The 68,516-nt window shown below is 33.4% G+C and overlaps 3 protein-coding genes and 3 long non-coding RNA genes across 13 annotated transcripts; 5 read left to right on the forward strand and 1 right to left on the reverse strand.

Annotated features, from left to right (window-relative positions):
* Positions 1-2,473: 2,473 nt before the first annotated feature.
* Positions 2,474-3,829, reverse strand: LOC132296310 (F-box/kelch-repeat protein At3g06240-like). The gene has a single exon (XM_059794521.1). The coding sequence runs from the start codon at positions 3,827-3,829 to the stop codon at positions 2,474-2,476; it is 1,356 nt and encodes a 451-aa protein (XP_059650504.1).
* Positions 3,830-5,416: 1,587 nt separating this feature from the next.
* LOC132287189 (uncharacterized) lies at positions 5,417-7,566 on the forward strand. The gene is made up of 3 exons (XR_009472943.1): positions 5,417-5,579; positions 5,660-5,734; positions 7,157-7,566. It is a non-coding gene; the product is annotated as an uncharacterized LOC132287189 (long non-coding RNA).
* Positions 7,567-21,885: 14,319 nt separating this feature from the next.
* Positions 21,886-29,993, forward strand: LOC132295117 (F-box protein At3g07870-like). Of its 7 annotated transcripts, XM_059793230.1 has the most exons (5): positions 21,886-22,127; positions 22,641-22,793; positions 23,055-23,353; positions 23,498-24,131; positions 29,475-29,993. In XM_059793230.1, the coding sequence occupies exons 2-4, from the start codon at positions 22,648-22,650 to the stop codon at positions 23,587-23,589; spliced, it is 537 nt and encodes a 178-aa protein (XP_059649213.1). In that variant the 5' UTR covers positions 21,886-22,127; positions 22,641-22,647; the 3' UTR covers positions 23,590-24,131; positions 29,475-29,993. The 7 variants fall into 7 exon arrangements, with proteins under 7 accessions (XP_059649213.1, XP_059649208.1, XP_059649207.1 ...); XM_059793225.1 differs by having other exon boundaries at positions 21,886-22,192; positions 23,055-24,131; XM_059793224.1 differs by having other exon boundaries at positions 21,886-22,159; positions 23,055-24,131.
* Positions 29,994-33,239: 3,246 nt separating this feature from the next.
* On the forward strand, positions 33,240-39,611 carry LOC132295118 (F-box protein At3g07870-like). Its single transcript, XM_059793231.1, has 3 exons — positions 33,240-33,322; positions 33,762-35,200; positions 39,280-39,611. The coding sequence occupies exons 2-3, from the start codon at positions 33,786-33,788 to the stop codon at positions 39,410-39,412; spliced, it is 1,548 nt and encodes a 515-aa protein (XP_059649214.1). The 5' UTR covers positions 33,240-33,322; positions 33,762-33,785; the 3' UTR covers positions 39,413-39,611.
* Positions 39,612-49,180: 9,569 nt separating this feature from the next.
* Positions 49,181-56,544, forward strand: LOC132295119 (uncharacterized). Of its 2 annotated transcripts, none has more exons than XR_009478325.1 (6): positions 49,181-49,358; positions 52,436-52,643; positions 52,743-53,333; positions 53,431-53,545; positions 53,664-53,812; positions 56,297-56,544. It is a non-coding gene; the product is annotated as an uncharacterized LOC132295119 (long non-coding RNA). The 2 variants fall into 2 exon arrangements; XR_009478324.1 differs by having other exon boundaries at positions 53,664-53,801.
* A 1,341-nt stretch (positions 56,545-57,885) lies between these two features.
* LOC132287196 (uncharacterized) lies at positions 57,886-60,219 on the forward strand. The gene is made up of 3 exons (XR_009472944.1): positions 57,886-59,532; positions 59,628-59,843; positions 59,933-60,219. It is a non-coding gene; the product is annotated as an uncharacterized LOC132287196 (long non-coding RNA).
* Positions 60,220-68,516: the final 8,297 nt, after the last annotated feature.

Below are 68,516 nucleotides of genomic sequence, written 5' to 3' on the forward strand. Positions count from 1 at the left end.
AGTTGATTTTCTGTAATATTTTGTTTCCTAAACTAAAATTCAATTATTATAGGTTTGTACTTTATAAAAATAAGGAAAATACTATACTTCACTAATTTTGATTTATGATTTTATCTTCAATTAGGTGGCTCTTATTTGTCAACTTATTTAGATGTTTTGTGTGCTTTAAAAGTAATTTTTTTAATATAGAAAATAAATTAATATAGGAAAGAGAGAAAAAAGGAATTAAAATTTGAGATTTGCTCTTGAATCTATGTGGCGATAACTAAAAAGACATTGATCACCTCTATTTTAATATATATTACACTTTATTCTTTTATGTTTTTTATGTCCTATTTTAGTAAACTAAACAAATTGTCAATGGAAGGAAAAAAAAAAAAAAAAGGAACGAACAATTGCACTAGATTTCTCTCTCACTAGATTTCTCTCTCTATCTTGAATGTGCTTTTCTCTGCCAATATTTTTTTGTTATATATATATATAATATAATCATAAAAAGCTTTAAGTGAACGTAAAAAATTGTAATTTCTAGTTTTAATTATTTGAATATTTAATAGAAAGGGTCTCCCAAACCGAAGATATATATTGGCATAATTGAATTCAAGTTATAAAGTTACATGAGGGTTTGAATTCAATAATTGTTAATTTTTCTATTTTTTTCTCCCTTTTCCCTGTATTAAGTTATTTTCTATATAAAAAAAAATTACTTTTAAAACACACAAGGCAGCCAAATAAGTAGCCACCTAATTCAAGATGAAATCACAAATAAAAATTAGTGAAATGTAGCATTTTTGAAGGGGAAAAATAGCAAAACTTACTATTCTGGCATCCAAACCCTTACATAACTTAATAGCTTCAATTCAATTATATCAGTATATATATTCGTTTTGAAGACCTTTTTTTATTAAATTTTTAAATAATTAAAATTAGAAGTTACAATTTTTTTACCATAAGTAATCTCTTTCTTCTGAATAAGAACTCCTATTAAATCGTTAAATAATTAAAACTAAAAACCACAATTTTTACCATTAATGAATATCCTCTCTCTTAACAACAAGAATCCTCTTTTACATAATTCCTAAAGCTTTTTATAATTTTATTTTGATTTGGTATTTTCTGCTTAAGGTTAAATTTGAAAGATATACCTAACAAATATAGAGTAATTGAAAAATATAGAGAGTGTAGGAGAAAATATATATATATACATATATATATATAAATAATAAATAAAAAAAATAATAGTAGAATAAAAAAATAGAGATAAAGATAAACCTACTAGTGTAATAGTTGGTTCTTTGCTTTTCCTTCAATTGACAATTCGTTTGGTTTGCTAAAATAGAAAACACAAAAGCATAAAAGAAAAAATATATATAATATGTATTAAAATAAAGGACATTAATATTTTTTTACTTATATGCGAGATGTGTAGCATTAAACGTGCTTTGGAATTAAAAAAAAAAGAAAAGAAAAAAAGTGTTGAAAGAGACAAAGTTAGGTGAATACCATGAATCCATAATTAATGATACTATAAATAATCTATATTTTATTTTATTTTAATTATAATCTTACATAAAAGTTATAAACTATCAAACAATCCTTTTTTGGTTCATATATAACTTGTTAGATTAGAAACTTGCACATTAGCACATCCACTTTTAGTTAGCCACCCATGGTTCTCAAAACGAGTTAATGTTTTTCTTCTTGGAGTATATGACAATTTCGGATGCTTGTTAGCAGCGGAAAAAACAATTGAAATTTCGGAAGAGTACTTATCTTGGTGTTGATGAATACCAAAGGAAGTTTTTGTTAAATACAACCTAGTAAATAGTGTTCTAAATTAATAGGATAAAGAGGAAACTCATTATAAAACATGTTACAAAATTGAATGACAATATAAACACCACCAAGCAGAAGTAGAGCAAATCAATGCACCTTATTTTTTATTTTAGACTCCTTTTTATCATACATAAAAGGATATTAAGGAAAAAAAAAAAAAAAAAAAAGAGAGAGAGAGAGAGAGAGAGAATTTTAAGGAACATGAATCTTAATATAAAACTAAAAATATTTGAAACTAGAATGACAAAAACTATCATTTGCTCCACGGAATTAGCAAAAAGAATTGGCAGGTGATACAAGGCTCTCCGCAAACACTACTCCATCACAAACTAACTCATCTGAGAGGCCATGCGGTACAAGATCCTTATATGATCTCTCACTTGTGTTGTATAAAACTAAATTGAAGCCGAACGTCTTCATAAGTGTTTCATCATTATTTAACAAATCCAATGCCTTTGCATAAAGTGAATCTTAATATAAAACTAAATTTTTTATTTTTAGACTCCTTTTTATTATACATAAAAGGATATTAAGAAAAACAAAAGAGAGGAATATTAACAAACCTGAATCTTTAATATAAAACTAAAAATATTATAAATATTTGAAACTAGAATAATGACAAAAACCATCCACGGAATTAGCAAAAAGAATTGACAGGTGATACAAGGCTCTCCGCATACACTACTACCTCACAAATGGAGTCATGTGGGAGACTAGGCAGTACAAAATTCCTATATGATCTTTCTCTTGTGTTGTATAAAACTAAATTTGTGAGGAGTGTCGTGATAAGAGTTTCATCATTATTTAAGAAAGCCAATGACTTTGCATAACGTGAAAGTGGAAATTCCACATGAACTTTAGTCCAAGATTGCTCCACTCTATATTCCTTCATTACCCAAAATTCATCACTATACGGTACTTTTACACAAAGACATCCTCCAAATACCCCTATTCTGCACATTTTATGAACATTGGTGAAGAAACTAGGCAATGGAATTTCTGAGAGTTTCTCACCCACCAAATCAAAAGCAGCAATCTTTGATTTCCTATTTGAATTTATATCCAAACAAAACCAATGAATGGCTCCATTCAGCAGCATCCCGCGAGTGGAATAACAACTGTATTCAACATAAAAACTGTTTTCGACATAGTCTTGAACCTTTTTCCAAGAACCAGCTCTTAGTGAATATATATAGACGCTCTGTTTACCTAATTTCACCAGTTTGTAATCATCAGACAAACGGTCATATCCAAATCCACATACGAGGGAAGGGCAACAAGGAAGTAAATTGCAATATGGTATTCGCTTGGACTCCTTTGTATAGGGATTGAATATTACATATGATGAACCGTAAAGAAACCCTATGCATACCAATCCATTGCAACTACCAATGATATGGGGATGATGATGATGAGGCATAATGTCAAAAATAATATTATCAATATTTTCTGCCACAATGACTTCATTGTGTGTTGATCCGAGGTCTACAGTGTAAACGACGCTACTCGGACAGAAATTGACTATGAGTATTCGTTTTGTGATTGATTTTGATTGATTGAGGTGAGTTCTAGTGAAGTAGGAGTGGGAGATCAAAGAAAGCCATGATTTGGAAACACACTTGAATCGTATCAGAGAATTCATGGGCAATTTTAATAATATTTCAACAAGGAGTTGGTGAGGAATGTAAGGCATTAATGTTGTTGTAATCTCTTTGGCCTTCAACTTATTGCTTTGTCTGCTTTCTTTGATGCTTTCTTTTTCTTCTCTAACACTTTCTTCATTGCTTTGTATACTTTCTTCTTTTTCCTCTCTCTTACTTTCTTCTTCTCCTCTGATGCTTTCTTCATTGCTTTGTCTGCTTTCTTCTTTTTCTTCTCTGATACTTTCTTCATTGCTTTGTCTGTTACTTTCTTCTTCTCCTTTGATGCTGTCTTTTTCTTCTCCCAAACAGAAGTAGTGAAGCCGAAGCAAGAAGCGGCGAAGCCAAGCCATAACTTGTAGTGATAACTAACTCTCAGTTAATCTTCAATTTAGAAAAGAGATGATAGATATATATTTAAAACCGTTTCGTCTTTCATAGTGAATGCAATTGAGATCTCTCTGCTTCTTATATGAGTTGTGAAAAGTAGACCTATGAAGTTCTTGTGGAATAATCATTGGCCACTTCCGCAACACCTAGAACACAAGAGTTCCTGTGGAATAATAAGTTGTTTATAAACAATTTTAACTTAGGGTACAAGTTGGGTGGGTTCAATCCGAAACTAGCCAGAGAATTTTCGGCTGGGCTTGTTAGCAACTGAATTCGGGTTGAACTCGGGCTGAAAAATTCCAGCTCGAGCCCTATTTTGGGTTGAGTTCGGTTTGGTGTTGAGCCCAACCCGAAACCCGGAATAAATATTATACAATTTTTGTAGTTTTTTTTTTAAAAGTTCATATTAAATCTGATCTCTTTATTAATTTTTTTTTTTTTTTTGATCCAACGTTTGATATGTTAATATCATTATTAAACCCTTTAGAAGAACCCGGCCTACCTCATCCAGTGGCATAGCCACATAGGGACAAGTGGGGGTAGCTGCCCCCACTGAATTTTTATTTTTTTTTAATTTTATATGGAAAGATTTTTATATTTGTATAATTGTCTCTACTAAAAGTTGACATTGTACATATATATACTATATATATATATATATATATATATATATAACCAAATGACCATTTACGGTATTATATTAAAAAAAAAAAAAAAAAAAAGGAATATAATCTTTCCAAAACATATGATATTTTGTTTCCACTTTCTCAAAATATTATATTCTTTCCCACTTTCCCCAAAAATACAAGATATTCTTTCACACTTTTGACTTTATCACAAACAAATGCGTTTTTAATTTCCATCACATTTTCGATCTTCAACATTTCTCTTTCGACGAGTCTCCAAACAAATACTGCAGTGCAGAGATAGGTAATGTGATATATATATTTTTATCATCTGAATTTACTATTATTATGCCGTGAACATTTTGAAAACTTGACTGCATGCTTTCAAAATATGAAAAATATTCTGAAATATTTAGTACTGTTTAATTTTTACATATATTATTTTGGTTCAAATAATATATATATATATATATATATATATATATATATATATATATATTATTGTTGTTGTTAAATATGGATTTTGTATGGCTCTTTATGTAGACTATGTATTTTTTCTTCTAAATCCTCTTTTTTACTAATAAGGAAATTATATAACAAATAATCCATATATATATATATATATATATATATATATATATATATATATATATAAGATCCAGATCTCGACCAAACAAGGATTACATCACTACAAGAATTTTGGATACTAGGGACGGATAATTAGGGACATTTTAAAGACTGTCTCAAAAGCTAGAGTTTTTTGGGACGGTTGAGGCCTATGGTCCCAATTAACCCAAAAATAAGCCCGCCAACCTTATGGTGGGAAAATTTAAGAGGAAATTTCACAAAATGGGTTTTTGGGAGGATAAAAGCATTACGTGTCACCCCATAATTAAAATCCTTACCCCATCTCTCTAGCCCCCTCATAATCTCTCTCTTCCCTATCTCAAACCCTAGAGGACCTTTCTGTTCTCTCTTTGTAACCCGAACAACAAACGGCACCACAGAAGATCCTTCCCTCACTGATTCTGCAATGACATCTGGTGTCGATACAGTAATTCTGAACTCCTAACGACCAGCAAAACAGGTTTCTATTTTCTGAACTCTAGCTCCTTAACTCTTTTTTTTTTTTTTTTCCTGATGCTTTGATACACACCCAAATTACAGTGAAAAAAAGAGAAAGGTTTTGTTTAGATAGAAAATACAGAGGGCGGCATAGATCGGTTCTCCAACCTTCTGAAGGTAATCTTTCCAAGCATTGAAAGGATTTGTGTATATATGTATTTGTATGTCTCTGTGTGTTTTTGTCTTCAATTTTGTGTGTTTAATTTGAACGCCCATTTAAAGCTTAAATGTTTGATTTCCTACCATCGCAACCTTCAATTTCTCCTAACTTAACTGATTGATAATTGATTAATCTAGTGACAATGAATAAAACAGTAAACAGATCATTTTTTTAATTCTAATATCATGAATTAGAAATACGGAAAAAGAGAGTGGATAGAAATTAATTGGGATATTTTGGTTTTACATGCTTTTTTTTTGTCATTTATTTTATTTTTATTATTTTTAAATTAGTTTTATTGCAGCAGGGATACAAAAATATAAAAAAAGAGGGATAATAATCAATTTTAAGTTTTTGCTGTTCCTTTAAATATGCCAAACGTCTTTGTAAATTAGTAAAATTGGGATGTGGAAGGTTATTGTTTTATTGGCTAAGGGCTTAGTGGCTAAATAAAGCCACCCAAATTACAGGGAACGTTTCTCTAGCTCAAGATTTCATATTAATTAGTACTGAATGTTACCTCTAGAAATAGATTTCACTTCTCTTATTGAGGTCAAACTGTGACCTACATGCTTGTGTTAATTCAATTGTAAATATTGAAGTTGTGTTCTATTAGTCACTTTAGTAGGTTTGATTATTTTCATTCGAGTAAATGATCTTATGAGTTTATTTTAATAAATCATGATTGTAGAAAATTCTATATGAGATAATGGTACTTCTATATGTTTAAGTAATTTATGTTGTCATTATACCCATCTTCATCTTTTTCAGGTCTGAAGGCAAAGTCTTAGTCATCAAGTATGCATAAGAAAAATAGCTCGAGTCATAAGAAAAGTTGCTTCCAACTTCAAGGCTGGATCAGAGAATTTATAATTTTTGAAAAATCCTTTTATTTTTTTAGTTTTGGTTTCTGTTTTATTCTGGCAAAGATAAAAGCTTTTTTATTCATAAAATAGAGTTAAGATATACAATCACATTCAATTGATTTACAAACTATTGAGGAAAATAGTCAATCAAATTTGCATGTAGTTTATTATGTAGAACAGTTCTTTTAACTAACTCGTACATTGTTTGATCTTGGACTTGGAACATGGTTTAACATATAAGCCTCTTGCTGATGCAATATGGAGGAAAATCTATAAAGCACATGTATCAACTAATTCTTTTTGAATTGCATTAAGAATTGCCAAAGTATCACTTTCAAATACTGCTTACATTGTTATTCTAAATTTTAATGACTTTGGCATTCAAGCATATGTGTATCACTTTCAAATACTGATTACATTGTTATTCTGTTGGTATTGCTTGTTATCTGGATTTTAGCTTTGCACTCACTTATTCTGTTTGATGGTTATACATTCATTTGTTTGATAATGCAGGACAATATGGTGACCCAATCATCATTAGAGGCATTCGATAACTTGGATGCGAGGGAGTCTTATCATTGAACTGAAGGCAATTGTGAATAGTATGTTGGAGTATCAAAGGTTGTCTTCTCAATTCATGTCCACACAGTTCGGTGCATATCGACCCTTGTTTTGCAGCAGCAACAACTTTATAGACCCTTTGGCAGCCATTTAAATAATTTGCAGCCACTGATGCTTCGCCTGTTTGCTCCAAACTCACCATTTCAAACTCATCCACCAACATTTTGATGATTAATCTTTTATTATTACAAGAATGTATTTCAAATATTGATGTCTAGATACTATGTTATTTGGTACTTATTTGAGTACAATTGATGTAAATGTGATTTGTACATTATTTTTTTAAGTAATGGTCATTAAAATTTAGCTTCTTTATTTGTGTTGATATGAAATTCAGTTTCTTAATAATTTTGATGGTTGAAACACAGAAATGGAAATAGCAGAAATAACAGGCGCACATATTACCAATAAAATAAAATAATAATAAAATAACAGGCGCACATTAGGTCCCGAATATGTATTTGGGACAGAAAGTTGTTCCGTCCCAAACCCAAATGAGAATTTGGGACGGTGGATTTGTCTCCGTCCCAAATGAGTATTTGGGACGGAAGGTTATTCTGTCCCAATTTGTCCGTCCCTAAATGGCTTTTAGGACGCTACATATTGGGACGGATGCATCAGCTGTCCCCAAAAGGTATTAGGGACAGTTTGGCTACCTTTAGGGACAAATTTTTTTGTCCCTAATACCGTGACTTCTTGTAGTGCAAGACCTAATATATATATATATATATAACACATGAATCATACCTTGATAGGGTTTTTTTGCGTGAGATGAGATGTGTAGGGTTTAATTTTTAATATTTAGAAAGGATAATATTGTAATTTAATAATTTTATAATAGTTCCACTTATTTTCTCTCCTATCTTTCGTCCAAATTTGGGCAGATGAAAATTTAAAAAGGAGGAGGGATAAGAGATCCATCTTATTATCCTTTCCCTCCGTGTCTCCTTCCTACCGAACGAATGAATTTTGTTTATTCCCTCCTATTTTCTTTCCACTCCTCTTTTTTCCTTCCTACCGAATAGAGCCTTTGCCTTTTTTCTAATGACTATATAGAAGATTTGTCAAATGTATTTTACTTATGCGGTAGTCGTAATGTGTGAAATTATTGTGTATTTTGCACAACTTTTTTAAATAGTCACATCAACATATTTTTTTTCACCTCCCTATGTGTAAAATTGTTGTGTATTTTACACAACTTTTTTACATAGCCACATCAGCATATTTTCTTTCTCGTCCCCCTTTTTCTCATTCCATTAACTAATCAACCCTATATTAAATAGGTTTATACAAATTATATGGGGACACATGATTGGTTGTTATTAATTGGCAAATACATTTTTACAAAATAATTGCGGAAACTAAATATAAAAGGAAAAGCAAATATACATATATTAATTAATTGTAAAAAATGTACAAGGGGGTGGGGCTTATGGAGTGATTAGGCCCACAAGAACAAGCTTGCTATAGAGAATCAGAGATACAGGGGAGGGATACATTAAAGAGTAAATTATATTCATTCCTTTTGAGTTTTGGATAAATTACACAGGTATAGAGCATTTGATTTTTATTATTTAACATTATATTCTTATCTAATTTAATAAAAAAAAAATATTCCAAATCAAAAGACTTATTACTCTTTTATTTTTTCCATCTTATAAACACTACTTATATTACCCTATCTTGTATTTCTCTTCTTGTTGTCACAAAAGAAAAAAAACCTGATCAAACATTGACTAAAAACAAAAAAAAAAAAAAAATTATTTTTGTAAAATTTAATAAAATGAAATTGGTATGAAAATTAATACTTTGTACTTCAATGGCATTTTATAATATCTTTATCATTTTATGTCAATATATAAGATTATTGAGGTTTTTAACACAAAAAAAAGGGGTAATTTAGTCTCTTTTTTTTTTTTTTTTTTTATTAATGACAGGATGTTGTTGAGCACACATGTCAAATGATTCAAATCTCAAGGGAGGTCAATATAATAAAGACTAAACGTTCTACATGTGTGTAATTTGTCCAATGATCCTACATTTAACCAAGTAATGTGGGATCGTGGGACAATAGAATGTGGTGTGGACAGTGTGGTAGAGGATGAATTATATAATAATCTTTTGAAATTAGGATTAATTTAACTGGCACTCCCTCAGGTTTGGCCAAATATCACATTGAAACATGGTGTTGTCACCAACAAGTTGCAATAAAAGTGTGGCCAAGTTTAAAATTTTGAAGTGTCACTACTACCTCTAATTACTAATATAGCTAGGGTGAGTAGGGATCGCCCCAAGAGATTGGGGGCTATGTTAATATGGAAACAAGGTCGGATTAGTAGGTCAAGTGATTAAAAGATTATTTGTTTGGTTAATTAAACTACAATGTAAATGAATTCAATACTAAGCAATTGACGTAAATAAAAGGGGTAGAAAACAAAAGAGAGAGGTCTTGGGATCTAGAGGTCACCATTAAACATCACCATTCTAGACACTCAATGTGTAATGAATGAGGGGAAATATGTGTTGCAATACAAAGAGGTGTGATTGATTGAATCAACAAGTATAGATTGACTAATTAAGTATACATTGTCTAGACAACATAGTGAATAGCACAATATATCAAACTAAGCCATTAATACTTCATTTAAGCTCACAATCAACACACTAGCAAGGTAGTATACTACTTGCATTCATAAGTATGGAACATCAAACAACAAGTATGGATTGTCCTCACATCTAAGAAAGTAAAGCAACTACTCTACTTCTAAGCTAAGGACATGAAAATTAAACTAATTAAACTAAGGAAGAGGCACAATCCATCAAGAAATGAGTATGAACCATCAAACAAACCATAAGAGTATTATATTTAAGCATTATGCCTTGACAATCTCTAGATTCATAATATCAATACACATAGATATGCATCAATATCACAAAACCAAAAGATAAACACATTACCATCTACTCTAACATACATAGACATATGGATAGAATGAAATAATCAATTGGAAGTATTAATCATACAAATCATTGTAAGAACAAGATTCATATATAAATCAAGTGTCAAGACAAGATTACAACACAAATCCCTTCAAAATACAAAACATCAAGGTCTAGAAGGCATGCTTAGGGCTAACTCTAGCCCCAAAAAGATGTTTAACCACTCATTGATGTAGTCATTCAACCCTCAAGGGCCATCTCCATGGTAGGAATGCTCTTCTTCTTGATAGAAACCCTAGAAGAATGGAAGAACTCCCAAAATAGTGTATGTCTTTCTAAGCTCTAGCCTCTTCTCCAAGATATATGAGATATGATTCTATATTGAGATATCTAAGTTATAATGTAAAAATGACTCAAAATCCTTATATAGGTAGCTCAAGTGTCACACCTAATGGTTAGGTCTCGTACACAACAAGAGTCCCTTCCAATGATTGCACCACGAGCCCTCTTTTAATGAGCTGGACTCTGTTTTATTTCGAACTTGAAGAGATTCGATCGATCGAATTCAGATGAGATCGATCGAACTGTGGCCAGATCCATCGAATTAAAGCCAGATCGATCAATCATTGGCGACGCCTTTTTGGAATACGATAAATCTCTGAGATATTTTGGGATATTTTGAGAAAAAGACAAAAGTGGTAGGTAGGGATAAAATCAAGAAAGTACGATCAATCTGAAGGAAGTTGGATCGATCGAAGATGGAAATTCTTTGAGGATAAGGACAAGGGTTTTGATCCATCTTGATGAGGCTGGATCGATTAATGTGAGATCGATCGAAAGTATTCCTCATCGATCGAAGATTGCTGATTTCCACCACTTTGCTTTCACTTTGCTCATTTTTTCCATTCGGTTTGAGATTGCTTCTTTTATGCTCTAATTTGGCCGAGTTGACTTATTTTAGGGATAAGCACCTAAAAAGGGTAATAACATGAAATTAGTCTAAAATGGAAAAATAAGATAGATAAAGGTCCTAGAATATTCGAGTTTAAGGAGTTTAAATAAGCACTTTTCAGCGCTCATCAAAACACCTTTTGAAAATTACTATCACTCAAGTCCAATTTTACTTTTCCGTTATTGACACCGTTAAGAACATGCAAAAAAACAAATTTACCCCTAAAATTTAATTCAAAATATCAACAAACTTAACAGACAAAATTGCCCCCATTTATTTCTCTCTCTAAAATTTTCTCTCCTTTCATCTCCCACCTCCTGCACACCCATCTTCCCTTCCAAAGTCTCAAAAATTATGCATACCCATTTGCCTCCTCTGAGTTCTATATGTTTTATATGTATATATTTTTAAATTCTGCATACTCATTCCATTTTTATATTCTATATTTAAATTTATATTCTTCAGTGGTCTAGTGATTTATGTGTGTGATTAAGTGTATATATTTGTGTGGCTGGTGTGGCCATGGTGGTGATAGGGAATGTGGTGGTTAAATGTGACCCATTTTTTGTTGTGCAAAAGGGCAAGATGAGAATCACATTAATTTTTTTTTTTCAAGCTTCATCAATGAAGAATAATGGAGTTGGTGGTGGTGAAAAGAGATGCTTGGGTAGTTTTGGTAGAGTGATGGGTATTTTGGTCACCTAATCAATCTTTTTATAAAAGTCATGGTTCTATGGGATAGTTAAGCCCATTTTACGCATTAATCAATCATTTTATAAGTCAAAACAAAGTCAAAAGGGTCATAATATCATTTTATGTGGAAAAAAAAAAAGAAGTGTTCTAACAACACTAAAAAGTAATTTTTGGGGTGTGAGTGAAAAAAGTAATTTTTGGGGTGTGAGTGAAAAAAGAACCAAAAATTTGCAACGTAAATGATAATAATTTTCGAAAGGTATTTCAATTTGATATTCGGTGAAACTTGAAGGGGGTGTTAATTAAATTAACCCTAAATATTAAGTTGGAGTGGGACTTGAGCAGGTTGGGCGGGCCAAGAGGTAAGCCCACGCTAAACCCTAGGTTCTAACCCAAGTCTCGAGAAATCCATTGTATCTCAACCCACACCATACTGCACGAATTTCACTGGTTTTTCGAATTTCTCAGGTCATCCCTAATTTTAATAACCTATAAATAAATAAATTTGTATATAGCGATATAAACTTGACATAAAATAAAATCTATCATATAATGAGAAAAAAAAACCCAAATGTGTGTAATCTAATATGATGTTACTACAATAATTTATAATTTCTAATAAAAGACATATTAATCATTCTAAGTTTCAAGACAGATGGCATGGTCAAAAAATTTCTTATTATAAAAATTTGGAAAGAGCTCAATAGTTGATTTTCTGCAATATTTTGATTCCTAAACTAAAATTCAATTATTATAGGTTTGTACTTCATAAAAATAAGGAAAATACTATACTTCACTAATTTTGATTTATGGTTTTATCTTCAATTAGGTGGCTCTTATTTGTCAACTTATTTAGATCTTTTGTGTGCTTTAAAAGTAATTTTTTTAATATAGAAAATAAATTAATATAGGAAAGAGAGAAAAAAAGGTATTAAAATTTGAGATTTGCTCTTGAATCTATGTGGCGATAACTAAAAAGACATTGATCACCTCTATTTTAATATATATTACACTTTATTCTTTTATGTTTTTTATGTCCTATTTTAGTAAACTAAACAAATTGTCAATGGAAGGAAAAAAAAAAAAAAAAGAACGAACAATTGCACTAGATTTCTCTCTCTCACTAGATTTCTCTCTCTATCTTGAATGTATTTTTCTCTGCCAATATTTTTTTGTTATATATATATAATATAATCATAAAAAGCTTTAAGTGAACGTAAAAAATTGTAATTTCTAGTTTTAATTATTTGAATATTTAATAGAAAGGGTCTCCCAAACCGAAGATATATATTGGCAGAATTGAATTCAAGTTATAAAGTTACATGAGGGTTTGAATTCAATAATTGTAAATTTTTCTATTTTTTTCTCCCTTTTCCTGTATTAAGTTATTTTCTATATTAAAAAAAATTACTTTTAAAACACACAAGGCAGCCAAATAAGTAGCCACCTAATTCAAGATGAAATCACAAATAAAAATTAGTGAAATGTAGCATTTTTGGAGAGAAAAAATTGCAAAACTTACTATTCTGGCATCCAAACCCTTACATAACTTAATAGCTTCAATTCAATTATATCAGTATATATATTCGTTTTGAAGACCTTTTTTATTAAATTTTTAAATAATTAAAATTAGAAGTTACAATTAATTTTTAAATAATTAAAATTAGAAGTTACAATTTTTTTACCATAAGTAATCTCTTTCTTCTGAATAAGAACTCCTATTAAATCGTTAAATAATTAAAACTAAAAACCTCAATTTTTACCATTAATGAATATCCTCTCTCTTAACAACAAGAATCCTCATTTACATAATTCCTAAAGCTTTTTATAATTTTATTTTGATTTGGTATTTTCTGCTTAAGGTTAAATTTGAAAGATATACCTAACAAATATAGAGTAATTGAAAAATATAGAGAGTGTAGGAGAAAATATATATATATACATATATATATATATAAATAATAATTAAAAAAAAATAGTAGAATAAAAAAATAGAGATAAAGATAAACCTACTAGTGTAATAGTTGGTTCTTTCCTTTTCCTTCAATTGACAATTCGTTTGGTTTGCTAAAATAGAAAACACAAAAGCATAAAAGAAAAAATATATATAATATGTATTAAAATAAAGGACATTAATATTTTTTTACTTATTCATCACTATACGGTACTTTTACACAAAGACATCCTCCAAATACCCCTATTCTGCACATTTTATGAACATTGGTGAAGAAACTAGGCAATGGAATTTCTGAGAGTTTCTCACCCACCAAATCAAAAGCAGCAATCTTTGATTTCCTATTTGAATTTATATACAAACAAAACCAATGAATGGCTCCATTCAGCAGCATCCCGCGAGTGGAATAACAACTGTATTCAACATAAAAACTGTTTTCGACATAGTCTTGAACCTTTTTACAAGAACCAGCTCTTAGTGAATATATATAGACGCTCTGTTTACCTAATTTCACCAGTTTGTAATCATCAGACAAACGGTCATATCCAAATCCACATACGAGGGAAGGGCAAAAAGGAAGTAAATTGCAATATGGTATTCGCTTGGACTCCTTTGTATAGGGATTGAATATTACATATGATGAACCGTAAAGAAACCCTATGCATACCAATCCATTGCAACTACCAATGATATGGGGATGATGATGATGAGGCATAATGTCAAAAATAATATTATCAATATTTTCTGCCACAATGACTTCATTGTGTGTTGATCCGAGGTCTACAGTGTAAACGACGCTACTCGGACAGAAATTGACTATGAGTATTCGTTTTGTGATTGATTTTGATTGATTGAGGTGAGTTCTAGTGAAGTAGGAGTGGGAGATCAAAGAAAGCCATGATTTGGAAACACACTTGAATCGTATCAGAGAATTCATGGGCAATTTTAATAATATTTCAACAAGGAGCTGGTGAGGAATGTAAGGCATTAATGTTGTTGTAATCTCTTTGGCCTTCAACTTATTGCTTTGTCTGCTTTCTTTGATGCTTTCTTTTTCTTCTCTAACACTTTCTTCATTGCTTTGTATACTTTCTTCTTTTTCATCTCTCTTACTTTCTTCTTCTCCTCTGATGCTTTCTTCATTGCTTTGTCTGCTTTCTTCTTTTTCTTCTCTGATACTTTCTTCATTGCTTTGTCTGTTACTTTCTTCTTCTCCTTTGATGCTTTCTTTTTCTTCTCCCAAACAGAAGTAGTGAAGCCGAAGCAAGAAGCGGCGAAGCCAAGCCATAACTTGTAGTGATAACTAACTCTCAGTTAATCTTCAATTTAGAAAAGAGATGATAGATATATATTTAAAACCGTTTCGTCTTTCATAGTGAATGCAATTGAGATCTCTCTGCTTCTTATATGAGTTGTGAAAAGTAGACCTATGAAGTTCTTGTGGAATAATCATTGGCCACTTCCGCAACACCTAGAACACAAGAGTTCCTGTGGAATAATAAGTTGTTTATAAACAATTTTAACTTAGGGTACAAGTTGGGTGGGTTCAATCCGAAACTAGCCCGAGAATTTTCGGCTGGGCTTGTTAGCAACTGAATTCGGGTTGAATTCGGGCTGAAAAATTCCAGCTCGAGCCCTATTTTGGGTTGAGTTCGGTTTGGTGTTGAGCCCAACCCGAAACCCGGAATAAATATTATACAATTTTTGTAGTTTTTTTTTTAAAAAGTTCATATTAAATCTGATCTCTTTATTAATTTTTTTTTTTTTTTTTTTTTTGATCCAATGTTTGATATGTTAATATCATTATTAAACCCTTTAGAAGAACCCGGCCTACCTCATCCAGTGGCATAGCCACATAGGGACAAGTGGGGGTAGCTGCCCCCACTGAATTTTTATTTTTTTTTAATTTTATATGAAAAGATTTTTATATTTGTATAATTGTCTCTACTAAAAGTTTGACATTGTACATATATATACTATATATATATATATAACCAAATGACCATTTACGGTATTATATTAAAAATAAAAATAAAAAGGAATATAATCTTTCCAAAACATATGATATTTTGTTTCCACTTTCTCAAAATATTATATTCTTTCCCACTTTCCCCAAAAATACAAGATATTCTTTCACACTTTTCACTTTATCACAAACAAATGCGTTGTTAATTTCCATCACATTTTCGAACTTCAACATTTCTCTTTCGGCGAGTCTCCAAACAAATACTACAGTGCAGAGATAGGTAATGTGATATATATATTTTTATTATCGGAATTTACTATTATTATGCCGTGAACATTTTGAAAATTTCATTGCGTGCTTTCAAAATATTTCTGTTTAATTTTTACATATATTATTTTGGTTCAAATAATATATATATATATATATATATATATATATATATATATATATATATATTATTGTTAAAAATTGCCCCCACTGGAGGAAATTTCTAGCTACGCCACTGACCTCATCCCCACTTCCGACCGTCGTCTGCCGCCGCCGCCGCTGTCCATCATCTTCACTATTCCTATGTGAGATTATTTGGGTAGGTATTTTCTTTTGTTTCTAATCCCTCTCTCTAGTTTTCTTTGAAACTGTGTTGCTAAATGAAACAAATTGAAGATCAGAGTGTTTGTGAAAGTCTCAAAGACTTTTATAAAAATAAAATAATAATTATAAGAACCTAATTAGTTTAACAAGTTAGAATCTTTTAGATTGAAAAAAAAAATAATAATAAAAATAAAAAGATGAGGCAAGAGTATATAATAAAGTATTTAAAAAAAATTGAATAGGGCATTTCTTAAATTTTAACAAAATATATAGGTAGTAATACAAATAAAAAAAATTCTAGTGGGGGCATCCACCCCCACTATTCCTATGCTAGGTCCGTGGGTGGTTCTATGGCCTCAAGACTCTGATGTTTCAAACCACCCACTAAAATTAAATTATTTAGGCTCCCAAATTTAAACCGTCCAAGTCCGCCAACTAAAATTAAATCATTTGGGCTTTTAAATTTAAGTGAGTGGGTCAATAATAAATAAAAAGGAGACACCCATTACATTTAAGGGTTGATGTTGATGGTGAGTCAAGAGTTGATACCCATCTCAACCACTCAAACAAAATTATATTTTCTCTCTTTACTGTTTTTATTATTATTATTTTTATTATTATGTTTTTAAATATATCATTTTCTCTCCTCTGTTTTCTTTTCTCTTCCCCTTTTTTTCTCCCCCCTCTGTTTATCTTTCTTCCCTCTCCTCCGTTTTCTTTCTACTCTTTGTTTCTCTTCTTTTTCCTCTTTTCGATATTGTGTCTCTTATCTTCTCTATTTTCTCATCTCTTCCTCCTTTTTTCTCTCTCTTCCCTACAATTTTTTTTTTATTTTTTATTTTTAGGATAAAGTATAGTAACATCCTGAGATTTGCTATAAAGACAACCATATACAAGTTGGCTTATTTTGGACAATGACACCTCCTAAGGTTTGCTTCCTTTGACAAAGACAACCCTTAATGATTTGACAAGTGGTAAAATAACCTAAATATCTTTTGACTCAACTCTTTTAAATATGAAATGTCCAAAATCACCACTTCATCCCAAACACCTCCCCTAGAAAACCACCGCCGACACCTCCTTTCATCTCTCCTCCCATCATCACTCCCTCCCTCTAACCCTATTCTACAAAAACATGTATATCTACTTTATATAATAGTCTCTTAGCCATGAACCTAAAGCCATAATCCGACATATATAAACCCACTTTAAGCAACAATCATGAAGTTTAGATATATAAACCAATATATAGATATACACATATATTACATATATATAAACCATTGAATTCTACTTGCCATCATTTCATAACCTGAACCCATTTTTTTCTCACTCTCCCATCCATGAATTTGGATCTAACCAACACGATTTCATCACAAGTTGGTGATTTGGAGACTATATGTGCAAATTTTTACACCCGAACACTTAAGAAAAATACAGAAATTACGAACAAGAAGATGGGACTGAGTATAAGCAATTCTGATAATCAAAGAAATGTAATTGGAATTCGATGGATTTCCCTTCTCATTCATCCCTTATTTATATGTTTTTATAGAGCGTTACATCGGTTTTCAGATGTAGGCATTCATGATCCCTTGTTTCGCGGCATTTCCTTCATGGTGGGCGTTATAGAATTTTGAATATGCTTGGCTTGGGCCACTTCCTGGTCTACGTTTTGCTGCATGGGCTATGTTCTGCCGAATGGACTCATCAGGCGTTATTTAGGTTTTCTTATTGGGCATCTAGGCTGTGTTGGCCTGGCTTCAGGACTATTTACCCTAGAGATAGGCTTCCTTATTCTTTGGACACGTGTTTTATTATGATTGGTAGAGAAATTTCCCTCCACACTTTGCCCCCAAATTCCTTTGATGAATCAAATTCATGTATGGAATTGTAACTGTTTTAGGAAGTGGAGAAGTTTCTACGGCTGTTACTACTCATCATTGCCACTTTGGTTTCTGATTTTTGTGGTCTCGTGCTTGCCTCTTCATTATCTGCCTTGTATCTTCTATATATATATTGCATTCTCGCTATCTGATTGTTCACATCTGCAATCATACCTTGGCTTTAAGCAAAATTCTCATGCTGTTATTCAATTTTCTCCTCGTCTGTCAAGGTTAGTCATTCTTTTACTCTCTCATTCTTCTATTTCATTCTGTCATTATGAGTCAAGAGAGTAGTGAGCTGACTTATAGCGCTCAAGCGTCTGATTCTGCATCGGGAACGCCGGCGGTTAATGTGAGTGATGGCGTCGAGGGTCCAATAGTTCTCCCTTTAGATGTTGTAGAGAGGAAGTCCTTCTCTATCTCCCAGTTGATAAAGAAAAATCGTGTTCCTTCCGATGTTACCCTAAAGGAATACCCTTATGATTTGAATTTTAGTATCGGTGAGGGTTTAAAAGAGGGCAAAATGCTTTTCTCGGCTCTGTACTTGCCCGCTTTTAGATTTCCCCTTAATCCTTTCTACCTTCGAATTCTATCTGTGCTGAATCTAGCTCCTTTTTAGGTCAACCCTAACTTTTTTCGCATTCTTTGTTGCCTTCTTGCTTTGAACAGGGTTCATGGTCTGACCCTGAATCTTGTTGACCTCTTATTCTGTTATACACTTAATAAAATAAAGGGTTAATTTTACTGACACCCCTTCAGGTTTGGCCAAATATCACATTGAAACACCTTTCGAAAATTACTATCACTCAGGTCCAATTTTACTTTTCCGTTACTGACACAGTTAAAAATAAGCGAAAAGACAAATTTGCCCCTAAATTTTAATTCATTTTGATTCAAAATATCAACAAACTTAAAAGACAAAATTGCCCCCATTTATTTCTCTCTCTAAAATTCTATTTTCTTTCATCTCCCACCTCCTGCACACCCATCTTCCCTTCCAAAGTCTCAGACCCACTGACCACTCACCTTTCTTCTCCATAACCCATGTATATATTTATGTGTATATATACAAGTTTATACAAACAATCAAAGGTCGGTGGTTTTATGGGTGTCCAATGTCCACTCCCTCATGTGACCCACTGACCCAATATTCTATAGGCCCGTTTACTAACGCTTTCACTTTCTTACTTTTGCTTCCTTCAAAAATAAAAGTATGATTTTGATTTCTTAAAATGAAATAGAAAATGAAATCATGTTTACTAATACTTCATATTCTTCAAAATTTTGAAAGCAAAATAACAAAATCAAGTTTAATAATTATGATTTTACTTTTATTTTTTTTATCATTACTGTAGTTCTATAATCTACCATCCCAATCCCACCTTCTCCCAGTTCAAGTTCGCAACCACTATCCCCCATTTCTACCTAACTACAAGCACTACCAGAAACCACCACCACCTCACATCATAGCTTTCAAACATCAATAATGTCGTTGAGCTCAATTCATCGTCTTGATTGGCTTGCCAGCAAATTTTTATTCCAATCCATATTTTGCATATAGATTTAACTGAGCGCATGCTAGAGTTAACAAGTTTCAACATTGGCATTGGAAAAGGATATAAGATTTCTCATATATACAGTATGAGAAGCTTGACAATTGACCATGATGGGCCAATACAGCCAATAATGTCGGATTGGGTTAAGTTGCTGTTAAAGAAGACAAACCTCTTTCCAACACAAAATTAAATTCTCTTCCAGAACCAAAATGTTCAGCACCATCCAAAACCCCCTCTTCCCACTACAATTGCAATTGCTCCAATCACAGTATCAAAAAATAAAAAACTCTCCGATCCCGCCGCCGTGCAATCTCAAATTGACAATCAAACCAGAAATCTCAACCCATTATCTTCAAACCCGTAACTTTCACCGAAACCCCTTTGTCGCAACAACCACGTCAGTGAGTCTAGGCCTCGTAACACGATCATAGTCATCGCCAATTGGATGAGCGTTTTGCTGTTGTCGTCATCGCGTTGATTCTCCTTGTTGTCGTCGGAATCTTTCATCGTCGTATTCGTTGTTGTGTGCCTAACTCTTTGATTTTGTGCTAAGGATTCAGTGGTAAGAAAACAGAGGGAGGAAGAGAGGGGATTTTGTCCTTGAGGATGAGAGAGAAAAAAAATTCAAATTTGAGGAAAGCAAAACTTACCTAAGTCCTATCAATGCCGATATGGTGGTCGCCGGCGATACCGATCGGCGAATCATCTTCGTCGGAGTTGCCTATCTGGTGGCCATCATCGTGGTACATGGGAGAGACAATTGTGGGTTGTGGGTGGGAGAGATGATTGTGGGTTGTGGGTATTGTTATAAACGACGGAGCACAGCGTTTTTTAAGTTCCGCTACAGTAACGGAAGTAATTCCTCCGCTACAGTGGAGAAAACAAGAAAGTGAGAAATCTGTGCTTTCTTTTTCTTTTCTAAAATGTGAAAGTACTTTTTGAAAGTAAAAAAGCAAAAATGTGTTAATAAACATAATTTTTACTTTTACTTTCTATTTTTAGGAATTGACAGCAAAAATCAGAAAGCAAAAGTGTTACTAAACAGGCCCTATAAGTAGGCAAAACTTGTTTTTGAATTGTGACATGATGCTATGGAATTTCTTTTTCTTTTATTTAATTAGTATGAAATTATATTTTGTGCAAATTCAAATTCGATTTTTATGTTGTCAAAAATTATGCATACCCATTTGCCTCCTCTGAGTTCTATATGTTTTATATGTATATATTTTTAAATTCTGCATACTCATTCAAATTTTATATTCTATATTTAAATTTATGTTCTTCAGCGGTCTGGTGATATATGTGTGTGATTGTGTTTATATATGCGTGTGTGACTGGTGTGGCCATGTTGGTGATGGGGAATGTGGTGGTTAAATGTGACCCAATTTTTGTTGTGCAAAAGGGCAAGATGAGAATCATGTTAAATTTTTTTTTCAAGCTTCATCAATGAAGAATAATGGAGTTGGTGGTGCTGATGGGCGGAGACAGAAAGAGTGGTGAAAAGAGAAGCTTGGATAGTTTTGGTGGAGTGATGGGTATTTTGGTCACCTAATCAAACTATGGGATAGTTAAGCCATTTTACACATTAATCAATCCTTTTATAAGTCAAAACAAAGTCGAAAGGGTAATAATGTCATTTTATATGAAAAAAAAAAAAAAGTGTTTTGACAACACTAAGTAATTTTTGAAACATGAGTGAAAAACGGATCACAAATTTGTAATGTAAGTGATAGTAATTTTTGAAAGATATTTTAATATAATATTTGACCAAATCTAAAGAAAGTGTTAATGAAATTAACTCTTAAAATTATTATTTAGAAATTATTATATACCATAACCAATGCTGACACATAAACACATTAACTCACATTTTGTTTACCGTCAATATGTACTTATAATTGGTCAGAATCAATGATCCCCACATTGCTAATAAATTCTCCTAAGATATCGAAAAATTATTATATGGACAGCCAATCTTAACACAAAAAATAAAAAGTGGGTTAATGTTAATATAAATTTGATACTCCGTACGTTTATCTATGTGTAGGAGGTGTGATATAACATTATTCTAATCATATAACCCATAAGCTCAGGCCATGTGGTAAATGAAGCAGATTCCTCCTCTCTCTCTCACGGTGTCACCCAAATGATCAAATCCCATTCGAAATTGTACTTTCGACTAATTTATTTTACACACTCTCTCTCTCTCTCCCCTCACATCTCCTCACATTCCCAAGGTTCATTGTTGGAGCAGTGAAACCCATCACCAGAACACTGCCGTCCGGGACCATCAAAGATCTGCCGGAGCATCACCGGATCACCGTGGTGAGACCATTCTCTCTCTATCTCTCAAGCAGGTGTAGTTTTATAAATCCTCCGCTGATCCCTAGGTATATCTCACATTCTCTTCTGCAGAGAATGCCAGTATCTGAGACCTTTCTGATTCAACACTTTCATATTTTGTGACCTGTTTTATAAATAATCAGAAAATTATGTGAAGTAGAAATTATTAGTGAAGCAAATTAAAGAAAATTGCTTCTTATCGTCTTGAATTTGGCTGCTTCTTTTGCTTTCTCTTTCATAATGTTTCATTGTATGTATATTTTGTTGGTAGCTAGGGTTTTGTTCGGTAAATCTATCTTGTTACTACTTTTTCATGGTATCTAATTTTTATTATTATCATTATTATTATTTTTCTCTTCTAGTTTTCTATTCCCTTAAATCATGTCTTCATTTTTTTTTCCCTCATTTTCCTGGGTTATTGCTATTAGGGTTTAATTTAATTTTCTCTCTCACTGACTTTTGATATCCATTTTCAAAAATTTGTTAAAATTTTAGGTAAGCCATGAATGGAGACAAAGAAGCAGATGACGACAATGAACAAATTCAGAGACAAGTTCGGAGATTGGAGTATTCAATTACAGATCTTCCGATGCCCATCTTTGTCGATATTCTGCGAAGACTTCCTGTGAAGACGATTGTACATTGTAGGTGCGTTTCCAAATCTTGACGATTGTACTTTATAATTTTGGACCCTCAATTTGCCAAGCAGCACTTTTTGGGGCAAGAGCCCTGTACTCTGCTTCGGACCTTAGGTTCTGTGTCAAGAACGCTTTACTTGGTCGAGCCTGAAACTTGCCACAATTTTGACCTTGGGTACTGCTTATGTGATAGTGGTTGTTATGGATTTAGTACCTGTTGCTCTGATCAACGCGTTAAAACTCGCCACAATTTTGATCTTGGGTACTGCAGTTGGTATTGCAGTTATGATTCTGACAACGAAGGCCGTTGTTATGTTACCTGCTCTTATCAGTGTGTTAAAACTCATCACATGAAGCTTGACACCAAATTGAAGATCCCATTGCGCAATCCTGAAATGGTGCTCAACGATGAATTTGGTGATGCCCAAAGGGGTTGCTCTTCTAAACGCAGTGGAGTTAAAAGGAAACGTTACATCAAAGTTAAACCCAAAGAACAAAGATTCAAGATTGTGAATTCATGCAATGGTTTCCTTTGTGATGACCCTCTTGTTGTGTGTAATCCTATCACGGGTGAGTATACAAACTTTCCGGTGTTTGAGAGGGCTGGTGAGAAAAGAAAACTTTTCTTTGGTTGTGGGTTCGGCTTCAGTCCAATTACTAATCAATACAAGGTGATTAGAATGTTTAAGCAAGTGATTTGTGATCCTGTTACAGGTATAAAGACATATAGTAGGACGACTGAGATACAAAGACTCGGCACAGAATCGTGGAAAAGCATTGGTGGTGGTCCCATTTCATCTTATTAGCTAGCATTTCCCACTTATCTAGAGGGATGTATTCATTGGATCTGTATTGATTTAAGAAGTTCTGATTATATAGTTTCTTTCAACTTTGACAACGAGCAGTTCCAATCAGTTCCACCACCTCCTCGTACAAATGGTGACACCAACACAGTTAGTTTCAGTGCAATGCGTAAGGTTTCCATGGGAATACTAAAAGGCTGTCTATGGATATGTGAAGCCTCCAATTACATTAACATATGGGTTATGAAGAAATATGGTGTTCAAGAATCATGGACAAAATTGTTTGCTATTGATACTATAAATGATCCGAGGTGGTCTGTTGGTCTATATCAGCCAATAAAGTACCTTGAAGATGGAGCAATATTGATGTTTCATTATTTTACAAGTACTCTGATCTGTTATGACCCCGATGGACCAAAACTTAAATATCTAAAGATTCATGGCACTAAAATGAAATTCGAAGCAATCGTTCATAGTCCAAGTTTCATTTCACTAAAGGAAGCTGTTGTTGGAGATAATGCGATGGTGCTGAATATATATTCAAGGTAAAGATGTGCAGTTTACTTTCACTTCAACACTTAATTGTATTTATACATTTTGATGATAATTTTTTTTATTGACGTTTTCTTGTATTTCATCACTAAATTGCATTTGGATAAATGAAAAAGAAAATATATGAATCCTTCATCTTAACAGTGTTGTTTACCCCTCTTTTCTCTGGGCACTTGCTTTCAACAGCATATCTTTTTTATGTGGCCATTTTGTACGAGAACTTAAGTTTTGTGACATGCATCAACCTCAAAAGGATATATTGTTGGATAAATGTATACAGTCGGATAATTTGTTTCTAATGTGAGATAGTCAAATGTTTAGAATGTACATTTCCTCATAACCACTTTCTGAAATATCAATCTCGTCATCCATGTCTTTAGTAAATTTGGACCTCATATATAACAATGTTTGTTAGGATTTCACACACACAATCGGCAAATATAATAGATAAAAGCACGCACAAGCAAACAGAGATTTACGTGGTTCGGAAAATTGCCTACGACCACGGGTAAAGAACGACTATCTTTACTTCAAAACTTGATCACACTTTTTCTCCTCTCAAATTCGACTCACTTTTTCTCTATCTACAATTATCTCTTTCTCTCTCTACCTCTCTACCCAAACCCATCTCTATTTATAGTCTTCAAAACCCAATTCCTTGTTGGACAAGAATTATATCACTTGTGTACAAGGAGTAACCAAATCAATCTCAACTCTAAAATAGAAACCTAATGAAACAATTTCTCTCACAAATTTCAGTCTTCCAAAACATAAAAGGGAAACTAATTTCAGCAAATTTGAGCCACAAACCCAACAATATCTGTACTTGGGGGTGTGTAGATGATTCAATCTCTTGATTTATATTATCCATAAATTTAAATTTATTATCACTTTGCTTTACTTATTAGATATTGTCAAATTTTTAGTCAGTGTGATTATTTTTGTTGAATAAAAAATAAATAAAGTAATATATAAAATAACGAAGAAAGAAAGAAAGAAAGAAAATTTCATTCTTTTGTTGAAAATGATAACTTCAGCATGGGTGCAAATGATGTTGTGCTTTTAATGTTTGCGAAAGTATACAATGGCAGGTAGCAAATAGGTCTCATGGTTATTCCCTCTCTTTTTCTTTTGCACTAGTGATTAGAGACTGGAACAATAAGTAGTTTTTTTATTTTTTATTTTATTTTTTTATGTGTGTGTGTGTGTGTTGAATGATGAAAATAGACAATAAAACTTAGAAATGAGAAACTGTTCTTTGAGATGGAGAAGCATGCTAGGCACTGTCCTAAATTTGTTATAGCCTCCCTACAATGCCATTTATGAAGGTCTAGAATGACTCCAAGATACAACCTTATGCTTGCAGCCGCCTCTTTAAATGAGCATGTTCACCAGAAGATTAGTTGCCAATTTCCTGTCACACTGCCCATAAACTTGTAAAGATGATAAACTAAGTACACACACACACACACACATATGTATATATGTATGTATAAATATATGTAACTATATGTTTATATATAATGGGTAGAGAAGGAGAGAATCATTATAGTGAAATGGATAGGAAGAGTTGAGAAGTAGAAGAGATAATTATAACTTTTATAATAAAAATCACTATAAATAATTATTTATTGTTATTTATGATTTGTATTAAATATTCCTAACACTCACCCCTTCCCAAAGTCTTTTATGGAATATGCTCAACATTACAAGGTTCCACAAATAACAAGCAAATACTGTGTCTATACATAGAAAATTGGGAAATTCTATGGAATCTAGGATGTTTTAAAAAAAGCTTATAAGAACAGTGGCTGTGTAAAGTGTTTTGGACCCAGACCTACCCTTAAATATGGTTATTCCATTGTTGTTGTTTTTTATTATTATTTAAAGATTTTGTTAATGATACAATACTGAAATTCGGAGTAAAATGTCTGAAATCGAGAATCTTGCAACTATTGGTAAGGAGGCATATAATCCACAACTGAATATTGTTAGTCTATACTCACTTACCACTGAGCATTAAAAAGTGTTGCAACTGAGAATCACTAAAAATCTATTATGTTCTCCCAAATACATATTCCTTTGTCCTTGATTTGCAATATTTCAAGTAGTTGTTTGACTTTCAATCATAATTGATAACTGGAAGAGTTTTTTAGAAATGCATAATAACAAATTATATCATGTGTTCAAGTGTTTTGGATATAGCTTATTAGCATTTGGATGTGGAGATTAGCTGCAAATTTAGTTGTTAGTAATGCATATATGCAAACACAAAATATCTGGTATTGGTTTGAATTAACTACCCTTTATAGTCAAGAAGCTTTCACTTGCTTTGCTTACAAACTTTATGATCACAAGAAGTTGAGAGACTGTTTTGATTCTGTTCTTGATGTTGTATTTTATTTGTTCATGTTTGATTCTCTTTGCATTTTAAAATAACTTGATTTAAATTAATAATTAATTAACTTATTTATTTTGTGTGTAGCTTTTTTAACTTGCTTATTTGGATGTATAACTCTATGGTTCCTTACCCTGGGATAGTTTTGCTATATCTTATACTTACAAGGCTTTGTTTCTCCTTTTCATTTTGTTGATGGTTTTTTTTTCTTCTTGTTCATGAATTTTTTTTAGTGCTCAATATCTCATTTTATCTTTATGTGAAGATATAGTTAAATCATTACTTACAATAAGTTGAATAAAAAAAAAAAAAAAAAATTTTAGGTTGCCGAGAAAAAGAAAAAGAAAAACTCATAAAAGTACTATTGTAAGAAAAATTCCATTGACATTGTCCGTTGATTCTGGTGAAAATAGCTTGGTACCTTTGAAACTTTTTTTTTTTTCTCATTTGTTTTAATTGGGCTAACTTGCATTATTTTCCAAACTTCATAAAGTTACCAAATGTCATTATTGCACATGGGCTTAGATTAGTGTTCTAGAGTTCTAGTTGTGATTCATGTGCCTCATGGAGTATTCATAAGATATGATTAAATTTATAAGATAATTCAAAATGTGGAGTCTACTAAAAAATTGAAAACATAAACATGAATTAATTTTCATATATGAAACTTCAACACCAAATATTAATTCAATCTTGAGAGCAGTCACTTATGTATAATAATGCCAAAGGTTACATCTATTTTCAGTCTTCTCCTTAAACATCCTGTGTAGGTGAAATATAAGGTTGATGATGCAATTATTTTTTTTTTTATATTTTCATTTCTCTTAGTTTGCAATATGTGCGTGTATTTGTGTGTAGTTCAGTTTGAGCATTGTGCATATTGTGTATTTTACACCTTTATATAATGCAGAAAGTCGTCAAAATGTGATAGTAAGAAGTTCTATAATGGAGATGGGCCAACTAGGAACTGGAGCCAATTCTAGCAACGCTTCATTAAATTAGATGCTTTGGTTCTCTAAGTTGGGTGACACCAGATTCTATTTAGGTGGAGATAGTAGCTCTTTTAGAAATTCTCAAGGCTGTTTTGAATGTGGGGATTTGGCAATGCTTAATATAGGGAGATTCTGATATTATTGTTAGACCATGGGTGGCAGGGCAGTCCATGGCTCGTGGCATATAATCATTTGATGAGAGAGATTGTTAGAAGTCCTGGAAAGAAATGATACTTCGGTTCTTTGATGGACTCATGTAATGCTAGTTCTTTGATGGTCAAAGGATTGGTCTTTGTTGGTAGTGACTATTTTTTTTCCCCAGCTTATCCTTCATTTGTGCAAGTAATTGGTGTTTGTTCTTTTACCTTCTTTTTTTCAAGGATATCTTATCTGTCCTATTTCTATACATATATATATATATATATATCGTAACAAAGAATCAACCCAATGCTAGCCACTTTGGACTCTCGGATGGTTTGTAAACTTTGGATGCACACAATCGCCCGCAAACTACATGCATCATTTTAGTCCAGGCCTCACCTTTGGTGAGTCTCGAACCGGAGGCCCAAGGGGGTACCCCCAAAGGCTTACCAGTTGAACTTCCTGGTGTGGGCATATCTTTTTATTTTTAATTATAATTGATTCATTGTTTCTTCTTAAAGAATTGGGAAGATGTAATATTATTATTTACCCAAATTTTTTTTCTTTCTTGAAACCAAGTTGTTACATGCCTAATAACCATCTGGTTGTTGAAAATTGTTACTACTAAATGATTTTGGACTTGGAAAATGTGTAGGGAATCATTTTAATAAATTTTGATTCATTTTCAGAGATAATGCTTTAAAATCTGATGTTCCAAAGTACTCTTCTCATCTTGTTGTGTAGATGTGTAGATGTTGTCCTATGTCCATTTATCTTTAGGCTATGATTTTATTTGTAATTCTCCTTTTTGTATAATATGATATGATATATAGTTCAATCTTTCAAATAATGGTAATATAAACTGCTTACGTATTTGGTTTTTTTTTTTTTCATTTTTTTTTTTCATTAAATGTATTTACTAGTGGTTGTAGGGTTGTTGCTATAGTCATGCACCTTACATATTGTATCTAGTAATGCTGCTAATGCAAGTTGTCTTTCAGAAATAAATGAAAGAATAATAACATCTCATCTTCCCACTAGTTCTTAAGAAATTATGGAGAATTATTTAAAATGTCAATATTTGTTTTAAAAGAAAATTCTGTTTGAAATGGTGCTCCAAGAGGATGCCAAGATCTCCTATGTAATTGTCCTTTTTGTAACATTTGTGTAATTTGATATGGTATAGTTCAATCTTTCAAATAATGGTAATATAAACTGCTTACGTATTTGGTTTTTTCTTTCTTCTTCTTTCTTTTTTTTTTTCTTTTTTTTTTCATTAGATGTATTTACTAGTGGTTGTAGGGTTGTTGTTATAGTCATGCACTAGTGGAAAAAACCGTACATATTGTATCTAGTAATGCTGCTAATGCAAGTTGTCTAGTAGAAATAAATGAAAGAATAATAACATCTCATCTTCCCACTAGTTCTTAAGAAGTTATGGAGAATTATTTAAAATGTCAATGTTTGTTTTAAAAGAAAATTCTGTGTGAAATGGTGCTCCGAGAGGATGCCAAGATCTCCTATGTTGGTTATGCAGTCTCATGATTCATGAAATTGTGTGATCATGTTGCATTTTTTTAGTTTTGGATACCCGTTTGCAATAAATGTCAAGTCAGCAAGTGTACTATTCCATGAAGCATGGATGGTAAAACTGAAGATCACACTGTAGTAGCCAAGTTCCTATGATCGTGTGGACTGGTAAAAAAATGGGGTATGGGGTAGTGTTTTCTAAAAAATTTACGACATTTATTTAGATCTCTCTTTATTTGAGAATTATACTCTTAATATTATGATTCTTGATGTAGGTGTGCAGGATTCAAAGTGCTTGGAGATACTAAAGATCTTTCGTTAGCGGAGCAAATTAGGGACATGGAATATTTTGATGATTTTGATCCAGGATATTCTGATGATTCTGAGATGACAGATGGACGAATCACTTATTCGTCGTCCGAAACTGACAAATGGAGGAAGCACCGGTGTCTGAAATGGTGAAGCTTCAAAGCTATATCTGGATGTCGAGGAGTTGAGCAATTCTAACTTTCCAGGAAGGGTCATGGAGGTTTGATATCACCAAGAATGACACCTAAAGTTCTTATTTTGCGTACTTTTAGTAGTTTTGGGTACTTTTTTGTGGTTATGGGAAGACTATTGAAGGCTTGGCTGAGTAGGCCACAAGAAACAATTGTCATTTTTTTTTGTTGATATATGAATTGTTCTTCATATATCCTAGGTGAATGGAAAGTATATTCAGACCTAAACCCTAGAAGATACAACTACTGATATCTTTTCATGCTTGACTAAAGTTTACCTGGAAGTTCTCATGAGATTTACAATTGGTTGACTATTTTGATTTTATGGAAACAATTATTTCACTTATTCTAGCTAGTTTTGGTGCCTTTTATGACTTGAAGTGACAAACTATTTTACAATGAGAAAATCATTACATAATTAGTTTGATTGTCCTTGAGCTGAAATACTTTAGTAACATTAAGTGTTAACGACAATTTGCAAAAATAATATATTTGGATCTGCACTTTGATAGAGGAGACTCGTTTTCTTAGTAGAGTTGCCAGTGTTTGGTAGAAAGGAAAATGGGAAAAGGGAAAAAAAAGGATTCAGAATATAGCTTGTTTCAGAGTATCAATTTTGTAATGTGAATTCTTTGGATTGATTTGTCTTTGCTATATTGGCGTCTGGGGTCCAGTTTAACCAAACTTATAACGTTTTAATTTTTTATTTATTTTTAATAATTATTGTATTTGAAAAAGATTTTAAGGTTTTATAAATTGTAATATCTGATTCCATAGTTTTTTCTGTATAGCAAAGCACTGCACATCATCATATCTTTAGTTGTCTACGAGTCTTGCAAAAAGTTCCAAGACACAATCTGTACAATTAATTAAATAAATAAATAAATTTAAAATAGATTATTGGAGATTGAAAACCTAAATGGTTCTAACTCATGAACATGAGCCAAACAAATGCAAATTGAAAAGCCAAGGTTTACGTTGTGGTTGGGAGGAACCCTATCTCCTATAACCAAATCTTTTTTATGCATGTACAAATGTGCATACCATTCTTTTATGTATGAATATTGCTGATTTGTACACACGCACACGCACATACATGGATTTTTGCAGATAATGATATTTTTGCCCATCTAATATGTTAAAAAGAAGGTACCTTTGTATACTTACACAAGTTATTGGAAAATGTCTTTAAATGTATTTTAAGGGTATAATCTGAAATTTGATCAACAAGATTAGTGTCAAGGTAAGATTGTTTCACGATGACATCTCACGAGTTCAAATCAAGGAAATATTTCCTTCATTAAACCTTGCAACAGTCAAAACTTCCTGCATTAGGTTAGATCTTTAAAGATGATGTCAACAAAACGATAGCCTACAAATATTATTAGGAAAACTCGAACCTCTTTTAACCCAAGTGGTTGACTCAAGTAGGTAAGTAATTGGCCTTGGTACCTCACCAAGCATCAAGGTTGTGTAACTAGAGAAAAAAAAAAAAAAATGTAAAAATGGTAGTTTTTTTTACATAACAGTACAAAAAAAAAAAAAAAAAAAAAAACTGAGGAACATAGAGAGAGGTCTCTAAAAGGCTTCGAGGAGGCAAGTGCGCCAGAGTGCCAAGCTTGACCCGAAACTAACTTAGAGGAGGCCCATTTATTAAGAAGACGGATCCGACTGTTGCACATCGGAGGAGCCCAAACCAACTGAAAATCGGAACTCTGTTGAATAATACTCCGTAATAGATTTATCACTAACGAGGTCCTTTTTGACAATTTCCCAGTTGGCTTAAAAAGACTTTTAGTTGTGGTTAAGGACTAGAACATTATGATTAGAACATTATGATTAGAACTAGAGATGGGTGTATTATATATACCTTATTGTAGTGGAATATAGGGGTGGACATTTAGGGCTTTTTTGCTATGCGTTTTATTTGTGCATTTTTATTTTAATTAGAAATAAAATAAGTATTTTATTGTGAATTATTTTGAATATTAATGGGAAGCATGTTTAGTAACATTCATTTGTTACAAGATTTTTGGAAACAAAAAAATGAAAATATGTTTGATAAAAAAAAATTTCAAGTTTGAAAAATATAATGGTTAGTTTAAAAATGTCATTTAAGCATTTTTTTTTTATAATATATATATATATAGTTCATCCTAGGGTACTCATTGTTAAAGTGTTGAAAGATGTAAAAACACTAAATTGGTGTTTCGATTTTTGGTCACTATGAACAAAACATTTTGGCACTGTGCAAAACAAAACATTTTTTACCAACTACTAAAGTACATGATAAAAACAAAAACACGAACAAGAAATTGCATACTGAACATGCCCTCAATTCTCCTTCCAATCCAACCCAATTTGATCCGATTAGATCAAATTGATGTTTTAGTTTCACAGATCGGTGACGGATTGAGAAACAACTAATCTGTAGTGATCAGATTGGTTAACAAATTGGGTTTTAAAAGATCCGATCCAATCCCAATAAATAGAAAAAAATTATATATATGTATTTATATTAAATTTTGTCATGTTAATGTGCTGTTCTGTTATAGGTTCATGTTTGCCTATGTTAATGCACAAGGCTGTTAACTGTTGTATTTTATTTATTTATTTGTAGAGTACATGTATTCGTCCTACAACATAGGCACTATTTAAGTTAGGAGTACGGTTCAAAAGTGAGATTTCAAAGTCTTATTTCCTGCATTTTTATCATGTCCCTGAAGACCTATTAACTATTGTCTACTTTTGTTAATAATATGTTGTTATATTTCATTATTTTAAATTTTAAAGATAGGTTGGCACTTGACAGTTGGTACAGCAGGTGGACGTGGAGTAAAATTTAAATTGGGACGGTGTGCTACAATTAATGAAATTAGTTATCTTTTATCTATTGGGTCATAATTAAAAAAATAATAAAATTAAGTCATTTAAAAAAAAAATTAATTCATAAATGCAAATCAATCTAATTCATATTTTCTCGGATAGATCAAATAGGATATATATGTATATTTTTTTATTTTTTTTCTTTCTTAAAGCACATGTATCAATCTCACAACGCACACACCATTTACGATAAAAGTGCAATTCGAAAGCAAAATCTCAATGACTTACTTTTCGAATTATTGCCAATACAACTATGTCCCTGAAGACAAATAGAATTGAAATTTCACAAATTCGTTAAGACTAGATTAAATTATATTTGACTCCTAATCCAATCCGATCCTGGGTCACTCTGGGTGGAATAAGTTATGCCAAGAAGTAAAGAAGCGACGGTTAACTTTGAGGGGAAAATAAAAAAAGATTGTTGGGTGAGGTATATTATTATTACGGTTCCATTGGGGGTGTGGATCATTATATTTTGGGAGGGACTAATAAGTAATATCACATGTTTTGCCAACCCCAAAACCAAAACACTTCCCGCCCTTTTTTTCCCGCCGCTGCTCTGTCCCGCCCTTAACACTAGGGTTTTGACTGCTATTTCATTTCTCTATAAATCAATCTCTCTATTTACTTTCTCTCTCTCTCGTGACTGCTATTTATCTAATCTGTTATAGGTAACTGTGGTTTCATGTTGTAGCCTTTTCGTGAGTCGTGACTGCTATTTATCTAATCTATTACAGGTAACTGTGGTTTCATGTTGTAGCCTTTTATTTCCTTAAATCATGACTTCAGGTTTTACATTTTCCCTCATTTTGGTGCGTTTTTGTTTTTTGGGTTTAGTTTAATCTTCTCTGTTACTGACCTCGATATCCATTTCCCTCATTTTGCTGCGCTTTTGTTGTTAGGGTTTACTTTAATCTTCTCTGTTACTGACCTCCATATCCATTTTCCCTCATTTTGCTGAGCTTTTGTTGTTAGGGTTTACTTTAATCTTCTCTGTTACTGACGTCCATATCCATTTTCCCTCATTTTGCTGCGCTTTTGTTTTTAGGATTTACTTTAATTTTCTCTGTTACTAACCTCCATATCCATTTTCCCTCATTTTGGTGCGCTTTTGTTTTTAGGGTTTCCTTTAATCTTCTCTGTTAATCACTTCCATTTCCATTTCCATTTCCACAGATTTGATAGAATACTAGCCAAGCCATGAGAAGAAGAAGAATTTCAACCCTAATAGGGAACAGAGGAGCAGACAATGATGAACAAACTCAGATACTGGATTGTTCGGCCAATGATCTTCCGAGCCCAATCGTGGTCGATATTCTATTACGACTCCCTGTGAAGGCAATTCTTGTTTGCAAATGCGTTTCTAAAACTTGGCGCAGCTTAATTTCGGACCCCCATTTTGCAAAGATGCACTTCTCACGTCAACAGCCCTGTCCTTTGATTCGGACATTGGATTCGACGCTCGTGTCAAGAATGCTCTACTTGATTGAGCCTGAAACTTGCAACAATTTTGATCTTGGGGACTGCAGTTGCTATGGTCTCTCTGATGAATGTGGCCACCATGTTAACATGAAGCTTGACACCAAATTGAAGATCCCATTGCGCAATGCTGGTCTGGTTCTCAACGGCGAAGAGGGTGATGCCCAAATGGGTTGCTTCTCTAAAGGCAGTGGGGTTAAAAGGAAACGCTGCATCAAAGTTAAACCCAAAGAGCAAAAGTTCAAAATTGTGAATTCATGCAATGGTTTTCTTTGCTTGTCTGAACCATTTCGTAATGATCCTGTTGTTGTGTGTAATCCAGTCACGGGTGAGTATATAAATCTTCCAGTGGTTAACAGGGCTGGAGCTGAGGCTGGTGAGAAAACCAAAGAGTTCGGTGATTGCGGGTTTGGGTTCAGTCCAAAGGCTAATCAGTATAAGGTGATTAGAATGTTTCAACAATGGATAGCAGACCCTATTACAGGTAGTGAAAGGTATGGTAGTAGTGCTGAGATAAACACACTTGGCACAGGATCATGGAGAAGCATTGGTGATGCTCCCTTTTCATGTTATAGGCTAACATTTCCCACCTATTTGAAGGGATGCCTTCACTGGTTCTGTCTCAATTCCAAGACTTCTAATTATATAGCTTCTTTTAACTTCGACGACGAGCAGTTCCAGTGGGTTCCGCCACCTCCTCGTCATCATGATGTATTTGATGACAGTTGCACGGTTAGTTTGAATACAGTGAGTAATGTATCCATGGGAGTACTAAAAGGCTGTTTGTGCATGTCTGATGCCTCCAGTTACTGTCCTATTGTCATATGGGTTATGAAGAAATATGGTGTTAAAAAATCTTGGAGAAAAATGTTTTCTATTGACACCGGTAATTGTGAGAGGTGGCCTATTGATTTATATCAGCCAATAAATTATCTCAAAAATGGAACGTTATTGATGTTTCAATATTTCACAAGCTCTCTGATTTGTTATGACCCCAAACGATCACAAGAACTTAAATATCTTAAACTTCGTGGCGTTAAATCAAAATTTGAAGCAATTGCTCATATTCCAAGTTTCATTTCACTTAAGGAAGCCATTGTTGGAGATAATGTGGTGGTCCTGAATATCAATTCAAGGTAAGTATGTGCTTGTTTGCAGATTATAGTCACTTTAACACTTCAATATATTTTATAGATTTTGATGATGATATCTTACATTCATATCTCTTTTTATTTATTTGTTTTTATTTTTATCTCACTAATTCGCATTTGGAAATTATGAAAAGAGAGAAAAAAAGAAAAAGAAAAAAAGAAAAAGGAATGAATGTTTCATCTTTGGTGTATTTATTTTTTCTCCCTCTTCCCATTTCTCAAGGAACTTGCTTTCAGTAACATTTCTTTTAGGACGCCATTTTGTGAGTAGACTTGTGTTTTATGACATGCATCAACTTCAAAAGATATTGTTGGATCAGTTTGTCCAGTCAGATAATTTATTGTGAATGTAAGACACTCAAATTCTTAGAAACTACATTTTGCTTTACTTATTAGACCTTGTAAAATATCTAGTCAATGTGATATTTTGTTGTAAATAATAACTTCAATATGGGTGAAATGACATTGTGTTTGCTAATAGTTGGTAAAGTTAAACAATGGCCGGTAGTAGAGAGGCCTAATAGTTCTCTCCCCCACTTCTTTTTTCCTTTTTTGTATTATTGATTAAGAAGAGAACAATGAGTAGGTTGTTTCTCTCTCTCACTTCTCTTTTCCTTTTTTGCGTGAGGGATTTGGTGAGAGTCAGGTGAGGTCATGATTGATCCTCATGCTTCATCTAAAAGGATGCATTTGCACAAGGTCTATGAGAGGACTTAAAGGGATCCTATCTGACATTTTAGAAGCCCTATAGGAGATACTGTCTCTTAAAAGGTCTCCTTTCTAAGAGTATATGGGTATGAGCTTCCACCCCTTCCCAAAGTATTCTATTAAAAATGATCAACCGTATGAGGTTCCACAAATGATGACAGACATTGAGTTTATAGAGAGAAAATTTGGAAGATTATAAGGAATCTTGGATTTGACTTGCAAAAAAAATAAAAAATAAAAAATCCATACAAGAACATTAACAGACATTGATATTTTGTTAGATATTGTTAATGATTACTTTTACATAATATTACGAGGTTTCTGTTATACTAAAATTCAGAGTAACTTGTCTATAATCTAGAATCTTGGAAGTATTGAATTCCCAAAATAATCTTGCAGCTACTGGTAAGGTGCCATATTGTCCACCTGAAGATTATTAGTCTATGATCTCTTACCAATGAGCATTTACAAGGCTTGCAATTGATAATGAATCGAAAGCTATTGTGTCTGACTTGTCATTTTTTACATTTGATGCAATAGTTCCTAAACATTGTAGAAAATATGTTTAGTGTTGGCAAATTTTGGTGTCAAAACTTGTGTGAATCGAGTTATAATTTTCCGTTTACTTTGAGTCTTGATTTTAGAAGCTGAATGACTAGTGATTGACACAAGCTTAATACTTATCCATCGGATTTGAACATCACTTAGAAGAGATTAGTGATGTCTGAGTACACTTGTTTTTGAAAAAGGTTTTTGAATGTTTTCAAGAGTAAGGATATGTTTTGAAAATTTTGGAACATGAGTTGAGTGGGCCTTGAAACAATATACACATGGGGTTGTATTTAGTCAAATCCTGACATCTGTCTTATATTTGCAATATCTTACTCCATACTTAATAATCTTTATATGGTCAGAAGCTAGACTCGATAAGCTTTCCAATGATATATTATTTGCTTAATTTCGAGTTCCTTTGACCACTCAACGAAGTTCGGGAGGTTAGGTCTTCTGAGCAGACTTCGAAAAAGTTAACAGAATACACCAACCGGTTGGACACCTCAGCGGAAGAAATTTCAGTGTACGACTCCCCAAGCGGTTGGGGATTTGGCCAACCGGTTGGAGGTCTTTCACCTTAACTTTTTCTAATTAGATTTGAACTCCTTTTTCAACCCAATTCAAGAGAAGCCCAATAGGATTTTAAAATTCCATCTTTTATTTGTACTCTCTTGCCTATAAATACTCTTCTATAGCTTGTATAGATGCACATTGATTGAGGCACCAGTTCTAGAGATTTGAGTTTGTTTTTATATTTTTGAGAGCACACATGTACGTGTGAGTGTTTTAGGGTGATGCTCTAATTCTGATTGACAGTTTTGTGAGCTATCTATGATTTATCAAGTTCGATCAAAACAACAAGTTTTCCTTACATCTTCGTGTTCATGAGTGGAAGAAAGGCAAGTTCAATCACTTGGAAAAGCAGATCATACCCAGGAGGACAAAAAAGGGCAGATCATTGTGAAGGTGATTGCATTGGCAATCAATCAGTATTGCCAGTGGTAGCAAAGGCACTACTAGGAAAGGAGGACACTAAGTGTTGGAAGTCAAGAACAGGTGATTCCGAAGGCATTGGAATCATATACTCTTTTGGAGAGCAGTTTTGCAAGCATTGGAACTCATTATACTCTTTCTCAGAATAGTGGATTGTTTCGCCAGAGACGCCTAGTCTCCTTTACGCGACGCCTAGTCTCCTTTTTGCATAAAAAATCCCAGTTTTATCTCTCTATCTCTTGACTTCATTTTCTTATTTTTATTGCTTCGTGTAATTGGTTTATTTTGCATTAATTGGCTCAATTCCAAATTAATCTGAAAAACAATCAAACTAGCAAACTCGACCTATTCATCCCCCTCCGGACCTTTCTTCTGAGATTAAACTTCCCACATCACTTCCACATTGCGTAACTCACAGACATGATACCTATAAGTTGACCCCCAAAGATAAATTCCTTCATCTCTAATTTGCACCGTTCTGAGAGTTAGTTTGACCACCTTCAATCATAAATGATGACTGAAAGAGTTAATTAGAAATGCAAAATAACAAAAATTATACCGTGTTATTTTCAAGTGTATAGGATATAGATTGTTAGTGTTTAGAAGTGGAGATTAGCTGCAAATGCTTGCGTGCACACACAAAATATATTGTATTGGTTTGATTTAACTACCCTTTAGAGTCAGGAAGCTTCGACTTGCTTTGCTGACAAACTTTATGATTACCAATTAGTTGAGTGTTTTGATTCTGTTTTTATTGTTTTTGTTTATTTATTTTTTGGTAGGATACTCTTTGTGTTTTTATATAATTTGATTTAATTAATTAATTTATTTACTTTGTTTGTAGCTTTTAAACTTACTGTTTCATGCTTCTTATAGTTGAAATGATTTGTTTCTCCCTTTTATAATTTCTCATTTTCATTTTGAGATGCTAATTATTTCTGTTCATTTTTTTTTTCAATGCTCAATAACTTAATTTATCTTTATGTGAAGACGTTTATTGAGAAAACAATACTTGCATCTTTCCTAAGATATTTTCCGTGACAGTGTCAGTTCCTTTTTGTTTTCCATATATATGTGTGTTTGTATGTGTGTAGATATATAAAAGAGCTTTTTATCTTTGAAACCTTTCTTCCTTATTCTCTCTCTCTTTTTATTTTTTTATTTATTATTTTTTTTGGGTTGAATTACCAAATGTCATTATTGCACACAGAGCTTAGGTTAGTTCTCTAGAGTTCTAGTTGGCAATTCTGCGCCTCATGGAGCATTCATAAGATATGCTAAAATTTTAAAGATTCATTTGAGCTTGAGATCAGTCGATTTGTATCAAATTATGCCAAAAGTTAGGTCTGTTTCTAGCCTTTTCCTTGAGCACCCTACTTAGGCAGAACATAAGGTTGGTGATGCAATTTTCTTATTTATTCTTTAATTCTCAGTTTGCAATAATGTATGTTGTTTTGGATGTAAGGTTTTGGCAATACTTGCTATAGGGTGATCCTGATATTGCTATTAGATGGGTCATGGGTGGCAGGGCGGTCCATGGGCTCACGACATAATATAGGCTTTGATGAGAGAGCTTTCCTGGCGCCACAAGGATGCTTGAGGTTTTTTTATGGCTTCATGTAAAGCCACTTTGACCCTCAAGCTCCATTATAGGCATCAGGAGCGTCAAAGGATCAATCTTTGTTGGTCGTGACTATTTGGATAGTTTTTTTTTTTGTTTGTTTGTTTTTTATTATATACATATATATTTGATTTTTCATTTCTTATTTATTTAAGGATTATGTTTCTTAATGTTATGATTCTTGATGTAGGTGTGCAAAATTCAAAGTGCTGGGTGAGACTAAAGCTCTTTCGTTGGCGGAAGAAGATAGGGATATGGCATCTGATTCATTGTCTTCATATTCTGATACTGATGACTGGAAGCACTTGTGGCAGAGGTGGTGAAGCCAAAACGTTTGCTGCAATTCAAAGTGCCAGGGGAGACTAGAGCTCTTTCATTAGCGGAAGAATTCCGAGAAAGGCTGTTTTGAATTGCTCGCCTTTTGATTGTTAGGTGGAGGCAGGGTAAGGAAATTGATGTTATGCTTAGATTAACTACTTTATAATCGAAGCTAATACCTGGAGGTATTGGTTTTTTGAGCAAGTATACCTTTCCTGGAAGCCTTTCAAGTTGATATTTTGCCTACCTTTTTGTAGTTTTGGGTACCTTTTTGTGGTTACTGAGTGCTTGACTGAGTATGCCAAAAGAAACAGTATCAGTAATTGTGGTTATTGAGTGCTTGACTTCTTTAAATTTCTTAGGTGACTGGAAAGTAGTTGAGAACTAAACCAAGTAATGACTACTGATATCTTTCTCATCTTTACTCTAATCTTTTCTAGGAATTTCTCATGAAAACTAAAATTTCGACCTTTTTACAGGATATTTATAAGTTGCATGCAAAGGTGTTTCAAATTGCTATAAAATAAGTTTTTTATAGGCTGACAATTACAGCAATAATTTCAATGTTCTATCTTGATGCTTGTTATACCTAAGCTGTGGTATGAGTTAAAATGACAAATACAGTATATTTTTAGAGCAACAAGATCGTTGTATTAGTTTTATTACTTCTTGAGCTGAATTGTTTTTAGTTACAAAAGTGTTCACGACTTCTACTTGATCTTCTTATGTCGGAGTGGAAGTGTTTTAATTTTCAACAATATATCTCGTAGTTGCATCTGAACAGGAGAAAAGACACTGAGCTTTTGAGACCAGCTTTGATAATTCAAAGACTACTCGGAGTCCCAAGTACTCGTTGCTATAAAGTTGTTCGCGAATGCCAAGAAGAATTTTTGACTTGAGTTCTGGTGTCGGGTTGGGTTTTATTTCAATAATTCATGTCGAAATCAAGTATACTCTAATTAATTAATTAAAGAGTAATTTAGATATCATACTTATTTGAAAATTAAATCACATAGTACCTTTAGAATATTTATGCAATCATCTTTGAGTTTTTACAAAACATTAGAGTGCTTTGCTTCCTTTTAAGAGTTGTTATTTGATAGGGCTGAATAAGGATTTTAAAACTCTTATATAACAACATGGAGGGGACGACTTATTTACAAATAAACATATTTAAATCTACCTTCCTATCATGGAAATTTAGATATAAATGGTTATAATTAAATCATACTAAATAAGTTGGAAAATCACAATCTAACATTATAAAGTCATACTCCCAATTAGACTACCAAATTGAAAAGTATAACCCAATCCATCAAGTATCAATAATTACATTACAATTCTATTTTAGAAAACATAGTGCATAGGACCACAAAATAATTTTTATTATTTATATACAAAAATTTCCAACAATTTCCCACTTGGTTCATGCATTCTAAATTTTATAAAAATGACACTATGGATTGCAACACACTTTAGAAAAAAGTTGAGTGGCCACTCATTTTTGTTTTATAAAAATACAATTATCGAAATAGATGGATTGATATTTTAGAACACTCTCCTCCGTAAACTTCCTTAATAGTGGATCATGAATGCGTAGACAAGTAATATATTAGTCTAAACAGTTCCATGATCTCAAAACCGATTTTATCTAGGATTTAAGCAAATATAGTGGTCTTTATTGTATTTCATGAGATGTGCAAACTGCATGTGGTCTAAATGCATACCTCACTATCCGTCCTGCTTCATACCATCGCGGTATGTCAGCAGAACATATTACAGCAAACCGCCAACCTTCCGTTCAATGGAGCCAATCCCATATCTAGCCCAAGCTATCCTCATAGAGTGTAAAAAAAACTCCCACAGGCAAACTTTAATATTTATGTTTGGATTTACGAATATAGTGTCAATCTCACATCTAGTCCAAACAATCTCATGAGTGTATTACCACTCCCAGACAAATCTTATGTATGAATTTACCCATATGGTGTCAATCTCATATCTAGCCCAAACAACCTCATGAGTGAAATGCCATTCCCAGGCAAACATAATAGCACGTGCATAAACCATATATATCAAAATAATAATAATGATGCATCATAACTTTATTTTGGATGCAAATAACTGTTACTATAAGGTGTAAATAAACTGAAAGAAAACAACTATAATATAACATGATGCAATAGAGAAATCAGATATCATAAAACAATGACTCTTGAATACCCATCCGAATCACGTGCTCTTTAAATATTTTTGGTTAAAGACCTTTAGTGAGAGGATCTGCAATCATCCTTGCTGTATCTATATGGGGAACCTCAATAATACCTTGCTTAACCTTCTCGCACATGTAAAGGTACTTTACATCTATGTGCATATTACGCTTGGTCAATTTTTCATTTTTCACATATTTTGTGACAGTTTCATTCTCACAGAAAATTATCAAAGACTTGTGTATGGAGTCCATAACCTTTAAATCCGCAATAAACTGTTTCAACCGCATGGCACGTTTGGTCACTTCATAACAACTGATCAACTCTGCATACATAGTTGAATCTGCGATAATGGATTGCTTAGAGCTTTTCCATAATACAGCTCACTGAGCCAACATAAAAATATATTTAGAAGTGGATTTTCTACTACTTGAACAACCTGTATAGTCTGAATCAGAATAACCAACTATCTCTAAACAATTTGATTTCCTGTACACCAAGATAAACTCTTTTGTTATCTGAAGATACCTTAAAACTTTCTTCACCGCCTTCCAATGAGCAATACTTGGATTTTGCTGAAATCTTCCAATCATCCCAACCATATAACTAATATCTGGTCTAATGCACATCATAGCATACATCAGACTTCCAACTGCAGACGCATATGCGGTGACATCAATTTTACTTCTTTCAATCTCATTCCTAGGACATTGTTCCTCTGAAAAAATATCTCCTTTTACAACTGGAACCTCACCAGGTGCACAATTTTCCATCCCAAAAGTTTTTAAAATTTTATTAATATATGCCTTTTAAGATAAACTAAGTGTTCCTGTCGTGCGATCTCTGTGGATCCTAATTCCCAAGACAAACTCAACATTGCCCATATCCTTCATATCAAAATGACTTAATAAAAAATTCTTCGTATCATGTATCGCATGAATGTCATTGCTAGCTAGTAAGATATCATCAACATATAAGACAAGAATAATAACGACTCCCACTGACCTTGAGATATATGTATTTGTCTCCAACATTCTCCTTAAACCCATAGTTAGTAATCACTTCATCAAATTTCAAGTACCACTGTCGAGAAGCTTGTTTGAGCCCATAAATTGATTTCTTTAATTTACATACTTGATGTTTATGTCCCTTAACCACAAAACCTTTAGGTTGAGACATGCATATCTCTTCCTCAAGGTCTCCATTAAGGAATGCTGTCTTCACATCCATCTGATGCAACTCAAGATCATAATGTGCAACAATAGCAAGAATGACTCTCAAAGAATTCTTTGATGAAATTGGAAAGAATGTCTCAGAGAAATCAAAACCTGGCTTCTACTTGAAACCTTTAGCCACCAATCTAGCTTTATATCTATCAATATTTCCAAGTGAATCCCTCTTGGTCTTGAAGACCCATTTGCACTCCACTGTATTGCGATCTGTAGGTAAGTCAGCAAGCTCCCATACCCCATTAACATCCATAGAGTGCATTTCATCTTTCATAGCATCTATCCAACTAGAAGATTCATAACTCTCCATGGCTTCATTAAATGAAGTTGGATCCTCATGCTCGCCAATGTCAACCTCACTAACATACACCTCAAAGTCATCAGGTATAGCGGACCTTTGAGTTCTAGAAGATCTTCTAAGTTGATAAGAATCAGAAAGTGGATTAAAAGTTGAAGCAAGAGGCTGCATATGAGAAATAACTGAAAGGGTAGAACTAGGAGCTCTGAGTGGAATAACTGAAGTAGGAATTAAATCTATAGTAAATGGAATAGGCACAGAAGATTGCTCCTCTGTGAAAGAGAAAGTACGATGATCCAAACTCCCATTATATTTCGTCATTCTCAATAAATTTTGCATGACTAGTCTCAACAATCTCCATAGGTCTAGAGGGACAATAAAATCTGTAACCAAATGATCTCTCAGGGTACCCAATGAAATGACAAGTAACAGTGCGAGGATCAAGCTTCTTAATATCAGGATTGTACAACTTTGCCTTTGCAAGACATCCCCATACACATAAATGTTGAAGACTAGGTCTACGACCTGTCCAAAGCTTAAAAGGTATTTCAGGAGCTGCTTTACATGGCACCTTATTAAGAGTATAAACTGCCGTTTTAAGAGCTTCTCCCCAAAAGTTCTCAGGTAGTGAAGAATGGCTCATCATATTGCGAATAACATCTTGATTGGTGCGGTTTATCCTCTCCGCAACTCCATTTTGTTCAGGAGAACCAGCTGTGGTATACTGTGGCACTATACCTTGCTCCTTGAAGTACGTGACGAAAGGACCATGATTCACACCCTCCTGGTCCATTCTCCCATAATACTCACCACCTCGGTCCAATCTTACAATTTTAATCTTTTTACCTATCTGTTTTTTAACTTCAGTCTGATAGATCTTAAACATGTGAAGTGCATCGGACTTTTGGTGGATTAAGTACACAATCATACCTTGAGAACCCATCAATGAAGACAATGAAATACCTTTACCACAAATGAACAATAAGAAATGGACTACAAAATTCGCTATAAATATAGTCTAAAAGACCAAATGATCGACTAGCCTCAAAATTGCATTTCTCTACATCTATCATTTGATACAACCAACGCATAAAATTTGTGGCCCAATAATCTCATCCTTGACCAAGCGTTCAAGTCTCTTTTGAGAGACATTACCCAATATCCTATGTATAACATAGATGAATCCTCTCTAACAAAAACACGATTTTGTTCGAACGATATCGAGTCAATTGAAAACAAGAAGCAGATATGATCACATCCGGATCCATCTACCATGTCTATACCTATACTTTTACCAAGTTTGGCTTGAATATTAACATGGAGATTTTCTTTCCTGCTTTGTTTTTCTTTTTCACCACAATAACCTTTTTCTTTTGATATCCTTTTATTTTTATAGGATCAACATTTATCATTTCATGATCAATATCTTTTCACGTATTGTTCTGCCTTTCTTTATTCTGTTTAGCCTTATTCACTTTCTTGCTGCCTAGTTTATTCTTGAAACGATTTTTGCTGTCACGGCAAGATAAGCTGACTCAGTTTTAACACCCTTGAGTCACTCCCCTTCAATCACACAAAGTGCTAACAGCTGGTTAATCCCATATTTAACTTCTTGTGAATTATAATTCACCTTGAAAAGCTAAGAAAACCTAAGCAGAGAATATATCACCATGTGGACTAATAACTTATTATCAAATATGATTCTCTACTACTTCAGATCATTAACCAGCTTGCACATTATATAGATGTACTCCCTTACTGAACCATTGCCATCATATCTGACTAACATAAACCATGTCAGATAATAGTATTGTAGTTGCTTTTTAATGTCCATTAACTCTTTCATGATAAAATCAAAAAGCTCATTGGCAGTATCAAAAATCAGAATACCACCCTGAATAGTATCACCAATAGAAGCATAAATTAACCTAATGGCGTGGTAATACCTTTAGTTCACATAAAAATGCAACAACTTTTCTACCTAAGAAGACTCTGCACTGGGCATATGGGTTTCTTCCTAATAAAAAACACAGACACGTAGTCCAAAAAACCCAATATAATATCAAAATCTGTCTTCTAGGCAATATAATTTTAACCATTCAATGGTTCAATCCCTATGAGCTATCTTTAAATTACAAAAGCGTCTGTAACCTGAATAAATGTTATATTGAATAACACCACATAAACAATATATAAAATAATATGTCATAACTTTAGGGATTATTACTTTAATTCGTGCTTGGAGTTTTAAACTGAATTTCTCAGGGTGTTTGACCATGTGCAAAAACCATCTACCATGCGGGAACAAATAAAAATGCCATCTAAAAATCACCTTTTGGCAGAATTTTAGATTTTACTTTACCCCCAAACCTGCGATAAAATCGCATATAGACCTATTTGATTATACTTGAATTATTGCTAAACACTTCCACTACCTTTTGGCAAGAGGGTTATTTAGTTATAATTCAAGCACTCTCAAATATTCTACTCACTTATTCCACACTAAGACATTGATCACCTTTTGGCAAAATTAATGCCCTCATGTAGGTAAGTGCACTGTGAGATCTCAATAAGACCAATGTCTTAAAATTTCAAAAATAATAATAACCTTCGTGAGCGTGTCACTTTTTGGCAGACATCACCTATTTTGGCTAATACTTTTGAAACGGTCACTTTACCGGTCTTCCTAAACCCCAAGGAAGAACCTAAACTGCAGAAGTTTCATTTATTTAAGTTCAACAATTTTTTAATAATGCACATAAACTAAACCCAAATATTATGGAACACTTGATTTCACTGTAATATAAATGGTTTGAATACAAATAAAATAAAATAAAGCCTCCTCATACATTTTAAGAAATTACAGTGAACAATATAAAAATAACATGCACATCAATCGAGATTTAAAAAATCTCTATTCTTTATATACTTTAATTAAAATAAAATAATAAAACTTGATGCATGTATTATATATCCAATAACACTTTAAAGCCCTTGAATCTTTAAATCAATTAGTTAATACTGCTTGATTATCGCACGCAAGTTTCATGAATTTTTCAACCTAAAATTAACCAAGTATCATGAATTACTTAATAAAAACACTGGGTGGGGTGTGACTAAATAGCCACATAATCTCATGTCCCACTCAAAGGTCACTGATTTTGGTAATATGACATGAATTAAAAAATCTTAACCTGACATCAAATAGATTATTCATACATGATATAAACTAAGCAAAAACAAATCACGTTTTAATACCTCACTGTCCATTTATGCATTTGATGCGTGTATGTATAAACACATTCAAATAAACAAGTCTACTTTAAATTCATGAAAGTAGAAACTTTATTTATTTATTTATGTACATGCAATCTTGTATATATATATATATATATATATATATTCACTATACAAAGGCTTTCTCACAAAACCAATCAGTTTAGCACCTGGCATGAAAAAATTTACATCACTTGTATATGTATATCTCTAACCCATGAATATATATACATAAATTAATCATGTGTGCATACCAATATCTGTATCCATTGGACTAGTGTTTCCTAGCAAACTTTCATCATAATATAATATTATAATATTTAAATAAATGGTCTGGGTATTAAAACCAATGCATTTGTTTTATATATAATTATATATGAATCAGCCTTATAAAGCACCACTATAATCGATTAATCCAACCAACAAGATAGTGACAAACTTCAAAGCTTTACAGTAGCTTTATTATTCAAATCTTTAAGATTTTTCTTTCCTTTCCCACTTTTGTGCATCCTTTACTAAAACAGTAGTCAATACTAAAACCTTATAGCAATAATAAACACAAAAGAGTATCTGTTTTTTGCACTTAAATTGTCTTCCTCGTTCGGCGCGCATAAGAAAACAAATTCTAATTACAATTACATAAGAAGCTGATCCTTTTTTTAAAAAAAAAAAAAAAAAAAAAAAAAACGTTGTCTGTTTTTTCCTCGTTCCGCGTGCATACATTATGAAGAAAATGAATTCTGATTACAATTGAATAACAAATTGATTCATGCTTAAAATAATTCTCGTTCAGTGTGTACAATATATGATAGCATTTGAAGACAAAACCTTCTATGTTTATATATAAATTAATTACAAATCCATGTATGTACCAGTACAGACACACAATTTTAACCTTATGACGCAATCAGTTTGATTTCAAATACACCATAAATCAATCTTTACTATTTTTGATTTCTACAAACCCTAACTTGGCTCTGATACTAATTGTTGGGTTTTATTTCAATAATTCATGTAGAAATCAAGTATACTGTAATTAATTAAAGAATAATTTAGATATCATATCTGTTTGATAATTAAATCACATAGTACCTTTAGAATATCCATGCAATCATCTTTGAGTTCCTACAAAACATTAGAGTGTTTTACCCCTTTCTGAGAGTTGTTATTCGATAGGGCTGAATAAGGGTTTTAAAACCTTTATATAACAACAACCGCCGCCGGGGGGGGGGGACGACTTCTCTACAAATAAACATACCTAAGTCTCTCTTCCTATCATGAAAACTTAGATATAAATGGCTAGAATTAAATCATACCAAATAAGTTGGAAAATCACAATCCAACATTATAAAACCATACTCCCAATTAGACCACCAAATTGGAAAGTATAACCCAATCCATCAAGTATCAATAATCACATTACAATCCTATTTTAGAAAGCATAGTGCATAGGACCATAAATTAATAATAATTATTTATATATAAAAATTTCCAACAGTCGGGGCTTACATTTGAACTGAAGTAAGCTCCTAATTTTTGGTAATTGATCAGTTGACCGGATAACAATTATATGTGTTTAATAATTAATCAGTTGTCAGGGCTTACATTTGAACACAACCTGTTTAATACTCGTGTCAAGAACCCTCAACACTAATCCGACCTATTTAATAAAACGAAACATTATATTATGTAAATTATTAATAATACTCAATCAAATAATAAATATTAGAAAAATATAAGTTTGAACCCAATCAAATTACTAAATAACCTCTAATTTACAAAATAATAAATTGTAAGATACAAGTTTAAATAGTTATTTTAGAACTTAAATAAAAATTTATTTGTGACACATATAGTTAAACGGGTTGAACCCCTCAACTCAAACATGATATGATTAACTAAATTGGTTAATCGTGTCAACCCGTTTACTACCCAAATTTATTTTAGGTCAACCTAAACCCACTTCACTCGTGTCATGTTCGAGTCATGTTGGTGGTTGTGTCAAACTTTGCAATTCCTAAAGTGTGATTCAAGCTCTTTAGAAAGGACTGCTTTGAATGAATGAATTAAAGGCACTAATTAGGTTTGTGACAACCCGGATTTTTAGGATTTTAATTTTATTTCATGATTTTTTTAGTCAAGGTTGATTATTTAATTATTATTATTATTTTTTTTTGAGAATTACCCAATTGAAATATTTAATGGGTTGAATTTCATTTGTGTTAAATTATATATATATATATATATATAATGTCTGTTGGATTTATGAAGGAGAAGGTGGTAGCCAAAAATGCAAAGAAGAATTTTTTGTTTTGGATCCCACTTAAATGATGTTAAGGTGTTGATTTGGTTTTTGTTGTATTAGTATATATAATGTATATTGTATCTTATAGTTTCAGAAGAGATAAGGAGGCAGCATGGTTTCTGCCGAAAGGTGATTGAAGGAAAAGAAATTGTGATAATGGTAATGGTTTGATGAGGCCCACTTGGAGTTATTTAAATGAGGTTGAATTGGTTTTGTAATATATATATTGATATATATTATGTATGTTGAAGAGAAGATAGAGATTAGAATGGTGCACCTGCGAAATTAGGTGATAAGGAAATGGTGATTGTGATTGCGAGACCCATGGCTAGGAATTGTTTGGCCAAAATTCCTTTAGCTTTGTCCTTTCACGTGGGCTGTTGGTAGATTTGTGTGGTGAGGGTTGTTGTCGGTGGAATATTGCCTATATGTATATTGTGTATCTTGTGACTTTGGGAATGATATAAAAAGTGAATGATATTGAAATCACACAATGAGCTGAGAGCTCACAGAGAGAGACGAGAGTTTACAGAGAGTGAGCCTAGAGTTTGAGGACAGAGAGAGGTCCGAGGTTGCAGAGGAGGCTGGAGGCTTGAGGCTTTGATGATCTAGTGAGGAAAATTCTTTTTTAGGGTAAGGGTTCCTAATCCACGAAATTTCTTGTTCCTTTGTGAATTTTTATCTTGAATTATTGTCTAGCATGCCAATTTATATTGATTTTCCTCTAAAATAATTAGATTATTGTAAATGAAGTATGTAGCTATGTTTTTAGTTGAAATTGTATGCTTGTATGAATTAATTTCATGTTTATAGTCTTATCATGTTAGATTCTTGTTGAATGGAAACATGCCGTAAATTCTTTGAAAATTCTTGCAAGTATGCTAAGTGGTTTATAATTGAATTAAATGTATGATTATGGGCATTGATTAGCATGGCATAAAAAGGGCATGATGCATTCCTGCATATTATTGGGCATGAAGAAAAGGGAAATTGTTTTAAAATGAAAGAAAAGAGATTTTGGGAAATTTTTTGATAAAAAGGATTTTTAAAAAACCCAAACGCCGAGAAGGTACCGAAGGTCTGTGGAGTTAATGTAACCTAGAGGGAACTAGGAAAATCACCCTAGCGTGGTTATGACGACCTTGGATTTTTACAAACCCAGTGTATCCTGTGATGAAATAAAGATTGACCTGAAACAGATCCAAAATGTGCAAGCAAGAAACAAAACAATAGTCTCCCAAAGCACAACACACCTCAAAGACTCTAAGACGACCTTCCATGAGGTCACGGAACCCAAGGGAATACAGTGCGGAAGCAAGAGATCGAAAAAATAACAATTCAGCCCCTAGGGGCAAAATAGTCATTTATGAAAATATAGATTCGGGTGCCACCGATCACACTGTTGGAAAAAAAAATGAAAAACCAATCAAGATGGACTCAAGAATTGCATGATTCGGAGTCCGGACGAAGGAGAAACGGTAAAACGAAGAAAAACGAGCCCTTAATGCTAAAAGGGGAAAAACTGGTCATTTTCTAGGGAAATCCGGGTGTAACTGAGCCCACTGTTGGAAATACAACAAAAAATCAATCAAGATGGACTCAAGAATCACTTGATTCGGAGTTCGGACGGCAAAGATATCAAGTCCTGAAGTCGAAGGAAGGGAAACCCTATCCTGGTTCGAACCAAATTCTAACATTACCTCACTAAAACTTAAATATCTTGAGCTACAAATGGAATCTAAAGCTCTAATTGATACCATTGGAAATTTTATTTTGACGCGATCAATTTAGACTCAAGAACGGATCAATTCGAAGTTAAAACAAAGAAGATACAATAACATGAAGTTAGAAGTGCAGTGCTGAACCAAGACAAACACACACCCATGAATAGTACGGACGAGCGCTCGTCCAAGGGCGATGAGCGCTCGTAGATGGCACGCCCTAGGGCAAAAATCCACTACCCTTATTACGAGCACTCATCCCCTATGGACGAGCGCTTGTCTTGCAGACAAGCTTATAAGCTTTTTGGACTTCAAATGTGATTTTGAGGACTTTCTGGGCATTTTTTAAAAAAACACAAAGAAGAAACCCCCCCCCCCTTCCCCAAAAATCATGTTTTCTAGCTAACCATGCCAAAAGAAAACTTTATTTTTCATGTGAAAACCCCAAAATGCCCTTATGCTTAGTTTTTGCAAAAAAAAAAATGTGAAATGAGTCTATTGGAGGCTCAAATCACCAAGGAATGGGTTTTTGCCCAGAAATGACTATGCACACATGTGTAATATGATAAAATAGATGGGCTAAAATGGCCTATGGCCTCATGACATGTCATATGCAAAATATGACCTTTAAATCTTACAAATCGCATAAACAAATTATGAAGATAATTAGGCATACATGTTATATAATTCTTTTTGGCCCTTGGCTTCATTACATACACCTCCATAGGGTGACAAAAGGTGCACTTAAGTGCACATTACATAGTTTGAACAATAAATACAAGTTTTAATACAATAAACCAAAAAGGAAGCATGATATGCTAACAAGTGCATATTCTAACATAACAAAAATGCTCCAAATAGTTAAGCAAGCCAAGGGGTGTTGTGGATCCCACAATACCATTTCTTTACCTGAAAAACACTTGGTTACTTTGGGGTAAGTAAACAAGTTTACTCGTAGGGAATGAGCATGCAAAACTTAATTTTTATACAACTTGCAATTTGATGTAAATCAATTCATAATGTTTAACCGACATTGGAACTCCTAGCACAATGTAATAAGATACAACTCACAAAGTTATCAACTTGGAATTTAAAACGCGAAATCAAACCAAAGTAGATACTTGGACACGCCGGATCAGACCGACACCATAGTTCTAATGTAGGACTTCAGCAATCCATTTTCAATAAATATGATAAAAGACACAATTGATGAATATATGATCCATAGTATCCAAACCTTGAAGGCATAATGAGTATCTTGAAGCCAAAGATAGCTTTCTTCTCTGTAAATTCAACATAGTAGGGAGTTTATTGTACAACACCAACACTGCAATTAAAGACCAGCGAGGCCTACTTTTACCCCAAACCAGTTTATACCACTGTACTTCAACATTTGGAACTCTGCACCATTCCCATGCTCTGTTAAAAGAAAATAAACCACCATTCCATATCAATTTATATGGTTTACACTGAATGCTGATAGTGTTAAGATAAGCCCTGAAAGGAATAAGCAATTCATCTTGCAACAAAGCAAAATTCCAGGCTCCATTGAGCATAATACTACATCCCTGTGTAAATATAACATTCTAGCCAGCGTATGACCAAATTTTTGTGTAATTGTTAAACCCTCACACCAAGGGTCAAGAAACAATTTAATTTACTAGCCACTTCCAACTTGATAAGAAACAAAAGAAAGATAGGATTCACCACTATTTTAATCAACTCCAACTTACCAGCAAGATACAATAGCTTAGTATTGCAATGAGAAATCTTTTTAATAAGCTTATCAACCAGATTACAATTATTCCTTTTAAGACCTGAAGAACACAGAGGTAGGCGTAAAACATAATTAGTATACAATTTGTATTGCATATTATCTTCTGCTGTTGGACATGGTAGGAAAGTTAGTTTGTTGATGCAATATACATTCATTTAATAATTATTGACTCCTCGAAAAAGTTGATAATAATTTCTTTATTATGATTACAGGTCTGACTATATAGCCAATTATCGAAAAGTTAATAGCAAATTGGGAAGGATGTCGAAGGCTCTGATGAATTCAGTGCACAATGCTTGCAGAATGACATGGAATGGTATGTCGGCTAATGAGAAATAATCGTGGGTAAGGGAAAGAAAAAGATTAATGGAAGAGTATGACAAGCTCGCTCCAGAAAAAAGAGCTCCCATATAAGAGAATGTAATTATATTTAGTTGTAATGATTTAATTTTATGGCTAAGTTCTTTGAAAAGATTATATGCATGATGTTTGTTTTTTAATGGTATGGCTTTGAAGCAGAAGAGAAAGGCCAAAAAAATTGCTCATCCAGGTACGTGGCATAGATGCACGGCACAGATGTGCCGTTTCGAAGTTTGTTCAAGTTGTTTCACAGCTTGATGAGAATAAGAGAAAAGCTGTGGAGGACATTGGATTCAAAAATTTATTGAAGCTGAAATGTACATATATGTCTCGGGACTTATGCATGTACTTACTAAAGAATTATGACCCTGATAATTCTTGCATAAGACTTGAGGACGGAGGCTTTATATCGATACATTCAGCCGATGTGCACTCGATTCTTGGGATACAATTAGACGAAGGTGGTTACTTCGACACAGGCGAAACTCATTGTTATTTGACCAGGTTTTAAACTTAAAGGCAAGTGATGAATTCAAGAGAGCATTTGTCCTCTTTGCTTGTTCCACTTTACTAAGTCTTACTGGTAGAAATGCATGCCACTGGCGCTTGTTGAAAAGTGTGGATAATGTTAATAGTATCAGTACTTACAACTGGTGCGGTTATGTCCATGAATGTTTGTTGAGAACTATGAAACCACGTACAAATGGGAAGCTGAAAAAGTCATATGGTGGTTGTTTGATGTTTTTGCAGGTATCATTGCTTTCATTGCTTTTGTTTTCTTCTGATTTCTTTTTCGTTTTCTTTACATTTCCTTTTTATTTACTTTGTTTCTTGTAATTGAAAACAGCTACTTTATATGATGCATTGTGAGACAGAATATGGAGGTTACCCAGAGGGAGATATTAAAGCCCTTGATTTTTGGAGCACAGAGATTTTTCGGTCATACGTAAGATGGGAATTAGGTAATGGAGCTTTTGGTCGTGGACAGATAATTGAAGTTTTGCTTGTTAACATGAAATTTATTTTCTTATATGATAATGTAGTGACTCACTTATGTATTTTCATATGGATTTTTAATAGTTGGTGCCTCTTAAGGCGAAGACATGTAGTAGAAGCAGAGGCGATGATGGTGCAGCCGAAGATGGCTCCGCCCCTTCTCCATCTGATTTATTAACCTTTGAATATGATGATTACGAATGTTCTGACTCAGAGGTGGAGGTAATCATTTAGTGAGTGAAATGCATTTCATGTATGTAGAATATTTGTTTTAAAATTTACAGATGTGTAATACCCCTAATTTTAAAAGGATAGTCCTGGCATTTATTTAATTGTTTAATCTTTTATTTAATTGTCTAATTGCGTGTTATTCTATTAATTGGTTATTTTAATTGTGTGTTTCTTCCATGGTTATTTAAATTTGATTTTTGTTTTAATTAATGGTTTATATTGTTTTGTTTTCTTTTATTAAATTATTTTAAATTAAATTGTTTTTATGATGTTTTATTTGACTTAATTGATAATCGGTTTTAGTTAATTAAATTGGTTTAAATTAGGATTGTGTTTTTCTGTATATTCACGTATTAGCCGACATAGGTTATAACTTAGGTTGTTCTTGGGCCGACTAAGTGTTGCATTAGGGCTCAAATTAAACAAGGATTAGGGTTTAGGTTTTTTACGCCTATATATACATAGTTGTAATCTGTATTAAGGGTTGGAAAAAAAAACTTTACTCACGTAACATAGATACAGAGAGTTACACAGTGAGGCTTTGAGAGAGCAGAAAGTTACACAGTGAGGCTTTGAGAGAGGACCAAGGGAGGATTTTGGTGGATTAGGTCAGAACCAGAGGAGGCTAGAAAGTTTAGAACAACGGCGACAAGGTTTTGGTTATAAAACTGTACAGGCAAGTTCTTATCTTCCTCCTTCCCATTGGCTTGTGTTCTGTGCACCTAGACAGTCTCTAGGAGATTAATTGGCCTAAAACTGAACCATGCATGTTTTATATATGTTCTACTTGATCGTTTTATCTGTGAAACATTTATTTACAAAACAATTATAGCACGTATGTTTTCTTGACTCTGTTTTGGCATAACGTCCCACTGTTTTAATTTTTATTTTGAATCTTACTGAAATCAACCACGGTCTAATTGGATACTAGATGTAATTTAAGACTTCAAATTTAAATTGGAGGAAGAACAGAGGGGTTGGGATAAAACTGATGTTGCAATTTAGCTTCAGTGTTGTTCTTCAACAATGCTAGTTTAAATGGCTTGATTAAACTTTGTAATTGTTTTCAAAATTATTGTAAACAATCTTGGGGAATGCTTCTAGACTAAATTAAGAGTCCTAAGATTAGTTTTTAGAAACCAACAGAGTGATAGGAATTGATCAGAGAAGGAGCGGACGGACTGAAACGAAGCAACGGGGATAAGGCTCTCAGAGGAGGTGAGAGCCGGCTCCATGGATGTGGGAGCCGGCTCCCACAACAAGTAGAGCCGACTCTAGGGAGTCCTAGAGTCGGCTCTAGGCTGGAAAAAGAGCCTGCGCCAAATTTTGGAGCAGGCTCCCTTTTTATTTTCTGATTTTTTTTAAGTTTTTTTTTTTAATTTTCTACGTACTGTGTTCACTGTTGGAGCATGGAGACTATTTGGTTGAATTTGGAACTTTACAGAGGGATTAAAGAATGAATTTTGAGTGTTATTAAGACCCTAAATTGATTAAAGTGTAGTTCTAAATTGTCGGGACAAACAGTGTAAAAATTGAGGCACGTTCTATGTTGTTAACAAATGGAAGTTAAATTAATTGTTGAAATAAATTTCAGCAACTTGATGGAATGTAATGTGTTTATTAAACTTGTTTTAAAATACATTCAAATGCATGATAAGATCATTTAATTATTAAGTTTGATCTATGCATACTCGGGAGGCTAGTTGCTGAATTATTAAATCGTTTTCTTGCAACTATATGGTTAAATTCTTGGATTTAAATTGCTGAAACTTTAAATACTTTTCTGCAATTATTTGGATAGTGGTTTTGGACTGTAGATTACTTGTTTATTATGTATACATTGTAATTTACCTGGATATGGAGGATGGTATGTACCGGTATGGGACGGTGACATACTAGGAACGGTTTAGCTCAAAATGCCTAAACCTAACCTAACGGATTAAAGGAATGGATTTATAAATATTGAATCCTAATTTTGGTTAAGACATATCAACTGCAACTAAGTTGAGTGGCTTCCTGGATTAACGGACGGTGGTTAAGTCACATCAACTGGATAAGTTGAGTGACTAACCAGTTGGTTTGTTGTATGTCAGTTTATTAAGTATTTGAACTACATACCCTGGATTTGGACGGACTTTATATATATGTTTATGGTACCACGAGTTGAGCTTAAGTCTCAGACTCGTTGGTTAGGGTGCGTATATGCAGTAGATGCGTAGCTGGTTATAATAGGTTGAGGTGTACCATGTTAGGTCTAGGTACTCATGCCCACCTTTGAGTGCGTATTCGCATGTTGCCTTCTATTCAGGTTGAGACCCCTATTATAGACTAGTGAATGTCCCTTAGTGTGGATATATTTATACGTATGGACTAGATAGATATTGTGAGGTGTCTACGGTGTATCTGCGTATCGGGTCACTGTATGGATTGTAGTTAGACTAGAACTTGCTCATGGGTCTGACCCACTCCTTCATTATTCTTTTCAGGTACAGGACGGTTCCAGCCTTAGAGCTTGATCGTGCTTGTCGAGGACAGTCTCACCTTCATCTGATTATGTAGGACTTCTCTCGATATTTCTAGCATTATCTATTTTCAGTTTTCAGTTTCAGTTGAACTTTTGGTTAGGGGTCCATCAGTGGATTCCCAAGTTGTAACCTTGAAGTTTTGGAGGATTGGAGTTTCAATTTTCAGTTATACATGGAGGATTTTGTAATTAATGTTTCTTTCAGTTTTATTCCATCTATATTATTTCATTTTGTCATCTGTGTTCGCTTTAAAATACTTTAATTGTTTGATATTCCCTTGGGTTTGGGTCTGGGCCTGATCAACCCGTGTCTCGGATCTGAGGGGTATCACAAGATGTCATTGAACTGTATATACGCAGGTTTACATTAAAAACTTTAAGATGGATATTGCATTAGCCGAATTTAATGCAAGAAATTCGAAGAAGAGTTTAGGAAAATTGTTGACTGCATTGAAGAAGCGTGGAATTCGGAAAAAAAGGAAAACTGTCTGGGGACAACAATGCCAATAACAGCAGTATAGGTGGGGAATGTGAAGATGGTAAAAGAGGTGGTAAGGATGGGAGGGATGTTGAACCGGTTAACAAAGTAGGTGAAGATGCTAGCAGAGGTGGTAAGGATTGTGCAATGAATGATGAAAATGATGGTGAAGACTGTAGTGGTGATGATGAAATAGTGGGCAAGGGAAGTGGTTTAGATAATAGTGAAGATGAATTACATGGGAGTGAGGAAAGTAATGGAAGAAGTGAGCATGAGTCGAGTGTTGCGGAGGGTGAAAAAAATGAGGGTTGTTCTAGTCTTAGGCAGGAGGTGTTGGTAACTGCAGAGGAAAAAAATGAGGGTCATGAGGTTATTGATTTAAGAAATATCAAAGAGGGAACCAGTCATGTAAAAGATAAAAAGGGAAAGGAGAAGAGTAAATTAAAAAAATATTGTTTTTGTCCTTATGTATACAAAGGCGGCAAAATGGTTAGTCTGTCAAAGGAGAAAAGCATGTTGTTGACATATGTGGCAAATGCTGAGGCAGAAAAAAAGTAAGTTTTCCAATGCACCGACTTTTATTAGACTTGTTACATCATTTGAATGCTTAGTATATATTAAAGGTACATTTAGTTAAAATTGAGCTAATATTCCTTTAATATATTTACATTTGTGGATCATATAGATAGGAGAATATTAGTTCTGCCAATGGATTGCATTAGTATGATACCACTTGAACAGAAGATGTTCAAAGCCTCAAATCCATTTACAATGAGGTGTCATAACACCAACTTCAATACACTTAAGCTGTAAAACAAAGTGAGAATGAAACACACAGCTTTAAGTGAGAATGAAACACACAAGGTAAATTTGTCACTTTAGTAATTAGCTTCAATTGTGAACCTCCGTATATTTCCACAGCCTTTATATCTTCATTCAATCATGGTAACAGGAATAAAACAATGAATAAAGTAGGAAATAATAACTTCAGATCACAAAAGGCTTGGAATGCAATTTACCCTACCTTTTAAGCTCTCAAGGACAATTATATCAACACACCTGAACCTTGAGCAACTATAGGTTCTCACACCGTCAAATAATCATTATAAACTTGCACCAACAATGTTGTCAATAAGCACAGCAACATAATCACACTTTAGCACAAAATCAATAACAAAACAAATAGGCTTAGGTCAGTTTTGTAGCTACTATGATCCCTATGAACCGAGTGTAGAAAAGGTATTCTACAAGGTCTCAAGCCTGGCAAATATTCTCCTATACTTGGTTTATCTTCTCAAAGAAAACTTAGAGGTTGAGCACTTCGTTATGAATTAAATTTTAGGCCCAAAATTTGTTCTAAACCAATTTCTGCACAAACTCTGCAACTAGGGACTGAAATCTAAATTCACAGTTGCACTGTTTTGTACTCGAGACCCTCAGTCATATTTCATGATAATATACATGCTCAAACAGAAATCTCATCAATGATAGCAAGGTAATGTCTTCTTAGTTGAAATCACAGTAAACAGTCCTGAAACCCTAATAAGTGAGGTTTAATAGGTTAACCAGAAAGATAATCAGTTTTCTGGTAAATGTTGAGTTTCAATAGCCTTTAATCAGTAATGGAAACTTGCTAGGATGAATAACATGCAGCTCATACCAAGATACAAATAATATAAACTCAGATTAAGTGAGAAAACCAGAAAAATAGGTGTAATGAAGGTGTGAGATGTAAAATCTTACTTCAGCTCACTTTGGTACAAGAGAGCACATTCTGCCAATGTAAAAACCACAACCACACATGCTTGAACCTTGTTTTAACACCAGAGGTAGCCACAACTTGATTTCACCTTCAGCAACCTTAGATTTACACCATAAAATTAACTTCACAGGTACATTTTATAGTTCAGTGGATCAGTACACTCTTCATGCTAATTTCAGAGATTAAAAATAGGATTGTTCATGAACTTCCATAAATGCCCTTCAATTGTCACTTGTTGTGTATACAGGAGAAATACTAATTTTTAGCATAATTGACACAATGCACCTTCATAGAAGTGATTTAAATTAGCTCTGCTAACTGAAATACCCTTGATACCCTTGAGGTTGTAGGCAAAATGACTGAAATACCCTTGTTAAGACAACATGTTACTTGGACCAAAACAGGTAGCAGCAACCTTTTGTAAATTCAGATTATTATTGTGCTTGACTATGGATATCTGAACCACCACTTCTCTATCACCTAGTTGACTTGCCGAGACAACAGATAGAGAGTTTTGAATATTCTCCACTACTTATCCTTCATTTTCAATACTATTTCTATCTTCTTGCCTAGACAGCATTGACAAAAGCTCTTCCTTCTTGTGAAGCAGTCTCTTTACTTCCTTTTGTAGCTCTGGTATGTATTTTATCACACGTGACAGTGTTTGTGGAATGCTTAATTTTTTATGCAACAAAATATGAACACCATATATGAATAAACTATATAAATATCTGTGTAATGTATTGTTTATTGTACAAAAAATGTTTCACACCAATACTGGCTTAATATATTTACATTTCTGGATCATATATATCGCAAAATATTTGTTCAAAATGAAACTAAAATCTTAAGCTTTGTTGTTAATTATGTCAGTGAAACAATTCTTTCCATATACGGTACTATCGTATCTCGCCATGAGATTCATAGTGTCTTCGCTGCTAACTGGGTGTCCAACAATGTGAGTTAAATTAACTTTGTACATTATTTATACATATGTATGAATGTTAATTGGATTACTTTAACATGTACATAAAAAATCTGTAATTTTTACAGGTAATAAATTACTTTGGGAATATGTTAAATAAGAAGCAAGGATCCAAGGGGGACAGGTACTACTTTAGTAATAAAGCCATGCAGTTAATCAGTGAATTCAAGGTAAGAGAATTAAAGAAAAAACCTGAACGCATCAGCCGCCTTAAAGAAGTGTGGGAAAAATTCAAGAAGCATGGTGAGTACTGTTTTCTACCTGATATAGACACAGCAAAACTGGTTAGTGTGTTTTTTCCTTTTCTTTACTCCATAATCTTGTAAACCTTACTTTTACTATTTATTAACTCTGTATACTTACATTACTGCAGTTATTTTTCCCTGCATGCATAGAAAGATATTGGTTACTGTTTCTTGTCAACCGTCCGAAGAAGATGGTTGATTACCTTTGTTCATTGGGAAAGCTCCATAAATATATGGATTATGTTAAAGTGTTAGTACGTATATTTAGTTTGTCTTGATGTAATTGATTAGGAGTGAATATTTATCATTTTCAACATATTGGTATGTACAACAGAAAGAGTTTATTGGGATTATGTTTGAGGAAGATTTCACAGAATTTCTGCCCAACACACCAAGGGTAATATCCAGACAACCAGATGGGTAAGAATAAGTTATTATGTATTTAATTAGAAAACTGCCCTATACATTTATATAGGTAATTACTTTCAATTAAAAAACGTTGCCATTGCAATGAATCATGTGGACTATTTGTCATGAGGTTTATGGAGCGATGGAATGGGAAATGTTTATCCCCTACTTTGGAACATGTAAATAAAAAATGTGATAACTTATTCGTACAATATAATGCATATAATTACATTAATGGTTAGATCTCACATTTACTTTATCATGAATTAACTAAAAGTGTTATAATTTTCATAATGTTGCAGACAGACGCGAAGGCGATGCGTTCTGAAATACTGCTCCAGCTTTTGGATAATAATAGGAATGAAAAAAAAAGTTGATTTGTACACCCTGTCATCTATTCATGGATCCCAAATGAACAATTAATTTGTGTTAATTTCGTACAATTAATTTGTGTTAATGTGTTAAAATTGATGGCTGGCAAATTTTTTGAAATGTTGTAGGACTAATACACAAATTTCATTTATTAGACATCAGAATGTTTAAGCACTATGGGTTACAACATATTTGTACATAATATAACATTTATCTTAACATACATCACAGCTTTTACGAGTAATGTAGAGCAAAGGAAGTTAAAGGGAGCGTAGAAGGAATCATTAAATACGCATCATAATTTTAGACTAATATGTGTTACAATGTTATTGTATATTCTATATGAATTTTTTGTTTACATGCATCACAACTTTTAATTACGAAGTTAAAGGTAACTGTGAAATACACATTATAATTTTTTACTAATATGTGTTGCAATGTTATTCTATATTATATATGAATTCATTGTTAACATACATTACAATTTTTAATTACGAAGTTGAAAGTAACTGTTAAATACCCATCACACTTTTTTACTAACTAATATGTGTTACAAAATAATTTTGCATAACATATGAATTACTTCTTAACATTAATCCGAATAGTTCATTTATGCAACAACACCTACATGAGTAAAATCACTGCCAATCCAAAAAAAACCAGGCTTGCAAGAAAAAAAAAAATAAACAAAGCTTTTGCGATTGACAAATGTAAATTTAGAAGATCGGTATCTGCAGTAGTTGTTGTTGCACGAGCAACAACGTTTTCAACCATGGATGGTGGATCGATCCACACAAAAAAAGAACAACGCTTTTCTGCACAATTGAAGAATCGTTTCCTAGGATTCTCTTTGGTCTTTAAAACATACATACAAGTCCTTTCTCCACATAAACAAATTGGATGGTCAACATCACCTCTACAACATACTCCAGTGCTGCTCAATGACGCCATTGAAGACGGTAAAAGTACGCAGTCAACAAAGTACACACCTTAGATAGCTCCTTTGTTAGAGAAAAGTGGAATAAGACTGATGATTAGAAGGTTTTCAGGCTATGTATTTCGACGTACTCCAGTAGTGCTCTGTTACTGGTTCTTTGTATATATATATATATATATATATATATATATATATATATATATATATATATATATATATATACATATACCTATGTGTGTGTCTGTGTGTTTATAACAGCTCTCTAATGGTTCATTTATAATGATTCAAATTAAAGGGTCAGTCATCAGTTTCAAAATAGTTTAAATAATTAGTTTTAATTACAATAAAATAATGTTTGTATTCATTGTAATATATATTGTCAAAGATGGTTTGTATTCCGGGAAATCAATTAACAAAAAGAACAAAAAACAGAGGGCTTTAGTTAAAGTGAAATTAAATGGGGCTGCCGGAACTACTGCCGGAACTACAAAACAGGTACAAAAGAGTTGGGAACAAGAAAATGGTTGCTACATTCACTTCAGCCCTTCTTCATTTTTACTTATATTCGCATTATACTTCTTTCCCTTCATATTTAGAAGGAGGTATTGCCAAACCCGCCGGTGGCTTTGTCACCATCATTTTCCAAAAGGTTGAGATTTCATATTTCATATTTCATGCAGTACGCATGAAAGTAAGTTCCTTATAGGAACTACAAAAGGCTTGCAAAATACATGGATCTATATATCACATAACAAAAGAGTTGAACTGTTGGCTCCCTTCTACGCATCATCTAGGTTCTGACCTTCATTTAGAGAGGATATGGGAGATGGAGGAAAGAGCTCGTTGATAAGGGCATTGTCGTGCTCGTTTTCCAGGTCTGCTAAGCGACGTTCCACCTAGTGTAGTTCTTTCTCCATCATTTGCATCTTCTTGATGACACGGGTCAGCTTACCTATGATAGTATTCGGAAAGTTAGGATGTGTCATATCCAACTCATCATCAGTCTCAGTCGTGGTTGTTTAAGGTGGGGGGACTAGTGGTGGAGGAGATGGGTTAGTTTTCCTATCCATCTTCATTTTGGTTGTGGTTATACAAAGTGTGGAGAGTTAGGTTTTGTAGGGTTAAAATCTAACTACCATATCTGATCATACATAAATGCCTTGAGAGATGCATCAGAGAGAGAAGCATCAGAAAGGTTTGTGTGGCAAAAGGAAAGATACAGCTGCATTCAATTAGTTGTTCAGCAAAACAGAGTGGAAATGCTGCATTCAATTAGTTGTTCCGCAAAACAGAGATGCAGCTGTATTGTATTAATAACTAAGATATTTATATAAAACAAGTTTAGTTAATGAAGTTGTTAGGTATAAATGAAAATTTAATGGTGCCCAATTACTAATTACTATTCAGTTTACTGAATATAGATTATTCAACCATAAAAATTCAAGGCAACTTCTTGCAACCCGAGAAATAGGAAGGCAGCTTCATCGGGAAGTTGGTAAGTGTTCCTATGTTAAGTATAATATTTCTATCTTAACTGTGAATATATAAATTATACTTTTCAGTCTGAGCACTTAAGTATTCATTTTTTTGTACTTACTTTTTAGATTGCATTGGCGACATGGTTTCCATTCTTGTTTACTATGGTTCATGTATTGGTGAAATCAGAAATGTGGACCCAGAAAATTATGGTTACCAGAAATTTTTAGAAGATTTGTGTGGATTGCCATTCATTCGTGCAATTCCATATCCTTTTACCATGAACGTATATGCTTCTATCCCTGAGACACTCGACACAATGGTGCTCAGTAGCGATTCAGATATGGCGAGGATGTTTGAATTGAAATATGGCTGTAGAACAGTGATTGTTTTCTTTGAAACACAGGAAATAGGTTATCCATTAGCTACCTGCTTTTGATCCATCTACTACTGTGACTTGGAAGTTTAGAGGTGGATGGATGAAATAACTTTTATAAGTGTTTTGTGGTTCTTCATGGTTTTCTTGTAATATTTTACTTATGTTATGTAGTTGTGACATATGTTTAAAACATATATAAAGTTGTGACATATGTTTAAAACATATATAAAGTTGTGAGATATGTTATATTATATACGTCTGGCAAATTGTTGTGACATGTGTTTAAAATATATACCTATATGATATACAATATACTTGTGGCACTTGTTATTAAAATGTTATGACGTCACTTTCAAAGTAACATCTCTATACAAAAATTGTATAACAATTACAAATATTATATTTTGCTACATCACTTTCATCATGAATTATTCTATAATTCATATACTTGAATACATGAAGAAAGTCCATTCTGATATGGTGAAAGTCCACTGTGTGTTACCCATTCAAAATACAGAACTACCCAAATAATCCTTCTATGTGATGTGGAGAAAGACGACCTTGCAAAACCATGATATTTAAATTACACCAACAACGATTACAATTGATGACATCCTCGTTAAAGATCCAGCAATGCCAATCAATATGGTTGCCTTCAGGACAACATTTTGGAACATGTGTAAAGAATGACCGATTGCAGGAAGAACTCCTCTCAATAATTGTTAACATCTTTCTACGGGCAGACTTGATAAAAGTGCTGAGTATTGAATTTGTCCTCAACAACATTAATAAATTAATCCCGCTTCTTTGTCCGCTTCATTGGAAAACAATAATGCAATACACATAGGATAGAGGGACGTGTAACCATTTATACGGAGGAAAGCCAACCCTATTTTTTCATTGTAAACAATCCAATCAACCTGTGCAATTTTTTTTGTATGTTAAACCATACAAATAAATAAAGTGTAATATGTAAAAGAGTACACATGATCTTAGTAAACATACCACTCCCTTAATAAACTTTGCAACATGATCCAAAGATTAAAAACATTATTCTAGGTACATATGTCTTGCTGGGATACTTTCATTTGGCCCATTACGTGCAACTAATTCAATTGTTGCATCGTATCGCTGTAGACCCGTCCTCCATGGTCCAGTGCCCAGTTCTGCCGTTTCCCTTCATTTTAAATACGTAGAACACCCATATGTCTCACTTTAGTAATGTAGACCCATAACCCGATAATGCATGTAAATTGTAAACTATAAACTGAAACATAACTCACCATGCATGCTTCTCCTCACTGTTTGTAAAAGCTATAGCCTCAACTCGTCTACCACATCTTCAATCGCAGTAAGTAGAACAAAATCCATGGTTTCCGAATACATGCAGCGACTGGATATGGCGTAGAGGATGGCTGATGGCGATATAAATACAGGCATAAATTTACCTTTAAACAGTTCCTAGGGCAGTTATAAAGTTAAAACGTTTCAATATAACAACGGTTACAAGGGTAAGATGGAAGTTTCCACGTGTCAATCATTCATACGTTTTTTTTAAGTTCATTGATATTCTAGAACTGTACACGTGTACATTATAAAATAAAATTTATAATTAATGGACGGACTGCATCAGGTTGAAATTCTGTTACGAAATAATTCCTACAGTACATATAAATTAATTATGACAAAACATATGAAATTGTTTTGATGTTATTCCCAGTAAATTAATTAGAAAATAACTATTATAATAAAGGTACAACTTCAGAAATAATATTTCTTACATCCACTTACATTATTTCTTTCTACCATATCTTGGAGGTGGAATTACAAAGTCATCATCTCCCGAGTCAGAAAAATCCGACAACTCAGAATCTAATTTCAGATCTGGGTCATTCAAAATGGAGGTAATTTGTTCAGCTGGATCCTCATATGTTTTTTTTTAGCTTTATTCACTTTCTCCACCTTACGCCATCTCACATAAAGTTGACGGATTTCACGGTTAATCTGAGCAATGATGGAAGACATATCTGATGTACCTACCAGCTTCATTTCAAGTGAGCGTGGTCTTGGAATGGGTAGACCTGCTCGTTTACACTCTGTAACAATTACACTCCTCGGTTTTGTTAACTCTTCATACTTAATAAGCTGTTCTGGTTGCCATTCAGCTTGAGACACCTGTAGAGGTGGACGGACTGCATGAGGTTGAATATCTTGTAGTACCTCACCTTCACTTTTTATCACTTCAGCATGGCAGTGGGCATTCCATCTGCTGAAGGCCTCAACAGTGTCTGCATGACTAATATTAGGATAATACTTCGCATCAGGATACCCCCGTGTCTGTACCTTCACGTCTGCCAACTTCCTGTATATACCCACATTCCGGTCCTTGAAAACAACATAAAACCGACGTGCACCCATTACTTATCCAGAATATGTGATGTGAATATGAGACGAAGGATATGGAGATGAAGAATCCCCGAATATTTAAACTTCAAGTTCAGCAATGAGTATACATAGCTCGCCTCTTTAATGTTCTTACCAAACCATAATGAATTGTCCAAACAACTACCAGTGTAGGTGGAAAGTAATTGTCCAAACAAACCATAGACTCTTTACAGTTCTTACCAACAAATTCACCAAACTAAAATATTTAATATGCAATAATAAATGCAATCTACATAAATTAACCATAAAAAGTCTTTCTAAGATCACATAGGAAGTAAAAGATTTAAGTTCATATATGTTCTACAATAACATATTTGTAGCAAAAGAAATAACTGCACCAAATTTTTATATGCTTGAGAATGTTCTGTTCTGGCCATTTCCGACAGAGTTGTTGGTGAAATGTCTGATTCATGTTTTCCATTGGCACAGGGGACATTGGCGCAATATTCGATTGACGTACAGCCTCTACATTAACTCCCTTTTACTATCATGATTCACACAAAACAATACATAAGTTGTTTGCAATTTCAACAGCAAATCTATTTAAAATTTGGGCCTTATGCATATAATATACACTTACCAGATTCAACGTGAATGGTTCTTCATATGCTGATGTGGTCATTACTGGTTCACTTGCAAACAGGTTACTCAATGGAGTCATGGGTTCACCAAAATAAGCTGTACGGGGGCTATTATCCGATTCTTGGGGTTGTGTTGAAGTTCCTACCCAATCAAATTCTTCAGATATGAATATGTTGATGGAATTTTAGCACCTTTCAAACAATCAAACCATCAACTCAAGTGTTATGATGTACATATAGTTTCGGATATGTCAAACTTAGAAGAACACTCATATTGTGTAAAATATATGAAGGGGTGGTAATACCACCACTGCAACCTGCCACTCCGGCAATAACACCACCATTGGAATTCTATATAACACAAAATGAGGAATTTGTTGTTTAAAAATTGTATAATGAGAACAGAGATAAAACGATAAACATAACAGAGTAAAACCATGCACATAAAGCTAAATACATACATGATAAGGATAAGGGTACGTACCTCTAAATTATGGTTGTCAATATTTTTCTTCTTTCTAGTGGTTTTTTCCAACACAGATATGAACATACGTCTTCTTCCTTTCGATATATCTTTGGTGGCAATCCCCTTCAGATTAAATATTGGAATGCTTTGCACAATGTCTTTGGTGGCAGCCCTAGGATTAAGTATTGATCCTTAGGCAATTTGCTTCAAACTACTAAGCTGCATTAAAACATTATTGAATCCGTCGTCGCTAAGGGATGCAATGGAAGATATTTCTGTAAGCTGACGACAAAGTATTCTGTGCCGTCGTCTCATCTAAAGTCTAGGATCCGTCAGCACATCTGTGCCAAATACTTCTTCCAACCTGCTGTCCTTCGCATTTCTTGTCCACCTTTTCAAAATATATCGGCTCGGTATTTTGTTCGCAGACATCTTATCTCTGAGGACTTGGAAAGTATGGCTGCACATGACACCCTCCATTTCAAACTTTCCTTAAGAACAAAACAAATGGTCGTCACGTGTCCGTATCACTCGCCGTATCACCTTGTCATTATATAGCGCAACTTCATACACATAGTCCTCGTTACCATTGTCATTGCAGTTCAGGATATACTAACTCATACAAGCTATTAATAATTGTTCCTGAAAAAGTTCAAATATGTTAGCAGTGTACACATGTCCAGCGTGATCTAATATGGGAGATCTTGCTTTCATCCTAGGCATCTTCTGGACCAAATCATATTCAGCTTCATACTCCTTGTACTTCTTGTCGTACAATAACGTGTCGAAATGCTTGAAGAAATCTGGAAGTACATATTGTCTAGATAAGTACTGTTTCAAGCCACTGTTAAAGCTTTCACTTAGTTGTGTGGTACGCATACCAACAGACCATACATTTTTGACGTATGCCTTGGCCCATACATGTTTCAAATAAAACAAGTTAGCCAACCATGTATTATTCTCCACACCAAATTCCCTTTCCATCAAAGACCATTCCTGTAAAAACTCATCATGCTCCTCAATGTCAAACATTAATTTGGAGATCATACTTTTTATGCCTTTCCCACCAACAGACATGTTGCCGATATGTTTTTGTGTATTAAGCATAAGGTGCCATGTACATAGATGGTGATTTGTGTCGGGCATTACTTCTGCTAATGACTTTTGCCATTGTTGCATCTTGGTCAGTCAATATGGTCCTCAGCACTTTACTGGACATTGCATTCAAGAATGTATTAAATAACCAATCAAACGAATCCGCCGTCTCATCATACATGAAAGTGGCACCAAACACACATGTCTGCCAAACCGAGAAAAACCCTCAAAGGTCTATTACCTTGGACAAGTTTGTACGTTGTATCAAATGTAACCACATCTCCAAAATGGCCATAATCTAATATCATTTTCGAATTGGCCCAAAATTTATTAGTTATCATTATATCTTTGTCCAGTTGGACAGCATGAAAAAATAATGGATCTTCCTATGACTGAGTTTGGAAATAATTCATGAGCTAACCCATCGCTCCATATTCTAGTTCATTCTACCTTCTTGTCCTAATATAATTTTGTACATCAACCTTGGTGTAGCCAATTGCTTCTCTACCTCTAACTTGGCTGAAGCTTAATTTGAAGGCTTTACGAACTGTTA

This window comes from Cornus florida, unplaced genomic scaffold, assembly GCF_030987335.1.
Source record: "Cornus florida cultivar Cherokee Brave unplaced genomic scaffold, ASM3098733v1 CherokeeBrave_3.0.0_Hap2_Chr02, whole genome shotgun sequence".
In the NCBI taxonomy this organism is placed as follows: Eukaryota; Viridiplantae; Streptophyta; class Magnoliopsida; order Cornales; family Cornaceae; genus Cornus; species Cornus florida.

Coding starts and splice junctions, on each gene's coding strand:
- LOC132296310 (XM_059794521.1), bottom strand. CDS start 3,829: ATGGCTTGGCTTCGCCGCTTCTTGCTTCGGCTTCACTACTTCTGTTTG.
- LOC132295118 (XM_059793231.1), top strand. CDS start 33,786: ATGAGAAGAAGAAGAATTTCAACCCTAATAGGGAACAGAGGAGCAGAC. Junction 35,201..39,279: donor GTCCTGAATATCAATTCAAG/GTAAGTATGTGC, acceptor TTCTTGATGTAG/GTGTGCAAAATTCAAAGTGC.
- LOC132295117 (XM_059793225.1), top strand. CDS start 22,648: ATGAATGGAGACAAAGAAGCAGATGACGACAATGAACAAATTCAGAGA. Junction 22,794..23,054: donor AAGACGATTGTACATTGTAG/GTGCGTTTCCAA, acceptor TGGGTACTGCAG/TTGGTATTGCAGTTATGATT.